General features: G+C 43.6%; 3 protein-coding genes and 1 pseudogene across 9 annotated transcripts in view; 2 read left to right on the top strand and 2 right to left on the bottom strand.

Annotated features, from left to right (window-relative positions):
- Positions 1-12,713, top strand: part of LOC139421392 (protein Hook homolog 2-like) — a 14,832-nt gene extending 2,119 nt beyond the window's left edge. Inside the window, exons 4-23 of one of the 3 annotated variants that reach the window (XM_071172250.1) lie at positions 131-181; positions 376-508; positions 833-900; positions 2,705-2,767; positions 2,971-3,051; positions 5,527-5,690; positions 5,793-5,933; positions 6,046-6,247; positions 6,370-6,480; positions 6,663-6,750; positions 6,905-6,971; positions 7,870-8,007; positions 8,672-8,759; positions 9,205-9,210; positions 9,354-9,388; positions 9,505-9,587; positions 9,707-9,810; positions 9,977-10,084; positions 10,174-10,245; positions 10,409-12,713. In XM_071172250.1, the coding sequence (XP_071028351.1) occupies positions 131-181; positions 376-508; positions 833-900; positions 2,705-2,767; positions 2,971-3,051; positions 5,527-5,690; positions 5,793-5,933; positions 6,046-6,247; positions 6,370-6,480; positions 6,663-6,750; positions 6,905-6,971; positions 7,870-8,007; positions 8,672-8,759; positions 9,205-9,210; positions 9,354-9,388; positions 9,505-9,587; positions 9,707-9,810; positions 9,977-10,084; positions 10,174-10,245; positions 10,409-10,540 (1,935 nt within the window). In that variant the 3' untranslated portion in view covers positions 10,541-12,713. Of the gene's footprint in view, positions 1-130; positions 182-375; positions 509-832; positions 901-2,704; positions 2,768-2,970; positions 3,052-5,526; positions 5,691-5,792; positions 5,934-6,045; positions 6,248-6,369; positions 6,481-6,662; positions 6,751-6,904; positions 6,972-7,869; positions 8,008-8,671; positions 8,760-9,204; positions 9,211-9,353; positions 9,389-9,504; positions 9,588-9,706; positions 9,811-9,976; positions 10,085-10,173; positions 10,250-10,408 lie in introns of all 3 variants that reach the window. The other 2 variants (XM_071172251.1, XM_071172249.1) reach the window with 2 other exon arrangements.
- Positions 12,714-34,716: 22,003 nt separating this feature from the next.
- On the top strand, positions 34,717-36,728 carry LOC139421391 (telomerase RNA component interacting RNase-like). Its single transcript, XM_071172248.1, has 3 exons — positions 34,717-35,541; positions 35,895-35,972; positions 36,077-36,728. Exons 1-3 carry the CDS (start codon positions 35,272-35,274, stop codon positions 36,179-36,181), a joined length of 453 nt encoding a protein of 150 aa, XP_071028349.1. The 5' UTR covers positions 34,717-35,271; the 3' UTR covers positions 36,182-36,728.
- A 217-nt stretch (positions 36,729-36,945) lies between these two features.
- Positions 36,946-52,037, bottom strand: LOC139421390 (ubinuclein-2-like). 5 transcript variants are annotated; one of them, XM_071172242.1, is made up of 17 exons: positions 51,425-52,037; positions 50,922-51,053; positions 50,693-50,800; positions 49,896-50,006; positions 49,681-49,787; positions 49,038-49,503; positions 48,367-48,437; positions 48,126-48,255; positions 47,848-47,954; positions 47,609-47,719; positions 41,874-42,017; positions 41,544-41,594; positions 41,391-41,433; positions 40,137-41,264; positions 39,487-39,691; positions 37,741-37,809; positions 36,946-37,543 (listed from the first exon to the last, which is right to left on the bottom strand). In XM_071172242.1, the coding sequence occupies exons 1-17, from the start codon at positions 51,734-51,736 to the stop codon at positions 37,476-37,478; spliced, it is 3,363 nt and encodes a 1,120-aa protein (XP_071028343.1). In that variant the 5' UTR covers positions 51,737-52,037; the 3' UTR covers positions 36,946-37,475. The 5 variants fall into 5 exon arrangements, with proteins under 5 accessions (XP_071028343.1, XP_071028348.1, XP_071028344.1 ...); XM_071172247.1 differs by lacking the exon at positions 51,425-52,037 and adding an exon at positions 51,270-51,401 and having other exon boundaries at positions 37,323-37,543; XM_071172243.1 differs by having other exon boundaries at positions 37,334-37,522; positions 51,425-51,930.
- A 593-nt stretch (positions 52,038-52,630) lies between these two features.
- On the bottom strand, positions 52,631-68,741 carry LOC139422551 (intraflagellar transport protein 56-like; annotated as a pseudogene).
- Between the last annotated feature and the right edge of the window lie 1,968 nt (positions 68,742-70,709).

Genomic DNA, 70,709 nt, shown 5'->3' with positions numbered 1-70,709 from the left:
CACAGTGCCTCTAGGTTGTCACCTAGGCAACCTAGAGTGACCACTGGCCTTACTGTTTAAATATGGTCTATTTTCACCAAGGCAAAGATGCCTGTGTTCTCCAGCTCAGATTTATTTCATTTTCCTCCAGGTCAGCAACCTGAAGAAGATTCTTCAGAGCATGCTTGAGTATTACCATGATGTGAGTAAAGGCTTTTCCTCATTAAATATCGGAAGGGATGGATGGTTTATGCACGTTTCCTGCATTTCTTTTAAGAGCTCAATCTCCTCCAGTTGTTCCTCAGTGTTTGCATCTGTCTTAGTCCATTTGAAATATCATTGCTCAATGCATATATTTTTTCACAATCCCCATTGTCTCCATCCTTCTATGAACAGGTGCTTGGCCACCAGGTAGCAGACGTGCACCTGCCAGACATCAATCTGATTGGGGAGTTTGGAGATGTGACTGAACTTGGCAAGCTGGTGCAGTTGGTGCTTGGCTGTGCAGTCAGCTGTGAGAAAAAGCAAGGTGAGCTAGCTGGGATAGAGGAGGCTCTGCTGGGTAACAGGAAGTCACCTATGGAGAAAATGCAGAATTAATGCAATGACCTGATTATCACAAGTTGATAAACTGAGCATTCATTGGTTCGTTTCTACAAAGCCCCAACCATGTACTGTATACATATTATGATAAAACAGAGTTTTAAAAGACAATGTGATCCTCAGATGAACAAGCTAGTGGGTTTGATGTTAATGCAGGAGAAACTGTGTGTAAAGCAGTGTAAAGCAGTGTCTGACTGTCAGATGTGAATGTGATATTCAGTGGACTCCTCCTCTGTGTTTTTTCTCATAGAGCAAATCCAGCAGATAATGACCCTGGAGGAGTCTGTCCAGCATGTTGTCATGACAGCCATACAGGAGGTGAGTGATCAGTCTTTTTGATATTATCCTCTTTGTAGATCTGTCTGTCCTTTTGTGAGATTACACATTGTGGCCAAAAGTTTTGAGAATGACACAAATATTAATTTCCCCAAAGTTTGCTGCTTCAGTGGCTTTAGATATTTTTTGTCAGATGTTACTATGGAATACTGAAGTATAACTACAAGCATTTCATAAGTGTCAAAGGCTTTTATTGACAATTACATGAAGTTGATTCAAAGAGTCAATATTTGCAGTGTTGACCCTTCTTTTTCAAGACCTCTGCAAACCACCCTGGGATGCTGTCGATTAACTTCTGGGCCACATCCTGACTGATGGCAGCCCATTCTAGCATAACCAATGCTTGGAGTTTGTCAGAATTTGTGGGTTTTTGTTTGTCCACCCGCCTCTTGATTGACCACAAGTTCTCAATGGGATTAAGGTCTGGGGAGTTTCCTGGCCATGGACCCAAAATATTGATATTTTGTTCCCCGAGCCACTTAGTTATCACTTTTGCCTTATGGCAAGGTGCTCCATCATGCTGGAAAAGGCATTGTTCGTCACCAAACTGTTCCTGGATGGTTGGGAGAAGTTGCTCTCGGAGGATGTGTTGGTACCATTCTTTATTCATACCTGTGTTCTTAGGCAAAATTGTGAGTGAGCCCACTCCCTTGGCTGAGAAGCAACCCCACACATGAATGGTCTCAGGATGCTTTACTGTTGGCATGACACAGGACTGATGGTAGCGCTCACCTTGTCTTCTCCGGACAAGCTTTTTCTCCGGATGCCCCAAACAATCAGAAAGGGGATTCATCAGAGAAAATGACTTTACCCCAGTCCTCAGCAGTCCAATCCCTGTACCTTTTGCAGAATATCAGTCTGTCCCTGATGTTTTTCCTGGAGAGAAGTGGCTTCTTTGCTGCCCTTCTTGACACCAGGCCATCCTCCAAAAGTCTTTGCCTCACTGTGAGTGCAGATGCACTCACACCTGCCTGCTGCCATTCCTGAGCAAGCTCTGTACTGGTGGTGCCCCAATCCCGCAGCTGAATCAACTTTAGGAGACGGTCCTGGCGCTTGCTGGACTTTCTTGGGCGCCCTGAAGCCTTCTTCACAACATTTGAACCGCTCTCCTTGAAGTTCTTGATGATCCGATAAATGGTTGTACCTAAATCAATCTTACTGGCAGCAATATCCTTGCCTGTGAAGCCCTTTTTGTGCAAAGCAATGAGGACGGCACATGTTTCCTTGCAGGTAACCATGGTTGACAGAGGAAGAACAATGATTCCAAGCACCACCCTCCTTTTGAAGCTTCCAGTCTGTTATTCGAACTCAATCAGCATAACAGAGTAATCTCCAGCCTTGTCCTCGTCAGCACTCACACCTGTGTTAACGAGAGAATCACTGACATGATGTCAGCTGGTCCTTTTGTGGCAGGGCTGAAATGCAGTGGAAATGTTTTTTGGGGGATTTAGTTCATTTGCATGGCAAAGAGGAACTTTGCAATTAATTGCAATTCATCTGATCACTCTTTGTAACATTCTGGAGTATATTCAAATTGCCATCATACAAACTGAGACAGCAGACTTTGAAAATTAATATTTGTGTCATTCTCAACATTTTTGGCTACAACTGTTCAAGCACAATTCTTTGCTCCCTGAAACCTTTCTGTATTTAACAGCAATATACACTAAAACAGGCAATAGCTCACTTATTGTCCTAGCTTACCTCTATATTGACAATGCGTTTCACCATGTGATCTGTCTTTCTGGAGTTTGAACCAGCAATTGACTGTTTTGTTGTGGTGTAGCTCCTAGCTAAAGAACCAACTGTTCCAGGAAGTCCTGAGACCTATGGGGACTTTGACTACCAGGTGGGACCCGCTCTCTTCTTACTCTGCTTCTCTGAATACATTAAACTTTCACTCCCCTGCAAGTTGGTTTTATCGCTATTCCTCAATTGCCGTCTCATTTACTTGTCTTTCGTGGTATCTCTCTCTCGCTCTCTCTCTCTCTCGTTCTCTACCTCCTACTGTGCTGTCTATAACCTCCCTTGTGCCTCTCTCCGTGTCTGCAGTCCAGGAAGTATTATTTTCTCAGTGAAGAGGTGGAGGTGAAGGAGGATCTGGGCCAGCGCTGTCGGGACCTGGAGCACCAGGTGGGCAGAGAGGACTGTTTGTTAGTTAGCATGTTGAGTGTGTATCTGCAGCTCTTTGCCATGAGTGAAGTGACCCTATTTATTCGCTTAGCTGAGGATTGTTGTACTGTCTGATTGATTCCCCCTGATGGTTTGTTGTGTAAACGGTGCATAGAGAGTGATAGAGGACTCTTTTTTTCTGTATCTGCCCCATTATGGCTTCTGTGAGTGCACAGGCAGCACCATTGAGGCCATCTCTCTTTTGAACAGTGGCGGCTGGTGGGAGGAGCTATATGATGATGGGCTCATTGTAATTTTATTTTATTTCATTTCACCTTTATTTAACCAGGTAGGCAAGTTGAGAACAAGTTCTCATTTACAATTGCGACCTGGCCAAGATAAAGCAAAGCAGTTCGACACATACAACGACACATGGAGTAAAACAAACATACAGTCAATAGTACAGTATAAACAAGTCTATATACGATGTGAGCAAATGAGGTGAGATAAGGGAGGTAAAGGCAAAAAAAGGCCATGGTGGCAAAGTAAATACAATGTGGCAAAGTAAATACAATATAGCAAGTAAAACACTGGAATGGTAGATTTGCAATGGAAGAATGTGCAAAGTAGAAATAAAAATAAATCAAATCAAAGGAGCAAAATAAGTAAATTAAATACAGTAGGGAAAGAGGTAGTTGTTTGGGCTAAATTATAGGTGGACTATGTACAGGTGCAGTAATCTGTGAGCTGCTCTGACAGTTGGTGCTTAAAGCTAGTGAGGGAGATAAGTGTTTCCAGTTTCAGAGATTTTTGTAGTTCGTTCCAGTCATTGGCAGCAGAGAACTGGAAGGAGAGGCGGCCAAAGAAATAATTGGTTTTGGGGGTGACTAGAGAGATATACCTGCTGGAGCGTGTGCTACAGGTGGGAGATGCTATGGTGACCAGCGAACTGAGATAAGGGGGGACTTTACCTAGCAGGGTCTTGTAGATGACATGGAGCCAGTGGGTTTGGCGACGAGTATGAAGCGAGGGCCAGCCAACGAGAGCGTACAGGTCACAATGGTGGGTAGTATAATGTAATGACTGTTATGGAATTAAAGGAACGGAGTCAAACATGTGGTTACCATATTATTGATGCCATTCCATTCCAGCCATTACAATGAGCCTGTCCTCCTATAGCTCCTCCCACCAGCCTCCGCTGATTTTGAAGTAGTCAATTTTCTTCTACTACTTCTGAGTTGGTAAAGAAACTGAAAGGGTGCATACTGCCACCTGGAGTGTGTTATTTGAACAGGTATAAAGCCATGTTTGGCGACGTACTGCCACCAGTTATGTAATTTTTGCTCACAAATTATTAATTGGCTGATCCTTCCTGATGTCCTGGATGGAATTATGTGATCCTTTCTTAACCAATAGGAAGCCACACCCAGTTGACTACTTCAAAATGGGGAAAGTTCTCAATGGCGCTACACATGCTAAAATGGGCTTTTGGGTACTAGAATCCTCTTATTCTCTATGAAACATTGCTAACTGTGCTGTTAATGCTGCCTCTGATTAGGCAATGTCATTGGGTACAAAGACTTAAGTCATTGATCCCCAATAATTACATTGTATAGTATTTAGGATTAGAAGGCAATTACCACTTATATATTCAGCATATTTCTTAATATGTTAACATTAAACACATTAAGAAATTCTCAGTAGTTTATGTAGTTCTTTACTTTCTCCCTGGTATGATGCTAAAGCAAGCCATTTGTCCTTAAAGTTCAGTGTAGAGTTTTGCTGTGCTCAAACTGGAAAGATGTCCAACAGGTAAGTAATAGACGCCCCCTTTTAATATTGACATGCCTGCTTGCCTAACCCACAAACATATTCAGGGTGGACGTACCCTAAACCACCAACCAACATTCTTGTCCATGATAACCCCAAGGATAGTTCATCTTTCATCAAGCCTCACTAGCTTGAATCCTTAATCAACATCCCTTTCTGAGCCCACTCTCCAGTCTCCCCACTTTGTAACTGTTAGTCAGACTGACTCAGACATCTGGTTTTCTATTCCCCTCCTTGAGGGGTAATGCTAACAACTGCTCCATTGAGAAAGTGGCCCACCCGACGGAACATAGCTGACTAACTGCGTCGATGTTTGTGCATGTGAAGTTACCACCAACCCTCATGGAAAAACATTGCATGTTTTGCAAGCATTGTACAGTGTCTATTGCTGGATATGTGAGTGTGGCTCTTTTTTCTTCAGCATTTGTGGAGTGTCTTTTTTCTATTCTGCATTTTCATGAGTAAATATGTGTTTTTTTTGGCAGTGTTCTGCATTTTGAAGTGTGTCCTTTTTCTGTGCTCAGCACTTTCTATGACTCAATGTGTGACTGTTTGTTCATTTGTCTCTAGGTCTCCTCCCTCTCTAGCCTTGGTTACATGCCACTTTGTCTGGTTCTCTCTCTGCCTCTCCACCCCTGACTCTGTCTGTGTGTGTTTGGTCCTCAGTTGGCAGCCGTCCTGGAGGAGAAGTCGTCCCTGCAGGTGGAGACACAGTCCCTGAGGGAGAAGCTCAGCCTCAGTGACCCACAGGATGCTTCTACCACCATCACTGGCAAGAAGCTGCTGCTGCTGCAGAGCCAGATGGAGCAGCTACAGGAGGAGAACTACAGGTCAGAGTCATATCCTCAACACAGACTTCCAAACTAAATGCATTCTACTCTTTTGATACAATTAATTTATCATTTTCTGTTTGCCCCCTGTTTGTGACACAGACTAGAGAACAGCCGAGATGACATGCGTGTGCGAGGGGAGATTCTGGAGCGTGACGTTTTGGACCTCACTCACCGTAACGATGAACTGACCAGCCTCGCCCAGGAGGCCCAGTCTCTCAAAGATGAGATGGACATCCTCCGGTGAGCCCAGGGGGAGAGCAGCCTCTCAGCAGTCTGTGGCCTCCTATCCTTCTCTCCTTTCCTGTCCCATCCTCAAAACGGCTTCCCCATCTCACCCTCTCCCCTCCTACAGGCATTCGTCTGACCGAGTGAGCCGGCTGGAGGCGCTGGTAGAGACGTACAAGCGCAAGCTGGAGGACCTGGGGGACCTGCGCAGACAGGTGCGTCTGCTGGAGGAGCGCAACACTGTCTACATGCAGCGCACATGTGAGCTGGAGGAGGAGCTACGCAGGGCCAACTCAGTCCGCACCCAGCTGGACAACTACAAGAGACAGGTGTGCAGAGAGGGCTAGAGAATGGGGGAGGGTTAACAAAGGTGTGGAGATGGATGTGTGTATGACACAGGATGCTATGACCTCTCTTCAGACCCTGAATGTGTTTGCCTCCCTGCTGTCAGGTCCATGAGCTTCACACCAAGCATTTGTCAGAGGCACTGAAGGCTGAGAAGTGGCAGTTTGAGTACAAGAACCTTCAGGACAAGTATGACGCCCTGCTTAAGGAGAAAGAGGTGAGAGAGGATGGCCGGGGACGACTCCTCTCCAGACTAAGATGTATTACTTAAAAGGGCATGATGTCAAAGTGGATGTGGATTTAAAATCTATGAAATTCTGAGGCAGTACATTTGAACACTTCTAGTAGGATCAGATTGAGTGCAGTCTAACCCCCACGTTATCCCAATGTGTTTTCCAGCGTTTGATCTCAGAGCGAGACACACTGCGGGAAACCAATGATGAGCTCAGGTGTGCACAGGTCCAACAGAAGGGCCTCAATCAACCAGGTGAGTCCAATGGACACAGCTAACATCCTGAACCTTCAGCCTCTGTTTTTCTAAATGACAAGAGTTTGACCTTTTGTGGCAGTTGATAAGACTACTGTCAGAACAAATGTGATATATTTTCCCCTGACATCTTGGCTCTCTCTCTCCCCTTCAGGTGGATTATGTGAGGACTCTGGCACAGTGGGAAACCTGGCCTCTGAGATGATGCCCACAGAGTTCAAGTATGTGAGACTGAGTGAAAGCTTCATCTGTTAGATAACACCTATCTGACCTATCAATAGACATACAGTGGTGTCAGAATTCAATTGCTCATTTTCACCTTTAGGCTTGGGTGGTACCGGGGTGTGTCGATTTCTTTTATTTTTAAACTACAATTCAGTTGAGCCAGTCACATGGTATATTTGTTTATTAAGAGCATGTGGAGCAAACTGAAGTTTCGTGACGTCCACTGTCGAGCAGTACAAGAGCTGATCAAGTTAGACTTGAAATTCACTCCTAATGTTTGCCAGGTAAATATATCTATACGTTAACGATCTTAATGCCAAATACATTTTCTCCAGCTATGCATTTGGTTTGCTAACCTGTTAGCTATAGGTGGCTAGCTTGCAAGATCGAGCTTCTTGGTTACAGCAGAGACAATCAATCCCCTCCTAGATTAAGTGTGAGTAGCCTTTTGAGATAGAACCCAGCTCATAAAGTTGTAGAACTGTCTTTACTTTTAGTTTATGTTCGCTTGCGCTTGTTAGCATTTAGCTAACGTTCGCTATGGGAATTCGCTAGTACTTTGATAGCATTTGAACAGAAATGATGCCCTTTGTGTGCACTGACGTTAATGCCGTAAACCCGGTATGCTTCAGGAACGGTATGGAAATCTATATCCGCCCAAACCTAGTGTTCAGCTGTGATAAATGGCAAAGGTCTTATTCCTCAGCCACACTATTTTTAGAACCAGAATGTGCCATTGGGTCCACGAATAGAATGGCTCTGTCAGATGGCACTGCTGTTAAATTGGCTGAGGTGGAGTTGAATACTTCTGTTGGTGTGTAGTGTACAGACCTTTGCCTCTCTGCCCCACTTCCCTGCCTTCTCTCTTTGACCTCATCCCTTCTGCTTCCACAGGGAGACGGTGGTGCGTCTGCAGAGTGAGAACAAGATGCTGTGTGTCCAGGAGGAGAGCTACAGACAGAGACTGGTGGAGGTACAGGGTCAGCTGGAGGAGTCTCAACGCAGCCAGAACACCCTGGAGACACAAAACAGGTGTGTGTGTGTGTGTGTAGGCATGCGTAAAATAAAAGATACGTTCTATACGAATACCACTGCATCTCATCCACAAAAGTAAAATAAAGCGTTTTTAGTTATGCACATTGTGATTTGATTGTATGTATCAAGGTCAGTCCGTGACGATATTAGTCACAGTATATATTGCCAGAGTTTCTGTTTTGAGTTTCACATTTGGCTAAACGGAGGAGCGATCTAGCTAAATGTCAGCTTACTCTCTGGTCTGTGTGTTGAGTTGTGTTGTGTGGGCCGGAGCAGAGGATGGACAGCAATGAGCCAGATTGTCCCCCGGCTGTCCGTACAGCGCGTGTGTGTGTTGTGGGTGGGCGGTTTTTCTGAGTGGATCGTGTGTGTGACGATGGGTCCAGAGTGTGGGAGGCAGGCAGCCGTCTTCAGCAGCAGGATGAGAGCATCCCGAGCTGTGGAGTATGGCTGAAGTAGCTCCCGTCTTCCCCTAATTAACCACAACACACAGAGGGGAGTGGGTGGGTGGGACACCTCTAGAGTGGACTAATGCAGCGGCTGATGTGACATTGTATGCATCGCCAGCCTCTCCCACTCACTCATCAAAACCAGCTTAATCGAATTTCCTCTCTCTTCCTTTCCCCTTTTCTTATTTGTTCTGTCTCTCTCCTCCTTCCAGGTTGAACCAGCAGCAGATCTCTGAGCTGCGGTCCCAGGTGGAGGATCTCCAGAAGGCTCTACAGGAGCAGGGCAGCAAGGCTGAGGATGTGAGTGGAGAGACAGACCCTCCTCATTTACCCCTCTCCTCCTCTAAACATCATGTTACTCCTGTTACCTTGTCCATACCAATCACTGAGTGGACCCAGTCTTCTCCAATCAAAGACGACAGTATACTGAAAATGTATAGTAATCAGGAATGAAAGGACCAATCTCTCTTAATCGGTTGACCATCTTAGTTCAAATATGTTTTTGTTTTTTTTATCATTTATTTTGTAGTCATTATAATTGGAAAAAGAGACCTAGACCTCAATATAGTCCTTGAGGACTGTTGTAGACTGTATCCTTCTCTCCCCTCCGTTGACTGCCTGCCTGTGACTGCTCTCTGAGATTTTGTGTGGGAACTTTAACCCTTGTCTGCTGTGTTGATTCACCATTAACGCCTACCCTTCTGTCTCTCCGCCTGCCCCCACCGACCGACATTCGGCCAATCAGGCCATTGTAAGTACAGCCCATCCCTGCCTGGGCTCTGATTTGACTTTGACTACTTCAGTTGTGTATTATGCTTATTATTTGTGTCTGTCTGACAGAAGTCTGTTTCTCAGTAGTTTGAGTGTTGACTGACTTTCTTCCTCCCTGTTCAGTCCTCCCTGCTGAAGAAGAAGCTTGAGGAGCACCTGTGAGTACTATTATCACTGATGCTTGCACACTGCACCTGTGAAGGGAGTATTATTACCGCTCTGTAGATTCTTGCACGTCCGGCTCCTCCATGCTTTTCCTCTGTCCTCGTCCCAGGGAGAAGCTCCATGAGGCCCACTCAGACCTGCAGAAGAAGAGAGAGGTCATTGATGACCTGGAGCCAAAAGCGGACGGCAACAGTAAGTAGTCTCTTATTTCCTGCCCTTGGGAGCAGTGCTATCAAATAGTATCAATCTAAGAGCACTTTCAAGCTCTGAAAATGCCGTTAATATTTCCTCTTCAACCTCCCTCCTGTCAGTGGCGAAGAAGATCGATGAGCTGCAGGAGATCCTGAAGAAGAAGGATGAGGATATGAAGCTGATGGAGCAACGCTACAAGCGCTATGTGGAGAAGGCCAGGACGGTCAGTCAACACTGCCTGACACTAAACTCATCAGTACAGCACCACGGTGCTTGGCCGCTGCCTTAAATCTGAGTTGCAGATATCAATGTCAAAGATTGTCATGCACATTGTGACATAGTTGAGAATTTCCGCACCAAGTATATGTGTGTTTGTGTTCATTGTGAAGGTGATCAAGACTCTGGACCCCAAGCAGCCGCCTCTGACTGTGTCTCCTGATGTTCAGGCCCTCAAGAACCAGTTGACTGAGAGAGACCGGAAGATCCAGCACCTGGAGGTAAGAGCCACTCTACATTGACTGACGAGATGCAGATGAGTGGTGCATTTCTGACCCTCCATATGCATGAACAACTCCTCTGTGTGCAGCATGACTATGAGAAGAGCAGGTCCAGACATGACCAGGAGGAGAAACTCATCATCAGTGCCTGGTACAACATGGTGAGTAAGTAAACCTCTCCGTATCTGCCTAATCTACATAGTATTTAAGCAGTTGGCATGATAGATGCTACAATGCTGTGCAATGACTTGTATAATGGTCTTGGCTTTTATGGTAGTAAGACATGTACCTGTCTTATGGCTTTATTTCTCTCTCCCTCCCCAGGGTATGGCCCTGCATCAGAAGGTGGTGGGAGAGCGGTCGGGTCCATCCAACCAGGCCCAGTCCTTCTTGGCCCAGCAGAGGCAGTCCACCCACGCCAGGAGAGGCCTCGCAGCCCGCCACCAGCCCAGATAAGACATATCAACTCTGGGGGGGATGTGAAAATGAGGCAAAACATTGTCTATATCTTAGTGTTCACTTCTTCCGTACTCCCACTCTCACTGCTCTGATGCCTTCTCCACTTGGTGTTTTGTGAAGATTGCTGCTGCTGCCCCCTGCTGGGCATCTCTATTACATGATTTTCTGGAGTGTCCATGATGCAGAGCTACTTAATGCACCTTCAAGTGCTTTCAAAGCTGCCAGGACTTTTGAACAAAGATGAGTCTTGGGTCTAAATGAGCGCTGGAATGAAGGAACGTGAAGTGGATAGAAAGAAGCTGAGTGACTAATCCTTTGTCAAGGAATTCTTAGACAATGTTTGTCATTCAGTCCCTCCATTTCTTTCAAGCCCTCTTTTTAGCTATAATGTATTTGATGTTTTCTTAAGGTTTAGATTAGGATATTATGAGAATCAATGCTTTGGAAGGCCACAATGATGACCGAGATGGAAAGCGATGATTTCTGCTGTCAATAGGGCAGGGGTCTTTACCTTCCCCCTACTACTACTATATATTTTCACCCTTATTGTCCAGCCCACTGCCAGGCTAAATAGATATTATCCTCTTACTCTGACATGGAAACAGTAATAAGAGAGACCTATGGGTTGAGATCATGGTGAATTTGTGCGATTTGTATTAATTTGTGCCCAAGTCATTTGGAGATTCTGGCTTGTGCTGTGTCTCTGACACTTTTAAATGTACTTGGGGAGAGAGACTGGTGAAGCGCTAGAACAGGGGTGTCATCCGGATCCAGATATGTTTTTTTTTTGGGGGGGGGGTGTACTCGATATTATTTTTCAATGATTAAAACCAAGTTTGAAACTGTAGAAATGATAATGGACCTACATTCATACAGTTTGACTGTCCAGCTCACTAATAATCATCAAAATGACAGTCAGGGAGCATCACTTTTTGCCAATTTTGATGGCGAGGAAATGTTGTTGAAGACTGAATGTGGCCCAAGGGGCAAAATGGGTTTGGCGCCCCTGATCTAGAAGAGCTCAATAATATGTCTTCGATATGAGAGGAACACATTTTCTCTGCACACACAGTCATGACCTCTTTATTTCTCTGTGTTTACTCTTTCAAGCTGTATCATCTACTTGATTTTTCTTCATTTGTTATGAGTTGTTTTATTGTTTGAAGAGCAGGAAGAATAGCTTTCTAGACATTTTTTTTTATTTTTCTAAATGAACCTCCGCATTTTGTAGTTGTGTTAGTCTGTATAATAATGTACAGAAAAGCACTCCCTCCCTTTTTGATTATGGTTCATTTCCTCTGTTAACCTATCTACTTTTAAAGACTTTTGTATCAAATTCCTGTGTGGTGTTCACATGTAATGGTAGAAGTTCTGAAAGACTAGAAGATATGGGTCCTCTTCTGTCAGGACCGTTTGACTGGTAGTATTCACAGAGACTATTGAACAAGGTTTTGTTTAAAGCTGTAATATGGGAATGTATTATTTGAATGATGGAATAGATGTTGTTCTTTTTAACCTTAATTTAGTCCCTCTAAAGAGTTACAGGGTGTTTTAAGAATTATAATTGGTTGCACACATCACTTTAGACTGATGTGAATGTAGGAAACGCTGGTGCTTGTGAGAACCAGAATGTGGGGTTATTGATTCACATTTAATTGATATGTGGCCACACTGGATGTTGTCACTGTAATCCTGAAAGGAAATAAGGTTTCAAGGTAGCAATGGTATGTAGCTTTTCTCTCGTTCTCAGCAGAAACACTCAACTATAGATGCTTCTGTTCGCTGACACTGGAACTTACCTAGCTAATGAACAGACAATGTGTACTCTTTTAATGTCAGAATTATTTACAACTGAATTTATGTACATTTTTACCTATCATTTTCTCAAGATGAACCTGTGAAGGACAGTGCTATTGTTGAACACTACATCTATCTGATTTACTTTTGACAGTATCCACTTAAACATGGAACTTCTTTTTGGTACCCAAACTGCACTCTATAACTTGTACCTAACCCTCTTAAGTGTGTAACTATCTGTGCAATGTTCTTTGCCAGCCTATGAAACCACAACTGTGTGTACATTTAACTTCACTTAGTGTTTTACTCTTTAAGTAGATTTGGTGTTTATTTGTTGTTTATTTGGTATTAAATCAGGAAGTCTGACTTTTAATTTCAAAGTAGTAAATCAACATTCCAACTGAACTGTTATGTTCTAGTACTGAGATGGGGCCTGCGCAATTCAACCTGTCCTTGTCTTGACTGGAAATCTGTCAATGTACTGTCTAATTGCAGTATAACTTGACACTGTCCGTTAGCAATATATTACAATTGGCATTTACCATCACAAATTGGACATGCAGTTAAAGGGCTTAAACTCTACTGAACAAATATAAACGCCACATGCAAAGTGTTGGTTTCATGAGCTGAAATAAAAGATCCCATATGTTCCATACGCACATCTCTCAAATGTTGTGCACAAATTTGTTTACATTCCTGTTAGTAAACATTTCTCCTTTGCCAAGACAATCCATCCACCTGACAGGGGTGGCATATCAAGAAGCTGATTAAAGTGCATGATCATTACAAAGGTGCACCTTGTCCTGGGGACAAGAAAAGGCCACTAAAATGTACAGTTTTGTGACACAATGCCATAGATGTCTCAAGTTGAGGGAGCGTGCAATTGGCATGCTTACTGCAGGAATGTCCTACAGAGCTTTTGCCAGAGAATTGAATGTACATTTTTCTACCAATGTTGTTTTAGACAATTTGGCAGTATGTCCAACAGGCCTCATAACAGCAGACCACGTGTATGATGTGTGGGTGAGCAGTTTACTGATGACAACTTTGTGAACAGAGTGCCCCGTGGTGGGGTTATGGTAGGGGCAGGCATAAGCTACGGACAATGAACACAATTGCATTTTATCAATGGCAATTTGAATGCACAGAGATACCGTGACGAGATCCTGAGACCATTGTTGTGCCATTCATCCGCCATCACCTCATGTTTCAGCATAATAATGCTCGGCCCCACGTTGCAAGGATCTGTAGACAATTCCTGGAAGCTGAACATGTCCCCGTTCTTCCATGGCCTGCATACTCACCAAACATGTCACCCATTGAGCATGTTTGGATGCTCTGGATCGACGGGTATAACAGCGTGTTCCAGTTCCCGCCCAATATCCAGCAATTTCACACATGTCCATTAACACTATACAGTATGAGTCAAACAGTGTTTCCTCTCCCTCCCTCTTAGGTGGTCATTTCAGTCTGTCCATTTCGTGATGGTAAATTCCTATTCAAATATACTGGCAATGGACACTGTCCAATTGCAGTATAATATGTTGAAACTGGCAATATACTGTATATTTAATGGAAATATCTCAATGGGCATTTACCATCACTAATTGGACATGCTGTTACATTGCTGAAACGCCGACCCGTTGAACTCGGGACGGCCTAACAGTGCTAGAGATTCCTCTCCATCGTTTGTTGGTGTTGATTTCAACCTGTCATTTTGATGATGGTAAATCACTGCTTAAATATATTTGAAATGGACAGTGTCTTTTAGACATGATATAAGGCCAGTACCAACATTTGCAGTATGAAATGTTGGCACTGGCAATATACACTACATGACCAAAACTGTGGACACCTGCTCATCAAACATCTCATTCCAAAATCATGGGCATTAATATGAAATTGGTCCCCCCCCAGATTCGGCTGTCGGACTGCCAGATGGTGACGTTTGATTCATCACTCCAGAGAATGTGTTTTCACTGCTCCAGAGTCCAATGGCCCTTACCTTTACACCACTCCATCCGATGCTTGGTATTGTGCATGGTGATCTTAGACTTGTTAGGCCATTCTACTGCCAATGTTTGTCTATGGAGATTTCATGACTGTGCTTGAATTTATAAACCTGTCAGCAACGGGTGTGGCTTAAATAGCCGGATCCACTAATTTGAAGGGGTGTCCACATACTTTTGTGTATAAACTCAGCAAAAAAAAAGAAACCTCTCTGTCAACTGCGTTTATTTCCAGCAAACTTAACGTGTAAATATTTGTATGAACATAAGTATCAACAACTGAGAAATAAACTGAACAAGTTACATAGACATGTGACTAACAGAAATTGAATAATGTGTCCCTGAACAAAGGGGGGGGGGGGTCAAAATCAAAAGTAATTGTCAGTATCTAGTGTGGCCACCAGCTGCATGAAGTACTGCAGTGCATCTCCTCCTCATGGACTGTACCAGATTTGCCAGTGCTTGCTGTGAGATGTTACCCCATTATTCCACCAAGGCACCTGCACATCTGTTCCCGGACATTTCTGGGGGGAATGGCCCTAGCCCTCACCCTTCGATCCAACAGGTCCCAGACGTACTCAATGGGATTGAGATCCGGGCTCTTCGCTGGACATGGTAGAACACTGATATTCCTATCTTGCAGGAAATCACGCACAGAACGAGCAGTATGGCTGGTGGCATTGTCATGCTGGAGGGTCATGTCAGGATGAACCTGCAGGAAGGGTACCACGAGGGAGGAGGATGTCTTCCCTGTAACACACAGCGTTGAGATTGCCTGCAATGACAACGAGCTCAGTCCGATGATGCTGTGACACACCGCCCCAGACCATGACGGGCTCTCCACCTCCAAATCGATCCAGCTCCAGAGTACATGCCTCGGTATAACGCTCATTCCTTCGAGGATAAACGCTTATCTGAACACCACCCATGGTGAGACAAAACCATTACTCGCCAGTGAAGAGTACTTTTTGCCAGTCTTGTCTGGTCCAGCGACGGTGGGTTTGTGCCCATGGGCGACGTTGTTGCCGGTGATGTCTGGTGAGGACCTGCCTTACAATAGCTCTACAAGCCCTCAGTCCAGCCTCTCTCAGCCTATTGCGGACAGTCTGAGCACTGATGGAGGGATTGTGCATTCCTGGTGTAATTCGGGCAGTTGTTTCCATCCTGTACCTGTCCCGCAGGTGTGATTACACGTGGTCTGCCACTGCGAGGACTATCTGGTGTCCGTCCTGTCTCCCTGTAGTGCTGTCTTAGGCGTCTCATGTACGGACATTGCAATTTATTGTCCTGGCCACATCTGCATGCCTATGGCACATTCACGCAGACGAACAGGGACTCTGGGCATCTTTCTTTTAGGAGTTTTTCAGAGTCAGTAGAAAGGCCTCTTTATAGTGTCCTAAGTTTTCATAATTGTGACCTTAATTGCCTACCATCTGTAAGCTGTTAGTGTCTTAACGACCGTTCCACAGGTGCATGTTCATTAATTGTTTATGGTTCAATGAACAAGCATTGGAAACAGTGTTTAAACCCTTTACAATGAAGATCAGTGAAGTTACTTGTATTTTTACTAATTATCTTTGAAAGACAGGGTCTTGAAAAAGGGACGCTTATTTTTTTGCTGAGTTTTTATAGCGTAGGTCCTGCCGGCCAGATAGGTAGGATCAGTCGGCCAGACCTGTTGGGCCGACTAATCCAAACTGGCCAAAAAAGGTGAAGCACAACGAAATCAGAGAAGATCAGATAAAGGATTGTTTGTTGAGAAATCAAATCAAATAGGGAGGTCTCGCAAGACAACTGGAATGCTGGGCCAGCCACTCTTAAATAGCCCCTAGGCCAGCACAGGTGAAACACCTTCCTTCTAATGAGATGACCAACCAGCACAGGTGTAATACAGACTGACTAACAAGGTGACACCAATCGGTGCGCCCCACTTGCTAATGTCCAACCTTTAAATATAAAATGGAAAAACCAAATCCTGTAACACTGGTGATTTTGCTACTGTCAAGCGTGTTTCAGTGTTTTTTAATGTAATGTGCAGTATCTATGTAGGCTGAATTTGTTATGTATTCTTATGTTTGTCATTTTTCTGCATAACATCCTACTCTCTTCCCAACAGCAGAAATATATGTTGGTAGGACAAGGCTATGTATGTGCACATGGAAGTAAGTGATTTATGTTTACTATAAGTTAATGAGGCAATACAAATGTGATGTGACTAAAATAAAAGGACATTTAGTTGACTAAACCACTATTTGCATCATTTTGAAAATAACTACACTCAATTATTATTCAACTGACAAAAATGTGACTTTATGATATTTTAGTCATAATGACGAAGACTAGATTACATGTGGGATGCATTGGTATGCCGACTGTGAGCCAGGCCTTATCGCCCAACATCAGTGCCCGACCTCACTAAGGCTCTTGTGGCTGAATAGAAGCAAGTCCCTGCAGCAATGTTTCATCTAGTGGAAAGCCTTCCCAGAAGAGTGGAGGCTGTTATAGCCGCAAAGGGAGGGACCAACTCTATATAAATGCCCATGATTTTGGAATGAGATGTTCAACATGTTGGGTACATCTTGAACAACGTTAGTAGGTGGTGGAAGCATGATAAGGATATTTTATTTGTCGATAGAACCAGATAGGCAGGCCGACTAGATAGCTATGTCCGGTCAGCCAGATAGCTAGGTCCGGCCAGGTGGACCATCTAATCCAATCTGTCCGGCCAACTGTTACAAAATAAGGTCCAGCCAGATAGATAGGATTCGTCAGCCGGATTGGACCAGCCGGCCGACTGGTACTACACACTTAGCTATCAGGCTGGACGGACCTACCTGGCTGGCCCGGCCAGACCTACCATGCCTACCACCATCCACGCCTAAGACACTGTAACCATTTGCTGAAGTGTCAGGCAAAAGCAAAACACCCTCCTAAATGAAGGACTCAACACTTTTTTTTTGTAACTCTAGCATGCAATGGCTTTTTATTTTTATATCTGTCTTTTTCTTTGTATAACTTTTTAAATCGGTGCATAAAGGGTTATATAAAAAAAATAAGGTGAAGGACAAGTTTGTAGTCCAGTCTATTCGAGTATTTTGCACTACAAATAAAATGGGGACACCTGTATTTGAAAAAGCCAGTGATGAGGATATTGTTTTGGTAAATTGGCCTCCAGTGCGGTAGATGATGACGTATGCATTAATTTACTAGGCTAACTGACGATTGACGTAACTGAGGTGAAGAGCTTTTTGAGTTGATGCGACATGGTTACAGTAACCATTTGAACAGTTTGCTACTACAGCGTATGGAGGAGCGGAAAGATCGTGGAGATGTGGATATTGACAGCGACGAAGAAGGAAATGACATTAGGGAAGCGGTATGGTGTGGAAGATTGGCGTCAAGTACAAAAACAAAAAAATACCCTGGTAGCTCAGAAATTTAATGTGACGAGCGTGAGGGTGAATTACCTGCGGTGGCAGGTGTGATGAAGACCGCAGAGTTCGAGCCTCGCCCCAATGATTCTGGCCCAGTGCGAGTGAGATCTTTTCCTTTTGGCTGATCCATACGTGGTCTCAAGTTGGGTGGAGAAGGGGTTGGGGACTGTTGAATCTGTGAAAGGAACTCGAAGTGGACTCGTGAAAAGACCTGTGACTTGCTTTGCTCTCGGGAGCAGGGCTTCTTTGAAAGGAGCAGAGAAGACTGTCTATCCTGCTTAGTTTTGTTGAAGTCTTGACTCGACAAAGTCAAGTTAGGATGTGTCAGTTATTCCGTGACCGCTTTTGTCCCAAAACTATTACAGTGTTTTAGGTGCCAAGCTTATGGTCATGTTATGGCAGTGTGTAGGAAGGAGATGTGATTAGTGTGCAGGAGGGCATGAGACAAAGGAATATGTAGTATTGGTGGGAAAAGCTGTGTGTGTAAATTTGCCCGCAGGCTGCCAGTTGGGGAACCCTGCTGTAGGGGTATGTTGCTGAAGACAGAAGTGTCCGTTTCAGAGAAAGGCAGGTCAAGGTTGCAAGGGTCAGAGTAGTACAGAAGGTGTCGTATGCTGCAGCAGTGAAGAGAGTATAAGAGGAAGATGGATCCAGGGCAAGGGATCCCAAGATGCTACCTGTGAGTAAGACGAGACCAATAGAGAGTGAAAGGAATAAGGTGCTTCAGTAAGATTGGCTTCTTAGTGTACATAGTGTCGTGGAAATTCTAGTCAAGTGAGAGAGACTTGTAATTTCTTCAAACAATCAATCTTTATTTTATATTGATTAATTATTGCAATAATGGAACAATTTTAAAGGGAGAGATAGGGACACCCCATCCTCTCCTGACGGAGAAAATAAAAATGTTGTTAAATCTTAATCTGTCCAAGCAATTAAAAATGTGAATTCTTATTTTCCATTTTACTTTCTAGTTAACTTCCCATTTCCTTTCTTTCCCACTTTCTTTGTTACTTTCACTAGTCTACGTATCTGTTTACTTTAACTCAGAAGCCCTCTCAATCACTATCACCCTGTACATTTCTCTTCCATTCAAATACTTGTTTCCCTCTACAATCTCCCCGTCTAACATTAATTTACCAGGTGAACAAAAAGTTTTAAAATATAGACAAAACAAACATGATAATTTATGTTAAAAGGGAGGTCACTTTCCTCCCTCCACTCTTTAATAGTTTGTGTTTTAATCCACTCCAACATTTACTGTATATAAAATAACCAATCTCCGTTGGATATTCACTATTTGCTTCAGACTCATTAAATGTCTTATTTTAAGATTAACATGTAATGCGCCGAATTTATAAACTACATCGGCCAATTTCAGAAGGGGAAATATAAACTTTCTAAAGTAGTTCTCGAGACGAGATTTCTTTCTCATTATAACTTTCACTATAACACACTATCCACCAGTCCCCTGTAGATGGCGCTCTCTGTCCATAATATGTTTGGCGCCTGAGGTGGCGTAGATAAGAAATCAGACACTTTCCATTTTGCCTACTCACGATTTGGTTTAGAACGCAAACCTTTAGAATATCAACAAAAACTCCATCGGGACTACAATAAATTATAGCCTTAAATTTAAAACCAAATCTATACATGTTCAACATTTCAATGGTTCTATTTAACAGGGCATAGGTTTTGTTTCAAAATGTATTACCAGGACGGAGGGCATCCCATGTATTTATAGTTTTATTGGTTAGGGGGTAAATCAGTTCCCCTTACTTTTACCCAAAGTGGACATACGCCAATATTTTTGTGAGACTATTTCCCAGACCCTGTATAGACAGTCATGTAATGTTTTAACCTTATCTCTGTCAAATTATAAATTTTTGCATTTTTATTGAACATTTATTTAACTTGGCATGTCAGTTAAAAACAAATTCTTATTTACAATGAAGGCCTACCAGAAGGCAAAGGCCTCCTGCAAGAACGGGGCTGGGATTTGTAAAAATTATAATAAATATAACAATCGGACAAAACACACATCATGACAAGAGACAACACAACATTACATAAAGAGAGACCTAAGACAACAACATAGCAAGGCAGCTTCATATGACAACACTGCATGGTAGTAACACATGACAACAACATGGTAGCAGCACAACATGGTACAAACATGAATTGGGCACAGACAATAGCAAAAAGGACAAGAAGGTAGAGAGAACATTACATCATGCAAAGCAGCCACAACTGTTAGTAAGAGTGTCCATGATTGAGTCTTTGAATGAAGAGATAGAGATGAACAGTTTGAGTGTTTGTTGCAGCTCGTTCCAGTCGCTAGCTGCAGCGAACTGAAAAGACGAGCAACCCATGGATGTGTGTGCAATGGGGACCTTTAACAGAATGTAACTGGCAGAACGGTTGTTTTATGTGGAGGATGAGGGCTGCTGTAGATATCTCAGATAGGGGGGAGTGAGGCCTAAGAGGGTTTATATAAATAAGCATCAACCAGTGGGTCTTGCGATGGGTGTATAGAGATGACTAGTTTACAGAGGAGTGATGTGTCCTTTAAGGAGCATTGGTGGCAAATCTGATGGCCGAATGGTAAAGCACATCTAGCCGCACGAGAGTACCCTATAAATGATGTCTAATCTAGCATGGGTAGGAATCAGGGATCAGGGTTAGTTTGGCAGCTGGGGTGAAAGAAGAACGATTACGATAAGAGGAACCCAAGTCTAGATTTAACTTTAGCCTACAGCTGTGATATGTGCCGAGAGAAGGACAGTGTACCGTCTAGCCATACTCCAAGTACTTGAATGAGGTGACTACCTCAAGCTCTAAACCCTCAGAGGTAGTAATCATACCGGTGGGGAGAGTGGCATTCTTCTTACCAAACCACATTACCTTTGTTTTGTAGGTGTTCAGAACTAGGTTAAAGGTAGAGAAAGCTTGTTGGACACGAAGGAAGCTTTGTTGTAGAGCATTTAACACAAAATCCTGGGAGGGGCCAGCTGAGTATAAGACTTTATCATCTGCATATAAATGGATGAGAGAGCTTCCTACTGCCTGAGCTATGTTGCTGATATAAATTGAAAAGAGTGTGGGGCATAGGATCGAGCCCTGGTGTACTCCCTTGGTGACAGGCAGTGGCTGAGAAAACAGATGTTCTGACTCTATATACTCCATAAAGTGACCAACTCGGGATACTTTTTTCACCCCTTACGTATGTCTATGTTTGGGTGTGCAAGTTTGTATATTATTATTATTATTATTATTATTACTTCATCAAATCTCCAGTAATCGACTATACAGACAATCAAATTTTTTAAATATGTTCACAGAATCCATATACAGTGGGGAGAACAAGTATTTGAGACACTGCCGATTTTGCAGGTTTTCCAACTTACAAAGCATGTAGAGGTCTGTAATTTTTATCATAGGTACATTTCAACTGTGAGAGACGGAATCTAAAACAAAAATCCAGAAAATCACATTGTATGATTTTTAAGTAATTAATTTGCATTTTATTGCATGACATAAGTATTTGATACATCAGAAAAGCAGAACTTAATATTTGGTACAGAAACCTTTGTTTGCAATTACAGAGATCATACGTTTCCTGTAGTTCTTGACCAGGTTTGCACACACTGCAGCAGGGATTTTGGCCCACTCCTCCATACAGACCTTCTCCAGATCCTTCAGGTTTCGGAGCTGTTGCTGGGTAATGCCGACTTTCAGCTCCCTCCAAAGATTTTATATTGGGTTCAGGTCTGGAGACTGGCTAGGCCACTCCAGGACCTTGAGATGCTTCTTACGGAGCCACTCCTTAGTTGCCCTGGCTGTGTGTTTCGGGTCGTTGTCATGCTGGAAGACCCAGCCACGACCCATCTTCAATGCTCTTACTGAGGGAAGGAGGTTGTTGGCCAAGATCTCGCAATACATGGCCCCATCCAACCTCCCATCAATACGGTGCAGTCGTCCTGTCCCCTTTGCAGAAAAGCATCCCGAAAGAATGATGTTTCCACCTCCATGCTTCACGGTTGGGATGGTGTTCTTGGGGTTATACTCATCCTTCTTCTTTCTTCAAACATGGCGAGTGGAGTTTAGACCAAAAAGCTATATTTTTGTCTCATCAGACCACATGACCTTCTCCCATTCCTCCTCTTGATCATCCAGATGGTCATTGGCAAACTTCAGACGTGCCTGGACATGCGCTGGCTTGAGCAGGGGACCTTGCGTGCGTTGCAGGATTTTAATCCATGATGGCGTAGTGTGTTACTAATGGTTTTCTTTGAGACTGTGGTCCCAGCTCTCTTCAGGTCATTGACCAGGTCCTGCCGTGTAGTTCTGGGCTGATCCCTCACCTTCCTCATGATCATTGATGCCCCACGAGGTGAGATCTTGCATGGAGCCCCAGACCGAGGGTGATTGACCGTCATCTTGAACTTCTTCCATTTTCTAATAATTGTGCCAACAGTTGTTGCCTTCTCACCAAGCTGCTTGCCTATTGTCCTGTAGCCCACCCCAGCCTTGTGCAGGTCTACAATTTTTTCCCTGATGTCCTTACACAGCTCTCTGGTCTTGACCATTGTGGAGAGGTTGGAGTCTGTTTGATTGAGTGTATGGACAGATGTCTTTTATACAGGTAACGAGTTCAAACAGGTGCAGTTAATACAGGTAATGAGTGGAGAACAGGAGAGCTTCTTAAAGAAAAACTAACAGGTCTGTGAGAGACGGAATTCTTACTGGTTGGTAGGTGATCAAATACTTATGTCATGCAATAAAATGCAAATGAATTACTTAAAAATCATACCATGTGATTTTCTGTATTTTTGTTTTAGATTCCGTCTCTCACAGTTTTATCATAGTGTACCTATGATCAAAATTACACACCTCTACATGCTTTGTAAGTAGGAAAACCTGCAAAATCGGCAGTGTATTAAATACTTGTTCTCCCCACTGTATAGCCCAACCTTGTAACATTTCCTTAATCCACCACAACTGTCTCAATGTGTCGAACTAACAGATATCTACTGGATGAGGTGGCCAAATATTCGGAGTCCTCTGTGTTCTCCTGCGTGTACTAAGAACTGTTTGTTCTTAGAATAGAGGATAAGGAGAGACTTCGTTCACAAGTTTCAGAGTACAGAGGGTGGGAGTAAGAACATGAGATGTGCACAGCCGTGGTGAATTAGGTACAGATTTATGTGAAAACAGCAACTTTCACAATCAGAGTAACAGGATTGTACACACCTATAATTTATTTAAACCTTAAAGTAAGGCTAGTACTAATTTTACCCTTACAATAGCCATGGTTGTCAACTGTACCCCGGAAATCACAAAAAAATAGATGTGGTGGTAGCTGCAAAGAAATACTTTGATTTACAAGATTTTACTTTAGAAGAGATCCAAGGTGTGTTGAACGATAGACAGTGTCCTGTCCTCCTGGCTGCCGGCCTGGTGGAGGATCAAATGACATTTTATTTGTCACATGCTTCGTAAACAACCGGTGTGGACTAACAGTGAAATGCTTACTTACAGACCCTTCCTAACAATGCAGAGAGAAAGAAAATAGAGAAATAATAGAAAAGTAAAACAAGTAATAAAAGATGCACAATGAGTAACGATAACTTATATATATATATATATATATATATAATGGGTACCAGTACTGAGTCGATGTGTGAGGGTATGAGGTAATTGATATGTGCAGTCATAGCCAAAACTTTTGAGAATGACACAAATATTAAGTCTGCTGCCTCAGTTTGTATGATGGCAATTTGCATATACTCCAGAATGTTATGAAGAGTGATCAGATGAATTGCAATTAATTGCAAAGTCCCTCTTTGCCATGCAAATGAACTGAATCCCCAAAAAACATTTCCACTGCATTTCAGCCCTGCCATAAAAGGACTAGCTGACATCATGTCAGTGATTCCCTCGTTAACACAGGTGTGAGTGCTGACGAGGACAAGGCTGGAGATTACTCTGTTATGCTGATTGAGTTCGAATAACAGACTGGAAGCTTCAAAAGGAGGGTGGTGCTTGGAATCATTGTTCTTCCTCTGTCAACCATGGTTACCTGCAAGGAAACATGTGCCGTCCTCATTGCTTTGCACAAAAAGGGCTTCACAGGCAAGGATATTGCTGCCAGGAAGATTGCACCTAAATCAACCATTTATCGGATCATCAAGAACATCAAGGAGAGCGGTTCAAATGTTGTGAAGAAGGCTTCAGGGCGCCCAAGAAAGTCCAGCAAGCGCCAGGACCGTCTCCTAAAGTTGATTCAGCTGCGGGATCGGGGCACCACCAGTACAGAGCTTGCTCAGGAATGGCAGCAGGCAGGTGTGAGTGCATCCGCACGCACAGTGAGGCAAAGACTTTTGGAGGATGGCCTGGTGTCAAGAAGGGCAGCAAAGAAGCCACTTCTCTCCAGGAGAAACATCAGGGACAGACTGATATTCTGCTAAAGGTACAGGGATTGGACTGCTGAGGACTGGGGTAAAGTAATTTGATGAATCCCCTTTCCGATTGTTTGGGGCATCCTGAAAAAAGCTTGTCTGGAGAAGACAAGGTGAGCGCTACCATCAGTCCTGTGTCATGCCAACATTAAAGCATCCTGAGACCATTAATGTGTGGGGTTGCTTCTCAGCCAAGGGAGTGGGCTCACTCACAATTTTGCCTAAGAACACAGGTATGAATAAAGAATGGTACCAACACATCCTCCGTGAGCAACTTCTCCCAACCATCCAGGAACAGTTTGGTGATGAACAATGCCTTTTTCAGCATGATGGAGCACCTTGCCATAAGGAAAAAGTGATAACTAAGTGGCTCGGGGAACAAAATATCTATATTTTAGGTCCATGGCCAGGAAACTCCCCAGACCTTAATCCCATTGAGAACTTGTGGTCAATCCTCAAGAGGCGGGTGGACAAACAAAAACCCACAAATTCTGACAAACTTCAAGCATTGATTATGCAAGAATGGGCTGCCATCAGTCAGGATGTGGCCCAGAAGTTAATTGACAGCATCCCAAGGTGGATTGCAGAGGTCTTGAAAAAGAAGGGTCAACACTGCAAATATTGACTCTTTGCATCAACTTCATGTAATTGTCAATAAAAGCCTTTGACACTTATAAAATACTTGTAATTATACTTCAGTATTCCATAGTAACATCTGACAAAAATATCTAAAGACACTGAAGCAGCAAACTTTGTGGAAATTAATATTTCTGTCATTCTCAAAACTTTTGGCCACGAATGTACATGTTCAGGGTCCTGTTAGTTCCAGACATGGTGCATCTTGCCTTGCGGCAGAGAGAGCAGTCTATGACTTGGGTGGCTGTAGTCTTTCAACATTTTTAGGGCCTTCCTCTACCACCTTAGTTGTCTGCAAACTTAATGATGGCGTTGAAATCGTGAGTGACCACGCAGTCGTGGGTGAACAAGGAGTACAGGACGGGACTAAGCACGCACCCCTGGGGAGCCCCCATGTTGAGGGTCAGTGTGGCGGATGTGTTGTTGTCTTCCATCACCACCTGGGGGCATCCCGTCAGAAAGTCCAGGATCCAGTTTCAGAGGGAGGTGTTCAGTCCCAGGGTCCTTAGCTTAGTGATGAGCTTGGCGGGCACAATGGTGCTGAACGCTGAGCTGTAGTCAATGACCAGCATTCTCACGTAGGTGTTCCTTTTGTCCAAGTGGGAAAGGGCAGTGTGGAGTGCAATACAAATTGTGTTATCTGTTTGGGCTGTATGTGATTTGGAGGGGGTCCAGGGTGTCTGGGATGATGGTGTTGATGTGAGTCATGACCAGCCTTTTTAAAGCATTCCATGGCTACAGATGTGAGTGCTAGTCATTTAGACAGGTTACCTTGACGGTTGTGGTTACAGGGACTATGGTGGTCTGATTGAAACATGTTGGCATTACAGACTCCATCAGGGACAGGTTGAAAATTCCAGTGAAGACGCTTGCCAGTTGGTTAGCACATCCTCGGAGTACACGTCATGGTAATCCGTATGGCCCTGCCCTCTGAATATTGACATGTTTAAAGTTTTTAGTCACAGAGAGCGTAATCACACTGTCGTCCGGAACAGCTGATGCTCTCATGAATGTTTCAGTGTTACTTGCCTCGAAGCGAGCATAGAAGTAATTTAGCTCATCTGGTAGGCTTCTGTCACTGGGCAGCTCGGGGCTGTGCATCCCTTCGTAGTCTGTAATAGTTTGCAAGCTCTGCCACATCCAACGAGTATCGGAGCCAGTGTAGTACGATTCAATCTTATTGAGACTGCCTGTTTGATGGTTCGTCGGAGGACATAGCCGGATTTCATATAAGCTTCTTGAAAACGGCAGCTCTATCCTTTAGCTCAGTGCGGATGTTGCCTGTAATCCATGGCTTCTGGTTGGGGCATGTACAGTTGAAGTCGGAAGTTCACATGCACCTTAGCCAAATACATTTAAACTCTGTTTTTCACAATTCCTGACATTTAATAATTGTAAAAATTCCCTGTCTTAGGTCAGTTAGGATCACCACTTTATTTTAAGAATGTGAAACGTCAGAATAATAGTAGAGAGAATGATTTATTTCAGATTTGATTTCTTTCATCACATTCCCATTGGGTCAGAAGTTTACATACACTCAATAAGTATTTGGTAACATTGCCTTTAAATTGTTTAACTTGGGTCAAATATTTCGGTAGCCTTCCACAAGCTTCCCACAATAAGTTGGGCGAATTTTGGCCCATTCCTCTTGACAGAGCTGGGGTAACTGAGTCAGGTTTGTAGGCCTCCTTGCTCACGCACACTTTTTCAGTTCTGCCCACAAATTTTCTATAGGATTGAGGTCAGGGCTTTGTGATGGCCACTCCAATACCTTGACTTTGTTGTCCTTAAGCCATTTTGCCACAACATTGGAAGTATGCTTGGGGTCATTGTCTATTTGGAAGACCCATTTGCGACCAAGCTTTAACTTCCTGACTGATGTCTTGAGATGTTGTTTCAATATATCCACATCATTTTCCTACCTCATAATGCCATCTATTTTGTGAAGTGCACCAGTCCCTTCTGCAGCAAAGCACCCCCACAACATGATGCTGCCACCCCCGTGCTTCACAGTTGGGATGGTGTTCTTCAGCTTGCAAGCGTCCCCCTTTTTCCTCCAAACATAATGATGGTGATTATGGCCAAACAGTTCTATTTTTGTTTCTTCAGACCAGAGGACAATTCTCCAAAAAGTACAATCTTTGTCTGCATGTGCAGTTGTAAACCGTAGTCTGACTTTTTTATGGCGGTTTTGGAGCAATAGCTTCTTCCTTGCTGAGCTGCCTTTCAGGTTATGTCGATATAGGACTTGTTTTACTGTGGATATAGATACTTTTGTATCTGTTTCCTCCAGCATCCAGCAAGGTCCTTAGATGTTCTGGGATTGATTTGCACTTTTCGCACCAAAGAACGTTAATCTCTAGGAGAAAAGATGCATCTCATTCCTGAGCGTTATGATGGCTGCTTGGTCCCATGGTGTTTATACTTGCGTACTATTGTTTGTACAGATGAACGTGGTACCTTCAGGCATTTGGACATTTCTCCCAAGGATGAACCAGACTTGTGGAGGTCTACAATTTTTTTTTCTGAGGTCTTGGCTGATTTCTTTTGATTTTCCCATGGTCAAGCAAAGAGGCACTGAGTTTGAAGGTAGGCCTTGAATTGACTCAAATTATGTCAATTAACCTATCAGAAGCTTCTAAAGCCATGGCATCATTTTCTGTTATTTTCTAAGCTGTTTAAAGGCACAGTCAACTTAGTGTATGTAAACTTCTGACCCACTCAAATTGTTATACAATGAGTTATAAGTTAAATAATCTGTCTGTAAACAATTGTTGGAAAAATGACTTGTCATGCACAAAGTGGATGTCCTAACCGATTTGCCAAAACTATAGTTTGTTAATAAGAGATTTGTGGAGTGGTTGAAAAATGAGTTTTAATGATTCCAACCTAAGTGTGCATAAACTTCCGACTTCAACTGTACGTACAGTCACTGTGGGAACATCATCATTGCACTTATTGATGAATCCAGTGACTGCGGTGTACTACTCAATGCCATCGGAAGAATCCTGGAACATATTCCAGTCTGTGCTAGCAAAACAGTCCTGTAGCTTAGCATCTGCTTTATCTGACCACTTTTTTATTGACCGAGTCACTGGTGCTTCCTGCTTTAGTTTTTGCTTGTAAGCAGGAATCAGGAGGATAGAATGATGGTCAGATTTGCCAAATGGAGGGCGAGGGAGAGCTTTATACGTGTCTCTGTGTGTGGCGTAAAGGTGGTCTATAGTCTTGTTCCCCCTCTGGTTGCACATTTAACATGCTGGTAGAAATTAGGTAAAACTGGTTTTCCCTGCAGTTTCCCTGCATTAATGTCCCCAGCCACTAGGAGCGCCGCTTCTGGATGAGCATTTTCCTATTTGCTTATGGCTGTATACGGCTCATTGAGTGCAGTGTTAGGGCCAGCATTGGTTTGTGGTGGTAAATAGACAGTTACGAAGAATATAGATAAAAACTATCTTGGTAAATAGTGTGGTCTACAGCTTTTCATGAGATACTCTACCTCAGGTGAGCAAAACCTTGAGACTTCCTTATATTTCGTGCACCAGCTGTTGTTTACAAATATACATAGACCGCCATCCCTTGTCTTACCAGAAGCTGCTGTTCTATCCTGCTGAAAAAGCGTAAAACCCTCCAGCTTTATGTTATTCATGTTGTTGTCGTTCAGCCACGACTCGGTGAAACATAAGATATTACAGTTTTTAATGTTCCTTTGGTAGGATATACGTGCTCGTAGTTTGTCTATTTTATTATCCAATGATTATATGTTGGAAGGAAGATTACCCACTCGCCGTCAGATCCTTACAAGGCACCCAGACCTATGTCCCCGTTATCTCTGTCTCTTTCTCCTGCAAATGACGGGGATGAGGGCCTTTTCGGGTTTCTAGAGAAAATCCTTCACGTGCGACTTGTTAACCTCTCTGGGATATGTGGGACGCGTCCCACCTGGCCAAAAGCCAGAGAAAATGCAGAGCGCCAAATTCAAATAAATTACTATAAAAATCAAACTTTTATTAAATCACACATGCAAGATAGCAAATTAAAGCTACACTTGTTGTGAATCCAGCCAACATATCAGATTTCAAAAAGGCTTTTCGGCGAAAGCAAACGATGCTATTATCTGAGGATAGCACCTCCGTAAACAAAGACAGAAACCACATTTCAACCCTGCAGGCACGACACAAAACACAGAAATAAAAATATAATTCATGCCTTACCTTTGATGAGCTTCTTTTGTTGGCACTCCAATATGTCCCATAAACATCACAAATTGTCCTTTTGTTCGATTAATTCCATCGATATATATCCAAAATGTTCATTTATTTGGCGCGTTTGGTCCAGAAAAACACTGGTTCCAACTTGCTCAACGTGACTACAAAATATCCAAAAAGTTACCTGGAAACTTTGCCAAAACATTTCAAACTACTTTTGTAATACAACTTTAGGTATTTTTTTATGTAAATAATCTATCAAATCGAAGACGGGATGATCTGTGTTCAATACAGGAAGAAAACAAACTGAAGCATGCTTTCTGGTCACGCGACTCTAACAGTACACTTCAAGTGACCCTCGTTCAAGATGGCCGTACTTCTTCATTACACAAAGGAATAACCTCAACCAATTTCTAAAGACGGTTGACATCCAGTGGAAGCAATAGGAACTACAAGAAGGTCCCTTAGAAATCTGGATTCCCAATGAAACCCCATTGAAAAGAGAGGGACCTCAACAAAACAAAATCTGAATGTTTTGTCCTCCGGGTTTCGCCTGCTAAATAAGTTCTGTTATACTCACAGACATGATTCAAACAGTTTTAGAAACTTCTGAGTGTTTTCTATCCAAATATACTAATAATATGCATATCTTCTGGGGATGAGTAGCAGGTAGTTGAATTTGGGCATGCATTTCATCCGGACGTGAAAATACTGCCCCCTGTCACCAAGAAGTTAAAGAAAAAATATTTTTCCAGTACAGGGTGAGTTATCGCTGCCCTGAAATCTACAAGCTCTTTTCGGTCATAAGAGCCGGTGGCAGAAACATTATGAACAAAATAAGTTGCGAAAAAACATACACAATTGAACAATTGGTTAGGGGACTGTAAAACGGCAGCCATCTCCTCTGGCGCCATTATCAAATAGTATGGTCTACAGTTTATGACGTATTCTAACTCAGGCGAGCACAACCTTGAGACTTCCTCATAGCCGCGGGAGATAGGGGTGTTGAGGGTGCTGCAGCACCCCCTGATAAAGCTTCAATATGTCCTTTTTTAGGTGATCCAACCAAATTCACATAGAAATGTGAGTTATAGATCTGTCATTCTCATTGAAAGCAAGTCTAAGAAGTGGTTGATCTGTTATATGTGCACTTTTTCTATGCTTCCCATACTTACCCTCTTGCCCTTTTGCACTCCAGTATCTCTACTTGCACATCATCATCTGCACATCTATCACTCCAGTGTTAATGCTAAATTGTAATTATTTTCACCTCTAGGGCCTATTTATTGCCTATTTTATTTTTTATTTTCTATTTTTATTTGATTTTGTGTTATTGGCTGTACGTTTGTTTATGTGTAACTCTGTGTTGTTTTTGTCGCACTGCTTTGCTTTATCTTGGCCAGGTCGCAGTTGTAAATGAGAACTTGTTCTCAACTGGCCTACCTGGTTAAATAAATAACAAATTCTTCAGTTTAGTTTTTGTCTTTCACTTTCAGTTTTGTTCACCAGCTTCAAACGAGTTGAATATACAATATTTTGGGTTATTGAAAATATATGTAACCGCGGTTTAGATGGTATAATGATTCTTGTATTGTCACAAACTGAAATTATGTTAACTATTACAGTTTTAGCAACCAGGAAAAGTTCTAGCTGTGTCAGTTTTTTGTTGTTGTTGCCTTTATCATGTAGTGTGTGTGGCTGGTGTCAAGTCAGATTAATATAATAGTTTGATTTAAGTGTTTAGCCTACATGCTGAGTAAGAAGAACGATTTCCCTGTAAATAATCTTGTTTGTATGACACCTCTGAAATCAGGCTACCAGATGTGATTTTGATGAATGCACAAAATCGCCAATCAAAATAAATGTTCTACCACAGCGACCATGTTATTTTGGGGAAACCTATTTGTTTTTGTGTTCAGACATTCACTCTGGAAATTCCTTTGGTCTCTACTGAGTTAGGTAAATCAGCTTTTAGTTTTCTTGTACTGTTCCACAAATAAATCTTCAAAATGTTCTTAAATTGGATGTTTTGGTTTCTCTAGGGTAGGTATTTGCACAATTTTTGTTTTTTCTTCACATTTTCAAACAGTCTATTTATATTTTCCAACGTTTGGGTGAGATTTTTTTTCTTGCCTGAATAGCCTCGTCTCACTGCCAAAAATAAAATTTAACCATCTAGTGTTCAGCGAAATAACAACACAATGTCAAGTACAGGTAGCCTAGTCAAATAATTAACATCCAATCACATTAACCGTTACTCTCTCGCGGGAATTCCACTAACGGTCCATATGTAGCCAAATGTAGCTGCTTGTTACGTCCGTTGTCGGAATGAGACCAAAGTACAGCGTGGAAAGTGTACATCTTTCTTTATTTTAGATGAACACAAAAACAAACAAAAAAAGATAAACGAACGGAACGTTCTGCAGGCTACACAGTAACTGAACAAAAACAAGATCACACAAACTCAGGTGGAAAACAGGCTGCCTAAGTATTATTTGCAAACAGAGACAACGATAGACAGCTGCCTCTGATTGGTAACCATACCGGCTAACAAAGAAATAGAAAACTAGAATGCCCACCCAAATCACACCCTGACCTAACCAAATAGAGAAATAAACAAGCTCTCTAAGGTCAGGGCGTGACACTGCTGCTCATTCCATTTGCTTGAAAATTGATAAATGGTTAAAAAAAAGTCCATAGAGACACATACCAGCTCTACTGGTAGTACTGCTACTACCAGCAGTACTACACCTGCACCTGTCAACGAAACAAGTTTTTCTGCTTCCACGGGCACATCCAATTCTAGCATCAGTAATTCTACATTTGTTGTTAGCCCAGCTAGCATGGACACTGACAGTTGTGAATCTGATGCAGCTGAAGAGCTACTACCCCCTTACCCAGGAAAGCACCGAACAACAGACAGGGACGTTGGACCATCGAAGAGGTGCAAATATGATGAGAACTACATTGATCTGGGGTTCACTTATATTGGGAGTAGTGCCTTTCCTCAGCCATAGTGTGATTTATGTGCAAAAGTACAATCTCACAACTCAATGAAACCTTCACTCTTGCGCAGACGTTTAGAAACAAAACATGACAATTTGAAAAATAAGCAACAGGAGTTTTTTGAGGGAGAATTAAGATGGCTTTCGAGTAGTAAGAAATGTACTGTATAAAAGCAACAGATACCATTAATAAGAAGGGGCTAAAAGCATCTTATATGGTAAGCTACCGAGTGGCTAGGACAGGCAAGCCCCATACTATTGTGGAGTACTTCATTCTTCCTGCTGCCGTGGATATGGCTGGGACAATGCTGGGGGAAAAGGCCCCCAAAAAATATACAGACCAGACAATGCCTTCATCAAACAACACTGTTTCATGGCGCATCAGTGACATGGCAGGAAATGTTTTGAAACAATTACTTCTTCGCCTACAAGCCAGTGAATTCTATTAGTTACAGCTGGATGAGTCAACAGATGTGGCCGGCACAGCTCCTGGTATATGTCCATTACGTTTATGGGTGATCAAGTAAGGAAGCCATCCTCTTCTTCAAACCACTGGAAACTAGGACAACAGCAAAGGATATTTTTTAAGTACTGGACAAGTTTGTGACATCAAATGGACTTAGGTGGTTAAGATGTGTTGTTATCTGTGCTAATGGCGCAAAAGCCATGACAGGGAGACATAGTGGAGTGGTAACTCGTGTGCAAGCAGTTTCTCCCGATGCCACTTGGGCACACTGCAGCATCCACCGAGAGGCTCTTGCTGCCAAGAGAATGCCTGACAGCTTGAAAGGCGTTTTGGACACTACAGTGAAAATGGTTAACTTTGTTAAAGCAAGGACCCTGAACTCTGTGTATTTTCTGCACTATTCAATGATATGGGCAGCGACCATGTAACGTTTTTACAACATACACAAGTGCGCTGTTTATCAAGGGGCAAAGTATTGACAAAAAAAAATAATAATTGAGAGACCAGCTTAAAGTTTTCTTTACTAACCATCATTTTCACTTGTCTAACCACTTGCATGATGAGGAGTTTCTCACACGACTGGAATATCTGGGTGATGTTTTTTCTCGCCTGAATGATCTGAATCTAGGATTACAGGGACTCTCCGCAACTATATTCAAGGTGCGGGACAAAATTGAGACTATGTCTGCATTAACAAGGACAACACACAGGTCTTTCCATCATTGTATGATTTTTTTGTGTGCAAATTAACTCAAGCTTACAGACAATGTCAACTGTCATATATTGAAGCACCTGAGTGAGTTGGGTGCGCAATTACGCAGGTACTTTCCCAAAACGGATGACACACAACTGGATTCATTATCCCTTTCATGCCCAGCCTCCAGTCCACTTACCGATATCTGAACAAGAGAGCCTCATCAAAATTGCAACAAGCGGTTCTGTGCAAATGTAATTTAATCAGAAGCCACTGCCAGATTTCTGGATTGGGCTGCGCTCAGTGTCCCGCCTTGGCAAATCGCGCTGTTAAGACACTGATGACCTTTGCAACCACTTACCTATGTGAGAGTGGATTCTCGCCTGGCCCTCACTAGCATGAAAACTAAATACAGGCACAGACTGTGTGGAAAATGATTTAAGACTGAGACTCTCCAATACAACCCAACATTGCAGAGTTATGTGCATTCTTTCAAGCTCAACATTTTCGATTAACAAATAAGGTTTTATATGTAAGATGGTTAAATAAAGAGCAAAATTATTGATTATTATTATATTATTATTTGTGCCCTGGTCCTATAAGAGCTCTTTGTCACTTCCCACGAGCAGCGTTGTTACAAAAACTCACACTCATTCTTATGTTTAATAAATGTATCGTATAGTGTGAGTGTGGCAGGCTTACAATGATGGCAAAAAAACAAACATTTGAGAGTGCGCTGACCCTGGTGCTATGCTGTTGGAGGTTGAATGTTTGAAGAGGTATGGGACTATACAAAGTTTGGGAACCACGGCTCTAAGGCAATTCAGAAAGCTGACTGAGAACCTTATTATTGATGTTTGTTTTTTATGGCCGTGCCTTTTTTTCGGTTTGTATTTTGTGTTAATATTTTGATGTCTGTAGTTTCTGTAATTCGGGGCTGCTCATCTGTAAAAGAGACCTTGGTCCCAGTATTCAAACCTTTATTTAACTAGGCAAGTCAGTTAAGAACAAATTCTTATTTACAATGACAACCTACACCAGCCAAACTCGGACAAAGTTGAGCCAATTGTGCACACCACCCTAAGGGACACCCAATCACAGCCAGTTATGAGACAGCCTGGATATGAACTAGGGTGTCTGTATTAACACCTCGAGCACTGAGATGCAGTGTATTAGACCGCTGCGCCACTCTGGAGCCCTGAGTATGACTCCCTGATAAAATAAAGGTTAAATAAAAAGATAGGGTCAAGAAGTGTAATAGTAGTGAGGTTTTAATGGGTGAAGGGTTAGTTCGTAGGGCAATTTTTCTTCCATTTTCCCTCCCCTTTTTATTTCAAGAAGTGTATTGAATTCACACTCCAGAACAGTAAACTGACACCGCCCACACAGTAGGTGGCGGCATGCACCTCTAACGAATGTTTGCGGACCGCCATAATACCATAGAATATTGACGTGCTGACGTAAATGATAAGGCGAAATTCAACATGGCCGATAACATGTGAAAGAAAACCACATCTGGACAAATGTAGCCAATATATCAGTAATATACTTAGCTTTGAGAGTCGTTTGAAAACAAATATTATATATATATCTAATGTGGTTGATTTGTGTTTTGCACTAGTTTAGCTACTCATGACAATTGTTTGGTCATTAGCTAGTTGACATTTTTCGAATAGCTAGCTAGATACAACGCTAACGTTAGCTAGCCACCAACAACAAGCCTGCGTTTTTCTTTTTGCCGTGAGGACCTGTGCTAGCTCGCTGGGAGACGGACAAGTGTGGCTCCGATTAATTTATGGATTTCCAGGTGTTTAATTAGACGGCTTCGTATGCTAGCTACTTTGCCTCGAAATTTGTTGTTTTGTTTGGGGTTCGGGTGGAGTCTCTGTCACCGATAGCATTTTTTTTGTCAAGTAGCTAGCCGGCTTTAGTTTACGTTAACACAGAACGACCAGAGAGCACACCACTAGTTGCAGAAAGGCCTAAAGGAACTGAGCCCTTCTACATAAAAAAAAGCTAACATGGATCCGAAGCGTGGGTACAGCAGAAGACATCAAAACAGCAGCGATTCGAGCAGTAACAGCCCGGGGTCGCCAGCCAGTCCTGCACCGGGAGTCAGCAAAGCAGCGGCGGCCAATTCATTTGCTAATGATGGAAGCTTTATGGAGATGTTCAAGAAAAAAATGGAGGAAGAAAAAATGAAAAAAGAAATGGACCAAGGATGCGGTGATAAAAGTACTGCTGACGGACAGTCGACACAGGAAAAGAAGACTCCAAGTGTGACCAGCTTTGTAAGGGGTTTGGCTGTTGTTAGCTATAGATTGTAGCCAATGGCAATGTCTCAATTAACAAATTAAACATTTTTTTTATCCACCACACCCAGCTCACGTTAGTGTATAGTTACATCACCATAGAGGGATACATTCACACGTGAAGAGGTGCACTGCAATGTCACCAACAAGTAACCTGAGATCCACATCAGGTCTAGACATTGGAAAGCATTCATTAGCTACTCGACTAAAGGAATGTTTTCGGTGATAACATAGGCTTTTTCTTTGTTCTCTCGTCTTGTGTAGTCTCCATCATTGGCAGTCCACCTGCAAGGGCTCGTATAACGGTTTCAGTCTTCTATCCCCTAACCCAGGTGGGGAAGCGCAGAGGTGGCTCTAAATTAGCCCTCAAGACTGGCATGGTTGCGAAGAAACAGAAAGTGGACCCTGAGGTTCAATAAATATTTTTTTCCTGATTGTTTTTGTCATGACATTGTCTTCATGAAATACCACTTGCCTTCTAAACCATTGTGTAATTATTTATTCTGTTTTCCAGATGGAGGGCAAGGGGGATGCCTGGACAAAATACATGGCAGAGGTGAAAAAGTATAAAGCACACCAGTGTGGCGATGATGACAAAACCAGGCCTCTGGTCAAATAGACTCTGGAGGACCTTTTAGAAAGAAACCAACAGTGATTGGGACAGCCATCAAACCTTCTGCATACTGCCAGACTCTTTACAGCTGTAGAAGCGATCACCTATTTTAATGTTTAATCTTGTTTTTCCTGTTTTCTTTTTGGGTTTAAATGAATGTTAGCTTGTGTGCTGTATGGGGCAATAGCATTTTGATGTGGAGTTAAAGGCTTTTGGGATTGTATTGGAGTACATTACTGGTCCTGCTTGATTATTTAAGGGTTATACTGTCAGGATTGTAGCTCCTGGAATAAGTTGAGTAATTTTGAGTTGGAGATGGCATTTGTCAGCTGAAGTTGAAATTATAAGCACCGCCCATTGACCTGTGTGTTGTGCCTTGGGTGTGTTGGCTTTGTCTGGACCCAGAACCCTAAAGAACCTCTGGTGGAGGCACAGAAAGTTGTGCAGCCTTGTGTTGATTAATTTGACCTTTTGGGCTGCTTTGGATAAGCAACCGTCAGGTAGTGTCTCCGGTTAGATTGTTACCCGTCAAATAAACATTTGATTAATCAGACTCCAGGTAGCATGGTAAAGTGTTTCTTTGCAATGCTGACCATTTGTGGATTTTAAGAGCTGATAGAGACTAACTTTTCACTATGTGGATGTTATTGGCTTGTTTTCCATTTTTACAAGTTATGGAGTGTAGCACTTCATGAAAGCGAGTGAAGGCACAAGACATGAGGGAACAGAATTACCCATGCTGATGACCATAGAAAGTCACCAATATACAATTTTGTTATAATCCTGCATAGATCATGGCTTGTTTTATTGAATTTGGTGGAGTTATGTACAGCAAAAAAATACACCTCCGGTCCCTAAACAAATTCAACAACGTTCGCATTTCTTACAGGTCTAGATAATTACATTGAGAAAAAAAAGCACCAAATAGACACACTAACCCAGGTATCAGAGAGGGAGGGTTGCACACCGACGCTAAAGAATAGTGCATACACACCAACAAGTAGACCTCTTATTCATTCTCCCTCCCTGACCACAGTGATAAAGGTCTGTTCTGTAAACATTGACAAAAACAAAAACTTGTCATTAAGCCTTAAAATGTACAATATTTAAACAATTATCAAATTGCTGTTTAAAAAATAAGTAACAGCCGGAAGATTATCGAGAGGGTCCAATTCCCCATTTCAACCCCATCCTGTGTTTGGGTAGTTTCTGTTAGTCATTCAAAGTCGTCCTAGTTCCTGATTTGTCCTGATAGCTGTCATATCATAGTGGATGTCCTCAGTGTTCCAAACAGGCGTGGTCAAAGAGACTTCCTCTTCACATCCCCTCCTTGGGTTTGATTGACATCTGGACAGGAAGAGTAGAGTTCTTGAAATATTGATAGGAAACAAAAACATATTTAAACATAACACAAATGACAACCACCGACATGACGAAAGCGACAGGCATGCACAGAGACTACGGAGGGACAGACAGAGAAGATGTCCCCAAGAAGGGAAAAAAAGACCTGAAGTGACAGTGGGCTGAGAGGAAAGAGCGGGGTCACAGGGAAGGGCAGATTTTACCTGAGAAAGCGAGCTGTAAGTGAGGAGGCAGAGCAACCTGAGACCCTGACTGGAGACTCTTTAACAGATCTGAGGAGAGATGGGAGGGAGGAGGAGATGACACAGGAGAGTGTAGGTCAAGGGCATGGTGAGATAGGAAAGGCAGTGTAGACGAAACAAGAATGGGAAGCAAGACAGAAGAAACAGGTTGAAAGGAAAAGAGATGAGCCAGGTCAAATAGTAAATAGATGTAAGATCACAGGAGATTAATGGAAGAATAACATTTAAAAGAAGAGGCACAGAGGGATAAGGGGAGGAATGAACCAAAGAAACAATATGGGAGAATGTCAGACAATGGAGAAAAACATTGCAGGCTTCCAGACACAGCATGGGGATTTAACACAATGGTCCAACAACATAAAATACACGAAAACAAACTATACACATACCCAGACATCAACATACTAAAGCAACCCCATCTCGATCAGCTGTTCTACATTCAACTTTTGCTACGTTACAGCCTTATTCTAAAATTGATTAAATCACTCCCCTCCCCATCAATCTACACACAATAACTTATGATAAAGCAAATAAAGGGTTTTTGGAAATGTTTGCAAAAAGAACTGAAACTTCACATTTAAATAAGTATTCAGACCCGTTACTCAGTATTATGTTGAAGCACCTTTGCCAGCAATTACAGCTTCGAGTCTTCTTGGGTACGACGCTACAATCAGAGGTCCTGAGCGCTCTGGAGTAGGTTTTCATTAAGGCTCTGTACTTTGCACCGTTCATCTTTCCCTTGATCCTGACTAGTATCCCAGTCCCTGCCGCTGAAAAACATCCCCACAGCATGATGCTGCCAAGACCATGATTCCCCATATGGATGCTATTGGCCAGGTGATGAGTGGTGCCTGGTTTCTCCAGATGTGACACTTGACATTCAGGCCAAAGAGTTCTTTAGGTGCCTTTTGGCAAAATCCAAGTGGGCTGTCGTGCCTTTTACTGAGGAGTGGCTTCTGTCTGGGCACTCTACCATAAAGGCCTGATTGGTAGAGTGCTGCAGAGATGGTTATCCTTCTGGAAGGTTCTCCCATCTCCACAAAGCAACTCTGGAGCTCTGTCAGAGTGACCATCGGGTTCTTGGTCACCTCCCTGACTAAGGCCCTTCTCCCCTGATTGCTCAATTCTCCCCCGACTGCTCAACAGCTATCAGCTCTAGGAAGAGTCTTGGTAGTTCCAAACTTCTTACATTTAACAATGATGGAGGCCACTGTGTTCTTGGGGACATTCAATGCTGCAGACATTTTTGGTAGCCTTCCCCAGATCTGTGCCTCAAAACAATCTACGGACGATTCCTTCGACCTCATGGCTTGGTTTTGGCTCTGACATGCACTATCAACTGTGGGACCTTATATAGACAGGTTGGTGCCTTTCCAAATCATGTCCAATCAATTGAATTTACCACAAGTGGGCTCCAATCAAGTTGCAGAAACATCTCAAAGATGATCAATGCAAACAGGATGCACCTGAGATCAATTTCCAGTCTTATAGCAAAGGTTCTGAACACTTATGTAAATAAGTGAGTTTTTAAAATGTTTAATACATTTGCAAACATTTCTAAAAACCTGTTTTCATTATGGGGTATTGTGTGTAGATTAAGACTGTAATTTAACAAAATGTGGAAAAAGTGAAGGGGTCTGATTACTTTCCGAAAGCACTGTACATTTGAGTTTTTTCATGTTTCTGTGGACTGGCTGTGTCACTCACTCTGGGTCAGGGAGAATGCTGAGCTGTTGCTGGTTGAGGAGCCGCTGGCCCCGGTGCTGGAGCCAGCTGTGCCCCCTAATGGGGGCAGGTTTAAGAGTGAAGGAAACTGGAAGGGCAGGGACACAGGAACCAGCCCCCCCAACATCCCAAAGCCCAGTGGGAGAGACGGAGCAGAGCCAAGAAGACTGCTGCTGGCTGAGGACACCTGGAGAACAAAGGCATATAATTAAGCAATAAGGCCCGAAGGGGTGTGGTATATGGCCAAAAATCCACAGCTAAGGGCTGTTCTTATGCACGACGCACTGCGGAGTGCCTGGATAAAGCCCTTAGCCGTGGTATATTGGCAATATACCATAACCCCCTAAGGTGCCTTTATTGCTATTATAAACTGGTTACCAACGTAATTAGAGCAGTAAAAATAAATGTTTTGTCATTCTAGTGGTATACGGTCTGATACACCACGGCTTTCAGCATTCAGGGCTCGAACCACCCAATTTTTAATTAGAAATATAGACCCAGACCAACAGACAACATATACAAACAGAGATAAAATACATCAATATACAGACAACAGTAGACAAACTCATTTTGAACATTTGCTGCATCATGACCTTGTCCCACCCAGCTACCATCTCTTATTTCTCACTTACCTGTGGCAACTGAGAAGAGACAGACTGTGTGGATACAGATTTAATAGGCTTAGCCCCCTGAATGGTTCCACCTGCCGGCCTTTGTCGCTGATTGGCCGAGGTTGTGGTAGGGGAGGGACTGGATCCCGAATGCTTGCTGATGGATGAGGTGTTGGTAAGGCTGGTGTTGGTGCTGCTGCTGATGATCTGAGAGGGGGTCTTCTGCCCTCCTGGAGGGGTGTAGCTGCCCTGGACAAGTTTGGCTGGCCCTCCCGGAGCACCTGAGAATGGTGGGCGGAACCCTGCTGGGCTTTTGGAGGAGTACTGGTGCATACTGGAAGCTGCCTGAGGCCTGGGATTGGTGGAGGGTGAGAAGGTGGTGGGCGTTAAGGGGTTGGGGAGGCGAGGGGTGAGTTTGATGATGGGCGAGGTGCTGCTATGGGAGGACTTGGTGAGAGTGGCCTGCATGGGGGTGATGAAGTTGGACTGCTGCTGAGCTTGGGCTCCTAAGAGAGAGTGGGAGAAGGAGGGAGAAGGGGAGGAGAGGGGGGTGTCACCACTGTTGGCTTTAGTATTATTGCTGCCAAAGCCCTTCTGATTGGGGGGCGGCCGCGGCTTAAGCTGGGAGTGAGAGCCGGGAGCATTGGCTTTACTCAGTCCAGTCCCAGCAAGCCTCTGAGTGCTCTGCAATGATTGTCTGTGAGCCTGAGCCAGAGCACCTCCACCCTTCATCGACCCCAACCCCTCGCTCCTTGCTGAGGACAGAGAAGGGGAGACGGTGGGAGGCCGAGAGAGAGAGGAGGGGGAGGAGGAGGTAGAGACGAAGAGAGGTGTGTTGGAGCTGGGTGTGTTGATGGTGCTCTTCTTGTGCTTCTGGAGGAGAGGTGAGGCATGGAGGGAGGACGGGGCAGTCTTGGGCCTATCAGGGGAGGGGGGACTGTCCCCTTGGACCAGGCCCTTGGCTGCATTGCTGAGGAGGGCCAGGGCCTGGGAGATGGAGTCCAGGGCGGGGGCGGTCAGCTCTTCATCCAGGGAGTCAAGCAGACAGATGGTCTCAGCGGTGGACTGGGAGGGCCGGCAGGCCACTGGGGCTGCAGGGGAGGGGGTCGCACCAACTGAGGGGGTGGATCTCTGGACCCAACTACCCTCCTGGGTCACCAAACAACATAGGGGATAGAAAGGGCAAACAATTAGTGTGATCTAAAAATATTCAAACAACAAATGGTATTGAAATGACAAGCATGCAAGCAATGCATCAGACTGCAAAACACTAACTTTGGGTTTAGACTTGGGAGTAGGAACCATCTTTTTCTTGGCTCTGGATAACAGTGAAGGAAAAAGAGTGCATAATGAAGAACACCAGTGTTAACCTTCACTTTAATATAGTGATTTTTAAAATAAGCAGAGTATATCAATGTAAGGACTCACGGATTGCCAGTGAGGTGACAATGAACCATGAGGCTCTCTTTGAATAGCATCCTGAGGAGAGGAGAGTGGAGAATTTTTTTTTAAACCTTTATTTAACTAGGCAAGTCAGTCAAATTCTTATTTACAATGACGGCCTACCAGGGAACAGTGGGTTAACTGTCTTGTTCGGGGATTTTTACCTTGTCAGCTCATGGATTTGATCCAGCAACCTTTTGGTTACTGGCCCAAAGCTATAACCACTAGGCTACCTACCGCCCCATGTGGTGTGGTGAAATGCAAACTAGGTTAAATGGCCAAATTGTATTATTTTATGCAAACACACATACTGACCTGCCCTGCATCCAGCCCTTGGGCCACAGTGGTTTCACCTCAGTCTCCATGAAGGCCTTGAGATAGTCCTCTGGAGACTGGGAGCTCTGGCCCTCCAGCTCATAGCAGCCCAGCTTCACCCTCACCAAGTTACACAGCAACATCCTACAGACCAACACACGTTCCACCAACTATGCATTACAATTTCAGCTCCACTGTTGGCAAATTATCTTTTTGGACAACTCTTCTTACTGACTCGAGAGTCATGATTCGCTTTTCTGAGTGACACGTTCATTTTAGTCATTCATTTGACTTGCTGCATTTAATTCTACAGCAGGATTAATACACACTCCTTCTGTCACTCCGGAGATGTGCTCCGACCAACAACTGTTCGTCATGAGTGCAGGTAAAATAGATTATGCTGCAGGCAGCTTAGAAAAGAAAAAAGACATGTTTAGAACTAATAAATTATTGCATGGTGCAAGAATGAATGCTATGATGGACACAGCTTTGTAGAACCAAAAGATACGTGGCTTCTGTTCAACAAACTCAAATCGTTGTGAACTGCGAACGATATTGTGCTTATCACCCTCACGCCACTCAAGCAATGCATTCCGCCAAGAGTTGTTCATAACGCGTTTGCATTTACAAAATAGCCTCCAATACTCTACTCAGCAAATTGGATGCAGTCTATCACAGTGCCATCTGTTTTGTCACCAAAGCCCCATATACTACCCACCACTGCGACCTGTATGCTCTCCTTGGCTGGCCCTCGCTACATATTTGTCGCCAAACCCACTGGCTCCAGGTCATCTATAAGTCTTTGCTAGGTAAAGCCCCGCCTTATCTCAGCTCACTGGTCACCATAGCAGCACTCATCGGTAGCACGTGCTCCAGCAGGTATATTTCACTGGTCACCCCCAAGGCCAATTCCTACTTTGGCCGTCTTTCCTTACAGTTCTCTGCTGCCAATGACTGTAACGAACTGCAAATATCACTGAAGCTGGAGACTCATATCTCCCTCACTAGCTTTAAGCACCAGCTGCCAGAGCAGCTCACAGATCACTGCACATAGCCCATCTGTAATTAGCCCATCCCCCATAATGTTATTTATTAGATCTATTTTGCTCCTTTCCAGTATCTCTACTTGCACATTCATCTTATGCACATCTATCAGTGTTTAATTGCTAAATTGTAATTATTTCGCCACTATGGCCTAGTGGCCACTATGCCTTCCTCCTGGCTACTCCAACCTCGGCCAACAGCTCCGCCCCCCCCGCAGCTACTCGCCCAAGCCTCCCCAGCTTCTCCTTTACCCAAATCCAGATAGCAGATGTTCTGAAAGAGCTGCAAAACCTGGACCCGTACAAATTAGCTGGTCTTGACAATCTGGACCCTCTATTTCTGAAACTATCCGCCACCATTGTCGCAACCCCTATTACCAGCCTGTTCAACCTCTCTTTCATATCGTCTGAGATCCCCAAGGATTTGAAAGCTGCCGCAGTCATCCCCCTCTTCAAAGGGGGAAACACTCTATACCCAAACTGTTACAGACCTATATCCATCCTGCCCTGCCTATCTAAGGTCTTCGAAAGCCTAGTCAACAAACAGATCACTGACCATCTCGAATCCCACCGTACCTTCTCCGCTGTGCAATCTGGTTTCCGAGCCGGTCACGGGTGCACCGAGCCGGTCACGGGTACTAAACGATATCATAACCGCCATCGATAAGACAGTACTGTGCAGCCGTCTTCATTGACCTGGCCAAGACTTTCGACTCTGTCAATCACCATATTCTTATCGGCAGACTCAGTAGCCTCGGTTTTTCTAATGACTGCCTTGCCTGGTTCACCAACTACTTTGCAAACAGAGTTCAGTGTGTCAAATCGGAGGGCATGTTGTCCGGTCCTCTATGGGGGTGCCACAGGGTTCAATTCTCGGGCCGACTCTTTTCTCTGTATATATCAATGATGTTGCTCTTGCTGCGGGCGATTCCCTGATCCACCTCTACGCAGACGACACCATTCTGTATACTTCTGGCCCTTCCTTGGACACTGTGCTATCTAACCTCCAAACAAGCTTCAATGCCATACAACACTCCTTCCATGGCCTCCAACTGCTCGTATGAGATGAATAATGTAGGGTAAGTAACATTTATATAAGGTAGCTAAAGTGGCTAGTAAAATTCCCATTATTAAAATGCATGCAGTGTGTTGGCAGCAGCCACTCAGTGTTAGTGGTGGCTGTTTCAGCTGATGGCCTACACCCGCACACCCGACTAGCTGGATGATCACCACTCGGGTGGTTGATGTCCTTGATGATCTTTATGGCCTTCCTGTGACATCGGGTGGTGTAGGTGTCCTGGAGGGCAGGTAGTTTGCCCCCGGTGATGCGTTGTGCAGACCTCACTACCCTCTGGAGAGCCTTACGGTTGAGGGCGGTGCAGTTGCCATACCAGGCAGTGATACAGCCCGCCAGGATGCTCTCGATTGTGCATCAGCCTCCTGAGGTTGAAGAGGCGCTGCTGGGCCTTCTTCACGATGCTGTCTGTGTGAGTGGACCAATTCAGTTTGTCTGTGATGTGTATGCCGAGGAACTTAAAACTTGCTACCCTCTCCACTACCTGAAGTCCACAATCATCTCCTTAGTTTTGTTGACGTTGAGTGTGAGACACCACACTCCGAGGGTGTCGTTGTTGGTAATCAAGCTGTTGTGTAGACGCAGTCGTGGGTGAACAGGGAGTACAGGAGAGGGCTCAGAACGCAACCTTGTGGGGCCCCAGTGTTGAGGTACCCTCACCACCTGGGGGCGGCCCGTCAGGAAGTCCAGTACGGGGTCGAGACCCAGGGTCTCGAGCTTGATGACGAGCCTATGGTACGAGCTGTAGTCGATGAACAGCATTCTCACATAGGTATTCCTCTTGTCCAGATGGGTTAGGGCAGTGTGCAGTGTGGTTGAGATTGCATCGTCTGTGGACCTATTTGGGCGGTAAGCAAATTGGAGTGGGTCTAGGGTGTCAGGTAGGGTGGAGGTGATATGGTCCTTGACTAGTCTCTCAAAGCACTTCATGATGACGGATGTGAGTGCTACGGGGCGGTAGTCATTTAGCTCAGTTACCTTAGCTTTCTTGGGAACAGGAACAATGGTGGCCCTCTTGAAGCATGTGGGAACAGCAGACTGGTATAGGGATTGATTGAATACTTGCGAGGGTTAACACGTTTAAATGTCTTACTCACCTCGGCTGCAGTGAAGGAGAGACCGCATGTTTTCGTTGCAGGCCGTGTCAGTGGCACTGTATTGTCCTCAAAGCGGGCAAAAAAGTTATTTAGTCTGCCTGGGAGCAAGACATCCTGGTCCGTAGTCCGTGATTGACTGTAGACCCTCACTTTGTCTCTGTAACATCTCCAACGAAACATCTCCCAGTCCACGTGATGGAAGCAGTCTTGGAGTGTGGAGTCAGCTTGGTCGGACCAGCGTTGGACAGACCTCAGCGTGGGAGCCTCTTGTTTTAGTTTCTGTCTGTAGGCAGGGATCAACAAAATGGAGTCGTGGTCAGCTTTTCCGAAAGGGGGGCGGGGCAGGGCCTTATATGCGTCGCGGAAGTTAGAGTAACAATGGTCCAAGGTCTTTCCTCCCCTGGTTGCGCTAAAATCCCCAGCTACAATGAATGCAGCCTCCGGATAAATTGTTTCCAGTTTGCAGAGAGTTAAATAAATCAGAGCCATCAAATTCTCTTGGTAGATAATGCGGTCTACATTTGATTGTGAGGAATTCTAAATCAGGTGAACTGAGTTCCTGTATGTTTCTTTCATCGCACCATGTCACGTTAGTCATAAGGCATACGCCCCCGCCCCTCTTTTTACCAGAAAGAGCGATGCGTGGAGAAACCACCGCTTCGGATTGCGTCTCTCCAGTAAGCCACGTTTCCGTGAAGCAAAGAACGTTACAGTCTCTGATTGGAATGCTACCCTTGCTCGGATTTCTATCAAGAGACTCCTACACCGCCTCGTTTCCCTCTCTTTCGGACAAAGCCTGAAACCCTAAAAAAACAAAAAACTGCATAGTTTCTAGGAACGCGAAGCGAGGCGGCCATCTCTGTCGGCGCCGGAAGTGAGTGATGGCGCCGGATGGCGCCGGAAGTGAGTGACCACCCTGGATGGTTCCGACCTAGAATATGTGGACATCTATAAGTACCTAGGTGTCTGGCTAGACTGTAAACTCTCCTTACAGACTCATATCAAACATCTCCAATCTAAAATCAAATCTAGAGTCGGCTTTCTATTCCACAACAAAGCCTCCTTCACTCACGCCGCCAAACTTACCCTAGTAAAACTGACTATCCTACCGATCCTCGACGATGTCATCTACAAAATAGCTTCCAATACTCTACTCAGCAAACTAGATGCAGTTTATCACAGTGCCATCCGTTTTGTTACTAAAGCACCTTATACCACCCACCACTGCGACCTGTATGCTCTAGTCGGCTGGCCCTCGCTACATATTCGTCGCCAGGCCCACTGGCTCCAGGTCATCTACAAGTCCATGCTAGGTAAAGCTCCGCCTTATCTCAGTTCACTGGTCATGATGACAACACCCACCCGTAGCACGCGCTCCAGCAGGTGTATCTCACTGATCATCCCTAAAGCCAACACCTCATTTGGCCACCTTTCTCCTTCCAGTTCTCCGCTGCCTGTGACTGGAACGAATTGCAAAAATCGCTGAAGTTGGAGACTTTTATCTCCCTCACCAACTTTAAACATCTGCTATCTGACCAGCTAACCGATCGCTGCAGCTGTACATAGTCCATCGGTAAATAGCCCACCCAATTTACCTACCTCATCCCCATACTGTTTTTATTTATTTACTTTTCTGCTCTTTTGCACACCAGTATCTCTACCTGCCCATGACCATCTGATCATTTATAACTCCAGTGTTAATCTGCAAAATTGTAATTATTCTCCTACCTCCTCATGCCTTTTGCACACAATGTATATAGACTCCTTTTTTTCTACTGTGTTATTCCATGTGTAACTCTGTGTTGTTGTCTGTTCACACTGCTATGCTTTATCTTAGCCAGGTCGCAGTTGTAAATGAGAACTTGTTCTCAACTAGCCTACCTGGTTAAATAATGGTGAAATATTTTTGTATTTTTTAAATCCTACCTCATTTGCACACACTGAATATAGACTTTTTCTATTGTATTATTGACTGCAAGTTTGTTTATTCCATGTGTAACTCTGTGTTGTTGTTTGTGTCGCGCTGCTTTGCTTTATCTTGGCCAGGTCGCAGTTGTAAATGAGAACTTGTTCTCAACTTGCCTACCTGGTTAAATAAAGATGAATTTTAAAAAAAATAATCTAGTCCGGTTGCAACTAGACTTTGTTTCAAATGTACCAAGAAAAAATCGTATTTGTATACCTACCAAATCAACAAATATACATTGTTTAAAGCACCATTTTACAAGTCTGTCACAAACGACATCTCCAATAAGCCCCTTATGGTGAACGACCTATGAACGAGAGGCTTGTAGAATTATGACTATTTCTAGTTTTTAGTTATCGTTCGCTGGGGTCCTGCATGCTCTGGGCATTACTGACTCAAATGAGCAAAATTAGTCGAAAGATTAATTCATTTGACTGAATGAGTCGAAAAGATCGGAGTCTCTCTAAAAGGAGTCAAACGTCCCATCACTACACTAAACCAAAACCCCTATATAACATAATTGTATGACGTTAAATTCACAAATGAGAGCTCACCTGAGCTTCTCATCCCAGACAAACTTCTTGCGAGGTCCCATCACTCTCTTCCCAGGCTTCTCCTCATCCTCCTCTTCTGACCCGTTCTTTTCCCCCTCTTCTGACTGCTGCCTGTAAATACACAACCCAGCGATAATATTGACGAGGAGTGGAAAAATAGACAGCAAGGGACAAAGGGGGAGGTATGAGAGGAAATAAGAGGTGAACAGAATGCAGGAGAAGAAAGGAGAAGGCCTTACTTGGCCACTTTGGCAATGCAGTCCATATTGTATCTGGCAATCTGCTCTGGCATCACGCTGCACACAGCTAGCTTCAGCTTCAGTAGCGGAGCACGCAGACGGTCATCCTGGATGACAAAAGATGGAAAAGGTTACAATCACAAACACCAGATGACACTGACGCCACACACTCCGTTAACAAACAATCTACAATTAGATAGAAGAGAATAACAGGCATATTATGTGCACACACAAACATAAACATAAAATGTCAAACATGTTAGTGCATACACACACACCTGGATATTGAGGCTGAGTTTCTTTAGGCGTTTGAGCAGAGCCTCCTTGTTGCAGGGCACAAAGGCCTCGAGATGGGAGTAGACTGAAGAGCGCACTGCTGCCGGCTGCTCCTGGACCTGCAACTCAATACTGACCAACACACAGAAGAAGAGGATTAGACATTGAGATAAACACTGACTAACACATGCAGAGAGATGGTCAGGGAAGGAAAGAGGGTTTGAGCTCAGAGCAGAGACTCACTCCAGTAGGATGTTGTTCATGTCCAGCGTGAAGAACTTTTTCCTGCCCTCTTGATCAAACTGATGAGAAGCCTGTTTGTTGGAGAATAATTCAACTTCAGAGATTCTCTAAAACAAAATATAGTATGCTCAAAAGGACACAAATGTAATGCAAATCAATCAATTGCCTGCCATTTCACTCCTCTAAGCCTCACCTTGTCCTCTAAGCCGTTATTTTTTACTTCCTTCATTACAGTACCTCTCGCTTGCTCTTGGCCTCCTCTCCTCCCTGCCTCCACTCCTCTACCTTTCTCTCCTCTTGCCCCTTCACCCTCACCGTTCTGTCAGAGAGAGTTGGCACTTGTTTTCCCCTCATCATCTCCCTCAAAGAACATCACTGCTCTCTTGTTGCCACAGCAACCTCTACTTCTCACTCCTACTTGTGCCCCTGAGAGAATGCATGTGTTACTCCGGTTTCTTTATGGAAGGAAATATCAGAATGGTGACAATCACTTTGTTTTTAAAGGGGGAAAAAATCAATGCATTCCATGTAATGTGCTTGACCGTTTTCTGCTCCAACGAACAGCGAGGGCCTTTAGACCCTACAAATCAAATAAAGAAACTGACTGAAGACCTAAAATATCTCTAAATATGAAATATAACTGGATTTGATTGAAGATGTCAGTCACTTACCACACGGAGGTCCTCAATACGCTTACTGAGAGGGGCAGGCAGTCCATTAGGCAGAGGAGGAGGGGGCAGGAGACCTCCTTGTGCCCCCTGGACCCTACCCTGGACCCTACCCGGAGCACCGTTCTCCCCCTGTGCAGGACTGGAGGGCTGAGGAGAGTCCAGCAGCCCAAAGTCTAGGTCGCCCATCATGTCCTGCAGCATGTCGTTGTTATTGGCTGAGCCCAGCAGTGACATCATGGCAGGGTCGTTAGCCAGATCGGCCATGCTGATGTTGCTGGGTTTAGGGTGTGCGTTGAGCAGGGCACTGTTGGCATTGTGCTGGCCACGGGGCAGGCCGGGGATCTTCTTGCGGTTCTCCTCCTTCTCCCGCGTGAAGCGGCGGAGCATGGCGGCCAGATTCAGAGAGTCCTTCATCAACTTCTTCCTTTTCTTCTTCTCTGGCCGGTGGACATTCAGGCCAGACACTCTGGAAGATAACATAGGACCGTTGAGTTGTTACACGGAGCTTGTTACAAGCCATAGACACATAGCATAACTATGAAGCACGGCTCAAGTCAAAGTCAGGCAATAAGTTCATACATCATATGAGCTTATACATCAGTTAACTTCAGAAGTGGCACAACAGATGTAGAACATTGCTCACCCTTGCTTTGGCATCCTGATCTTCCTGGGCTTTTTCTCATCCATGTTACTGCCATCTTGCTTTTTCATTCGCTTCTTTATCACACGCTCCTCACCATCTTTCAACTTCTACAGACAGGAGGAACAAAAACTGAGCTTGTCACATGATATAGAAATAGAGTTTAATAATGAATAACATTTGTTCATTTATTGAAAAGGTGTGTGTGTGTAACCCACCTTGAAGTCCTCTCCCTCTGACTCGGAGGCTGCTCTGAACTGCAGGGTGCCAGTGTTGATGTAGAACCCTCCCAGCTTAGTGTTGAGGGAGGCTGGCACCAGCTCATCATACTGAGGGGAAGAAAGTAGCTAAGGGATCATCAACAAGGGGCTATGTATTCTCTGGAAAATAATAAACAACATGGAAGGTGTGTTCGACTACACGCTAGTGGAACTAACCTTCCATGGAGTTGCATTATTTTCTGAGTTCATTTTCCCTTTTATACCATGGCTATAATTTAACACATTTACAGTTAGAAATTCATTCAACATCCACTGAAGTAGCTAGCAAGTTTTCTTGATATAGTAGCTACAGTAGTTGCCTTGGTAACCAAACAAACAGCTTGCTATTATAAAAATCAAATTCAACAATGCCAATACTGTTCTCAACTCAACTTTTGCTTTCAAATGCAGCTCAAACATAGAACATGTAAAAATGAACTGTAGCTATTGAATTCTACCGTGCTGATATGCCGTGCATTATAGGGATATAATGCACGCTCTAGAATGCCCTTCAAGCCAACCAGGAAATACTATTCAACAATGCCATGGCATAACCGGTTACAAACAGCAGAGAAACTAATAAGCAAGTATGGGAGAGAGGAATGCAATGTGCTAATGAAAAATTATCTATGATAGAGGGGCTAGGGGTAAAGTGCAAATATGTTAAAGCATATGTTGATGCTTGTTTACATGAGTCTTAAGTCTGTTCACAAAGGAAGGATTCTGCAGTATATGAGCAGACAGAGGGTACTTACAGCCTCAGAGTTATCAATGAATGGGTCAGTCTCATCATAGCCAAAACCAATGTCGATGAGATCCTGCACCCTGTCCTTCCGCTTCTTTTTCCCTGTATTGGCCTGTGACTAGAGGAAACAAACAACTACAGTTGACTAGGTGAAAATATACAACGCAAATGAAACTAATTCAATCTATTTGATCTGTGTGTAGACCTATTTGTTTCCCCCACAAAGTAAAGGGACCTACATATTTGCTCTCAAATTTCTTGGCGAGCGCCTCTACTTCTTTTCTCTCCTTCTCGTTGTCTGCAAAGGGGTCGTTGGGGTCCAGGGCTGGCGTCAGGTCTTTAGGAGGTCCTGGAGCAGGAGGCTTCTTCACCTTCAAGAGACAATCAGGCATGTCAGGAAATAAGAGTAGGTAAAATGGGTTCAACAGTGGATTCTTAGTAGCTTAAAATGTAATCTTAAAAGTTGTACCTCTAAAAGATGGGAACTAGATGTGTCATTACCATATTATATGATTTATATAACGGTAATAAACATTCATATAAACATTTTATGAATATTATAACCTACATGAAGTTGGCATGCTTACATCATATCTAAGAATACTGTAGCTACAGTTGGCCAACATCGCTCTTGTTGACAACAGCACCATAGCCTCGAGAGCTTACACTTCAAGCTGCCTACGCGTTCACCGGCCCAGCCTGCTGTTATCACTTGTAGCCTTGACTGATTTCACGTCTTTACCTGAGTAGATTGAACAAGTTCACTGTAGTTGAATTCAGCAGATCCCCGTTCGCTGGGTTCGGGCAAGGAGAGGTTCAAGCGCACTGTTACACGTTTTGTTTCCGCTGAATCCCCGTCACCGGCTTTCACGATACCGAATGGACTAGCACCAGTACCACCTCCTGGCCTGGTTGCTGCACTTCCACCCCCTCCATCTTCCCCCAAACTGATTTCGGCCTCATCTTCCCGGCGGCGTTTCTTTGAATCCGAAGGCGGTGCATTGTTGTTAAAGGAAGAGATTGTGACAAACGGTACTTTTCTCGGTTCGGCCATTTGATGCTGACCGTCACAGAGCCCTCCGTAGGAACACACAAGGGAGGACGAGACTTCACTGAACTAACGTTACTGTAGCTTGCTAAAATTGGGAATGTTCGACAACTAACGTTAGCTAGCTAGATGGTAAACTATGTCAGGTAATAAAATGCCTTAAACCACACAGTGGTATCTTCTGCACCTCCCAGGTTAGCTCCGGGACCTTTAAATCACGAGGAAGAGTAGTTTTAGTTGTTTCCATTAAATTGTTCGGTAGCTACCGCAAGGAGGCATCTGAAGTAGCCATCTTGACCATTATTATCATTATTCAGTGAGAGTAGTAACTGGGCGTGCGTACGAAAAGAAAGCGGAAACAGAACAGTTAGGGAGCAGTCTTTGACCAATCATAGGGCGAGGACGCCCTTCAAGAACCGCCCACTTTGCATACTAGCGCGAATATGCAGAATCGATTGTTCCCCGACTCTGGCACGCGGGATGTTTTGACGAGGTTCCTTTTGAACACTTCTCCCTGGACTGAACGCACTAACAAACACAGGACTACCCTTCATTAGAAAAATATGCATTGAAACCAACAAATTATCCTGTTTTATATTTCTGTATGCATGATAAGCACTGGTCTTTATGTGCTATAAAACGTGATGTCAAGGCCAGAGATAGTAAAAGCACAAATGTGGTATAAGATTTAAATATTTATTCACATAGGCAAATATGTACAGAATAAATGTGCAAAAAAACGACACCAAGACAATGTACTAACAAAATAAAACAGGAAAGAGATGAATGTATAATGAACAAACTGGCACTTTTGGTGAATTTTTGCATTTGACTGTCAGTTTGCCCAAAGGACCCTTTTCTTCATATAGGCTATGCATTCTTAAGTACGGAATGATAACATCACAGAGAAACCCTGTTGTCCTTGGCCCATTTCTTCAGAATCCTGATGATGTATTCCACTTGAGGATTCCCAGTATGCCTCAGCAAGGGCAGTACTTCCCTCAAAGCCTCCCTGTAAAATACACACAGTTGAGCACATTATGGAAACAAACTCACATTGTCAGACTTCAGCAATGCAAAATACAGCCCATCATGTCAAAAAAAGTGTAGGTCACCGAGCTGAGGACAGATTATTTTAACGCTATACAAAGTGGTGACATTCATGATCCTATATCAATCCAATAGATTGCTAAGGTAGACATGGTACCTACCTGGGTTCTCTGCTGGCCAAAATTAGCTGAAAGATACCCACACAGGCCCCCCTTTTGCCCTCCCAGTACTCAGGGTTGGGGTCCAATCTCTCCAAGACATCAAATGCCTTTGCTGAGTAGTAGAACTGGCCCATCTGTAGATGAGAGAGAGAAGAGTTACACATGGTGCAAATCAGTGGTGTAAAAAACACTACTTAAGTAGTATTTTGGGGTATTTGACTACTTTTACTTTATTACATTCCTAAAGAAAATTGTACTTTTTACTCCATACATTCTGACACCCAAAAGTACTCGTTACATTTTGAATTCATATACTTATCAAGAGAACATCCCTGGTCATGCCTACTGCCTCTGATCTGGCGGACTCAATAAACACATGCTTCATTTGTAAATGATGTCTGAATGTTGGAGTGTCTGGAAAAATTTTTTAAACTAGAAAAAGTGTCCGTCTGCTTTGCTTAATATTAGGAATTTGAAATTATTTATACTTGTACTCTTACTTTTGATACATAAGTATTTTTTTAGCAATTACATTTACTTTTAATACTTAAGTATATTTCAAACCATATACTTTTAGACATTTACTCTAGTATTTTACTCGAGTCATTTTCTATTAAGGTATCTTTACTTTTACTCAAGTATGACAATTTGGTACTTTTTCCACCGCTGGTGTAAGAAGTGCTCTCAGAATGAAATAACTTCTGTCCTGATGGGGAAATTAAACATTTAGGAATTTGAGTGATTTTGGAATTAACAAAGGAGAGTAACCTTGTAGCAATCATTGGCAATGAGCTGCAGGAGGCTGAAGGACTCTGCTGAGGTCTCCATCTTCATGTAGAGCTCCCAGGCCAGACGGGCCTTCTGGTTCATAATGTCTAAATAGGACAACAGGGTTCATTGACAACAATAGAACAATCACAGTGTTATACCAGCAAATGTTTACATCGTTTAATGAGAAGGAGAACATACAGCAGCGTGCCAGCCAGCTCAGGTACACATAGTCACTCTTGTTCTTGTCATTCTGAATCAACAGGAAGATCTGGGCGACAAAGAGAAAGCACACACTTTTAACAGACAATAAAACACATACAAAAAGTTAATAAAATGACATCAAATAATCCCAAAAGGACATGTCAAGGTTTTACCTCCTCTGCCTCCCTGTAGTTGCCAACAGCAGCTTTGGCCTGTGCATAGTTGAAGTTGAAGGCATCATCGTTGTAGAAGTAACTCTGTGAGCAATGAGAGTTCAGAGTATTTAGAATCCATTGAAGAATGATAATTATAGAACATCAATATTCTATGTGGACACAAATGTGTCGGGGTTTTATGCTGTGCTTACCTTGACAGAGTTGAGGTAGATGAGCACATCCTCAAACTGCCTGAGCAGAAAGAAACAAGAAGCCATGCACTGTCTGCCAGGGATGGTGTCTAAGACACAGGGAAAGGAATTGTTAAAGAAAGCATCAGTGTAAAAACGTATTTACCATTGAATTAGTGCAGTACAAAAATGTCATTCTAGTCAGTATTATAAATATCTGGAGGAGCACTCACCACATTCGCTAGCTGAGCCACCAACCAGCTGGAAAAACTGCTGAGCAATCTTCAGATGATCTCTGTAATGGAAAAAATTACATGATCGTGTCACACAAACAAAATCAGGTGGGTATCAAGGCAGAACTATATACAGTGGGGAGAACAAGTATTTGATAAACACTGCCGATTTTGCAGGTTCCTACTTACAAAGCATGTAGAGGTCTGTATTTTGTTATCATAGGTACACTTCAACTGTGAGAGACAGAATCTAAAACAAAAATCCAGAAAATCACATTGTATGATTTTTAAGTAATTCATTTGCATTGTATTGCATGACATAAGTATTTGATACATCAGAAAAGCAGAACTTAATATTTGGTACAGAAACCTTTGTTTGCAATTACAGAGATCATACGTTTCCTGTAGTTCTTGACCAGGTTTGCACACACTGCAGCAGGGATTTTGGCCCACTCCTCCATACAGACCTTCTCCAGATCCTTCAGGTTTGGGGTCTGTCGCTGGGCAATACGGACTTTCAGCTCCCTCCAAAGATTTTCTATTGGGTTCAGGTCTGGAGACTGGCTAGGCCACTCCAGGACCTTGAGATGCTTCTTACGGAGCCACTCCTTAGTTGCCCTGGCTGTGTGTTTCAGGTCGTTGTCATGCTGGAAGACCCAGCCACGACCAATCTTCAATGCTCTTACTGAGGGAAGGAATTTGCTGGCCAAGATCTCGCGATACATGGCCCCATCCATCCTCCCCTCAATACGGTGCAGTCGTCCTGTCCCCTTTGCAGAAAAGCATCCCCAAAGAATGATGTTTCCACCTCCATGCCTCACGGTTGGGATGGTGTTCCTGGGATTGTACTCATCCTTCTTTTTCATCCATGACGGCGTAGTGTGTTACTAATGGTTTTCTTTGAGACTGTGGTCCCAGCTCTCTTCAGGTCATTGACCAGGTCCTGACGTGTAGTTCTGAGCTGATCCCTCACCTTCCTCATGATCATTGATGCCCCACGAGGTGAGATCTTGCATGGAGCCCCAGACCGAGGGTGATTAACCGTCATCTTGAACTTCTTCCATTTCCTAATAATTGCGCCAACAGTTGTTGCCTTTTCACCAAGCTGTTTGCCTATTGTCCTGTAGCCCATCCCAGCCTTTTGCAGGTCTACAATTTTATCCCTGATGTCCTTACACAGCTCACTGCTCTTGGCCATTGTGGAGAGGTTGGAGTCTGTTTGATTGAGTGTGTGGACAGGTGTCTTTTATACAGGTAACGAGTTCAAACAGGTGCAGTTAATACAGGTAATGAGTGGAGAACAGGAGGACTTCTTAAAGAAAAACTAACGGGTCTGTGAGAGCCGGAATTCTTACTGGTTGGTAGGTGATCAAATACTTATGTCTTGCAATAAAATGCAAATGAATTACTTAAAAATCATACAATGTGATTTTCTGGATTTTTGTTTTAGATTCCGTCTCTCACAGTTGAAGTGTACCTATGATAAAAAATGACAGACCTCTACATGCTTTGTAAGTAGGGAAACCTGCAAAATCGGCAGTGTATCAAATACTTGTTCTCCCCACTGTATATACACTGTACATGAATCTATAGTTATATATTTACACTGAACAAAAATATAAAACCCAACCATTTCAAAGATTTTACTGAGTTACAGTTCATATAAGGAAATCAGTCAATTGAAATAAATGCATTAGGTCCTAATCTATGGAATTCACATGACTGGCAATACAGATATGCATCTGTTGGTCACAGGTACCTTCAAAAAAAGTTGTGGCATGGATCAGAAAACCAGTCATTATCTGGTGTGACCACTTGTTCGCATAGAGTTGATCAGGCTGTTGATTGTGGCCTGTGGAATGTTATCTCACTAATCTTCAATGGCTGTGTGAAGTTGCTGGATTTTGGTGGGAACTGGAACACGCTGTCCTACACATCAATTCAGAGCATCCCAAACATGCTCAAGGGGTGACATGTCTGGTGACTATGCAGACCATGGCAGAACTGGGACATTTTCAGCTTCCAGGGATTGTGCACAGGTACTTAGGACATGGGGCTGTGCATTATCATGCTGAAACATGAGGTGATGGAGGCCGATGAAAGGTATGCCAATGGGCCTCAGGATCTCGTCATGTTATCTCTGTGCATTCAAATTACCATTGATAAAATGCAATTGTGTTCGTCGTCCGTAGCTTATGCCTGCCCTTACCATAACCCCACCGCCACCATGGGGCACTCTGTTCACAACGTTGACATCAGCAAACCATTCGTCCACATGACGCCATACACGTGGTCTGCTGTTGTGAGGCCAGTTGGACGTACTGCCAAATTCTCTAAAACGACGTTGGCGGTGGTTTATGATAGAGAAATCAACATTCAATTCTTTGGCAACAACTCGTGGACATTTCTGCAGTCAGCATGCCAGTTGCACGCTCCCTCAAAACTTGAGACATGTATGGCATTGTAAAGTTGTACATTTTAAAGTGGCCTTTTTTTGTGTCCCCAGCACAAGGTGCACCTGTGTCATTGATCATGCTGTTTAAATTAATCAGCTTCTTGATATTCCACACCTGTCAGGTAGATGGATTATCTTGGCAAAAGATAAATGCTCACTAAGATGTAATCAAATTTGTGTACAGAAAGCTCATGAAACAAGGGAACAACACTTTACATGTTGTGCTTATATTTTTGTTCAGTGTAGTTTCTAAATGTATCTCTGGTACTTACCGACCCCATCTCCTGTCCAAGTGCAGCATTCACAACCCCCTTCAAGATGTACTCCTGAAAAAATGTCAGGGAGAGGTTACAGCACATATGCACTTACCATACACCACAATCCATTGAGTTTATGGCTGCACTAACCCTGGCAAAGAGAGGAGGAGGATAGGGAAAGAGGGGGAGATGGCGAGAGAAAGCTGGCTGCACACACACACTTACTGTACGCTGATGTACATTAAGACTAACACTGCCCTGAACCTGAGAAAGAGAGAGAGAGAAAGAGAGAGAGCGAGAGAGCGAGAGCGAGTGAGAGAGAGAGAAAGGGGGAGGTTAATACACAAACGCCTATCACGAATGACTACTCTGCAAACGTAGAACTACACCGCAAACTACACTATCCTTGTAGAAGGAGGAAGAAGAAAATGGAGAGCAGGGAAGAGAGGGTAAGATTACTGGTCCCTAAAATAGCTGAGAGGCAGGAGACGAATGATAGGCGGGTTGAAAAAATAAAAAGGGAGGGAGAGAAATCTGGAAATGGTGAATGGAAATAGAGGAATGAACCTGTGGTGTGGTGGGTTCTAAGTCTTTGATGAGCTGGTAGGACTCCTGGACATCATCTGAGAGAGATAGAAAAATACAATTACTATCCATATATTAACAGTAAAAAAAACACACTTAGTTATCAATCAGTTATCATTAGATTGGCTAGTCAGTAATAAAAGTGGCAGCCCACCTTGTCTGAGGTAGTAGATGACCAGATTGAGACGAGCCTCAGTAATGACATCAATCAGTGCAGGCAGCACTTGCAAGGCCCCCTCCCCGCTACGAAACACCACCTGAACACCAGAGAAAGAATCAAAAGGGTAATTTGCTTGCATGCTGCTACACACGTGAGGTGCAAAACTGCTATGTTCCCTAGGCTGATAAATCATGACTCTCACCAGGTTGTGTCGGATTAACTCAAAGGAGCTGGAGGAGATATCTATCAGGTTTTTCAGCTCTGTCTGAGAGAAGGAAAATGTGATTTTAGTTGTTTAATACTACAATGTTGTACATTGCTGAGTCACTGACTGAAGCCTTACAAACAATAACAAAGCAACATTCAGACAAACAAGGTTACATTTTGAGAATGATTTGCTCAGGACTCTCTTGTCAAGTTGCGTTACCTCTGCTGCTTTTCCGTTGTAGAGCCTGAAGTGGTTGCAGGCCTTGAGGTTGAGAGCGATGGTGGAGTCTGGGACGCTCTGCAGGTGAACAGCCAGCACCTCCTGGGACACATCGTAGTAGTCCAACTTGTAGTAGCACAGAGCCACATACACATTCAGGGCCAGGAAGTCTCTGTAGCAGACACAGTATGAACACAGCATGAGCTCCGCCGACTCACAGTATGTTCAATGAATCTCTCTTTCCCACCCTCTCACCTGCACAAGCAGTCACTATCCTCCTCTCCGGTCTCCGTTATCTTCTCTGTCTCAACACAGGGAAACTATCACTCTCCCTCCCTCCACTCACTCTCTAACTCCCCCTCTCATAGTCTGTGCCGCTACTCCCATATGTATCAGGACTACATTTGGAGTGTTTCCCGGTGTCTCTGTCACTCTGTGGTGCATTCTGTTGCCTGTCACCTGTTCTGCAGCAGGATGCGTTTGTAGATGTCGATGGCCTCCTGGTAGTGGGAGCGCATGTAGTGGATGGAGGCCAGGCTGAGCAGGCTGAACAAATTCTGTTATATAAGTTGTTTGGTACCATAGCACTGAATGAATAAGTTAGCGATAAGGGCGAAAGCTGACCTTGTGAGCCAAGTGGAACAGTAGTCGATTCTGCAGCTGGCATTTAGGGGCTTAAAGAGGTAGAGGAAGCACGTGTGGTCAGGGAGAAAAGGTATTTAATTTTCCATTTCACCTTTTGTAATAAAGCAACAAAATGTGAGAATGGGGAACAAGGTGGATGAGGTACCCTTGCGTGAAGCCTCCTCTGCTTCTTTGTAAAGCCCCAGGAAGAAGAGAGTACAGGCCAGGTAGACCCATACATCTGGGCGGCAGTCTGGTTTGTCTGTCAGGGCCTTGTATTCCTGAAGAAGGAATAGACACATAAGTATTAGTTCATGTCTCACAAATAAAAAACAGGAAAATACTTTCACACATCCAAACCAACGTTACTGAATTCAATAAAGGTTTTCAAACCTCCATGGCTCTCTTGTAGTCACCAAGGTGGAAAGCACAGTAGGCCAACCACAGGTCTGCATCCTCCCCTCGCTCGCCAACATTGCGCTGAAACTGAGCAAATTCACCCATATTGATAGGATGAGCATCTTATTTTGCAGACAGTAATGTAAGCACTGCATTGTTTAAAGATATAACAGCGCTATAAACCTATATGTCACACTTCAGGAGCCATGCAGCCAGAGTGGCATTTACCTCCAACAATGTAATGGCCCCCAGATAGTCTCATTGAACTAGGAAGTCCTCAACAAGCGGTGACTTTTTTTCTTTTATCTTCTTATTTACTGGGATCTCCCCACCAACAGCTGCTGGCTTTACTCTGGACAGAATCTGAGAGAATGAAAATGAAAATGATAATTATATAGAACTCCACACCTGGGCTGCAACCTGGTCTCAAAGCATTTCGCATTATTCTCTATGTAAATCTGAGACACTCCATTTAGAATGATCTGTTATGTTTCGTATGAAATGTATTAATTTGTGGAGGTCCATCGCCCATTTCGTATGATATGTTATGAATTTGCTAAACATACACTTTGTAACCATACAACCTAAGTAACCTTCTGTCATGTAACCATACCAAACATACTAATTTCAGTATCCCAGATTTAAGTGTACTGTTACATATGTTACGGTCTAGTCTATGAGACCAGGCTGGCATGGTAGGTAAAGTTAGATTTCTGCAACAAAAAAATATAAAAATAATCATCCAGCACGGCAATGTTTACAAACTTCTTTGTGTGGTAGCTAACCTAACATTAATGCTAAATTGCATAGACTACTAAGCAAAGTTTCAATAGCTAGCTAGCTAACTGGGACATGCTTAACACCCCGGCCATCCTACAATCTAAACTAGATGCCCTCAATTTCACACAAATTATCAATGAACCTACCAGGTACAACCCCAAATCCCTAAACACGGGCACCCTCATAGATATCATCCTAACCGGGCACCCTCATAGATATCATCCTAACCAACCTGCCCTCCAAATACACATCTGCTGTCTTCAACCAGGATCTCAGCGATCACTGCCTCATTGCCTGCGTCCGTAATGGGTCTGCGGTCAAACGACCACCCCTCATCATTGTCAAACGCTTCCTGAAACACTTCAGCGAGCAGGCCTTTCTAATCGACCTGGCCCGGGTATCCTGGAAGGCTATTGACCTCATTCTGTCAGTAGAGGATGCCTGATTGTTCTTTAAAAGTGCTTTCCTCACCATCTTAAATAAGCATGCCCCATTCAATTTTTTTTTAACCAGGAACAGATAAAGCTCTTAGTTCACCTCAGACCTGACTGCCCTTGACCAGCACAAAAACATCCTGTGGCGTACTGCAATAGCATCGAATAGCCCCCACGATATGCAACTTTCAGGGAAATTAGGAACCAATATACACAGGCAGTGTCACGTTCTGACCATCGTTCGTGTGTGTTTTCCTTGTTTTAGTGTTGGTCAGGACGTGAGCTGGGTGGGCATTCTATGTTGTGTGTCTGGTTTGTTTATTTCTATGTTTGGCCTGATATGGTTCTCAAACAGAGGCAGGTGTTAGTCATTGTCTCTGATTGGGAACCATATTTAGGTAGCCTGGGTTTCAGTGTGTGTTTGTGGGTGATTGTTCCTGTCTCTGTATTTGTATGAGCACCAGTATAGGCTGTTAGGTTTTTGCGATACATTTCTTGTTTTTGTATTGATCGTGTGTCGTCTTTATTAAACACGTATCAAGAATACCACGCTGCGTTTTGGTCCGACTCTCCTTCACCGAAAGAAAACCGTTACAGGCAGTTAGGAAAGCAAAGGCTAGCTTTTTCAAACAGAAATGTGCATCCTGTATCACAAACTCCCAAAAATTCTGGGACACTAAAGTCCATGGAGAATAAGAGCACCTCCTCCCAGCTGCCCACTGCACTGAGGCTAGGAAACACTATCACCGCCGATAAATCCACGATAATTGAGAATTTCAATAAGCATTTTTCTACGGCTGGCCATGCTTTCCACCTGGCTACCCCTACCCCGGTCAACAGCCCTGCACCCCCCACAGCAACTTGCCCAAGCCTCCCCCATTTCTCCTTCACCCAAATCCAGATAGCCGATGTTCTGAAAGAGCGGCAAAATCTGGACCCCTACAAATCAGCCGGGCTAGACAATCTGGACCCTCTCTTTCTAAAATGATCTGCCACAATTGCTGCAACCCTTATTACTAGCCTGTTCAACCTCTCTTTCGTATCGTCTGAGATCCCCAAAGATTGGAAAGCTGCCACAGTCATCCCCCTCTTCAAAGGGGGAAACAATCTATACCCAAACTGTTACAGACCTATATCCATCCTACCCTGCCTTTCTAAGGTCTTCGACGGTAAAGTTAACAAACAGATCACCGACCATTTCGAATCCCACCGTACCTTCTCCGCTATGCAATCTGGTTTCCGAGCTGGTCATGGGTGCACCTCAGCCACGCACAAGGTCCTAAACAATATCATAACTGCCATTGATGAGACAATACTGTGCAGCTGTATTCATCGACCTGGCCAAGGCTTTCGACTCCGTCAATCACCACATTCTTATCGGCAGACTCAACAGCCTTGGTTTCTCAAATGACTGCCTCGCCTGTTTCACCAACTACTACTCAGACAGAGTTCAATGTGTCAAATCGGAGGGCCTGTTGTCTGGCCTTGGGCAGTCTGGTGATTCTCTGATCCACCTCTATGCAGACGACACCATTCTGTATACTTCTGGGCCTTCTTTGGACACTGTGTTAACTAACCTCCAGACGAGCTTCAATGCCATACAACTCTCCTTCCGTGGCCTCCAACTGCTCTTAAATACAAGTACAACTAAATGCATGTTCTTCATCCGATCGCTGCCTGCACTTGCCCGCCCGTCCAGCATCACTACTCTGGACGGTTCAGACTTAGAATATGCGGAAATATATAGGTGTCTGGTTAGATTGTAAACTCTCCTTCCAGGCTCACATTAAGTATCTCCAATCCAAAATTAAAACTAGAATCGGCTTTCTATTTCGCAACAAAGCATCCTTCACTCATGCTGCCAAACATACCCTCGTAAAACTGACTATCCTACCGATCCTTGACTTCGGCGATATCATTTACAAAATAACCTTCAACACTCTACTCAGCAAATTGGATGCAGTCTATCACAGTGCCATCCGTTTTGTCACCAAAGACCCATATACACTACCCACCACTGCTACCTGTATGCTCTTGTTGGCTGGATACATATTCATCGCCAAACCCACTGGCTCCAGGTCATCTATAAGTCTTCGCTAGGTAAAGTCCCGCCTTATCTCAGCTCACTGGTCACCATAGCAGCACCCACCCGTAGCACGCGCTCCAGCAGGTATATTTCATTGGTCATCCCCAAAGCCTTTCCTTCCAGTTCTCTGCTGCCAATGACTGGAAGGAATTGCAAAAATCACTGAAGCTGGAGACTCATATCGCCCTCTCAAAATTTAAGCACCAGCTGCACCTGTACATAGCCCATCTGTAAATAACCCATGCAACTACCTCATCCCCATACTGTTATTTTTTGTTGTTGCTCCTTTGCACCCCAGTATCTCTACTTGCACATTCCTCTTCTGCACATCTATCACTTTAGTGTTTAATTGCTAAATTGTCATTATTTCGCCACTGTGGCCTATTTATTGCCTTACCACCCTTATCTTACCTCATTTGCACACACTGTATATATACTTTTCTATTGTGTTATTGACTGCATGTTTGTTTATTCCATGTGTAACTTTGTGTTGTTGTTTGAGTCGCACTGCTTTGCTTTATCTTGGCCAGGTCGCAGTTGTAAATGAGATCTTGTTCTCAACTGGCCTACCTGGTTAAATAAAGGTGAAATAAAATAAAATAAAAACAGTACGTTAATGTTAGCGAAAGTTATGTTAGCGTAGCTGCATTCAGTAAAGCAAACACTTACCATGGCCAATGGAGTTAGTCGTCACGAAAGCACAGTAACAGCGCTCAGATAATCAGACAAGATAAATGTTTTTCTAATCAAGAAATATATGCTAACCCAGCTAGCTAGTGTAACAGATAGCTGTTGACAAGCATGGAAACTCTTGTCGCCAAGCAACGTCTACACCAGTCTTTGCCCCTCCCTAGCATACTGGTTCATCACTGTGTTAAGAGCTGGGGTTGTAGAAAGTGAATTATAGACGCATGGCGAGTATGCTAAAAAACATTAAGGTTTTATACTGCTAAAACTATTACACACGCTTGTCTTATAAATTGACATAAAGTCTCACATCCATTCATCATCACAGCAGATGAGGAATAGCAGATTCCTCAGTGGTTGAAAATTGTACAACTTCTCCCAATATGATGTAACAGGGTGATTCTGCAGCAATGGGCACTATGTCCTCAAGGGAAATTTTGGGGGATTTTATTAATACATGTTTTTATTCTTTATATGTTAAGTTCACATTACAATCACCCCTGATTTTTTAACACATCTCTATCAAGTATTTTAGCTACTTTTCAGATTCATTTTATACCTACATTTCACTGTTCTGCCTTGTCCCTGACCCATACTTTTGAGCTTCTACTATGTTTTTCTATTAGAAAACATTAATAACTACACATTATAAACTGGGTGGGTCAAGCCCTGAATGCTGATTGGCTGACAGCGGTGGAATATCAGACAGGTATGACAAAACGTTCATTTTTATTGCTCTAATTATGTTGGTAATCAGTTCATAATAGCAATAAGGCACCTCAGGGGGTTTGTGGTATATGGCCAATGTGTCCAGGCACTCCACAATGCGTTGTGCTTAAGAACAGCCCTTATTGGCCACACCATATGCCTTATTGCTTAATTATATAACGTTATCTAGTAGAGAAAGAGTCAATTAAATAAAATCTATATCAATATTTATTGTGAGTATGCCCTTTATATTTACTCAAAATCAGTGGTATAAAGTACTTTAAGTGAAAATACTTTCAAGTACTAAAGTAATTTTTGGGGGTATCTGTACTTTCCTATTTATATTTTTGACAACTTTTAATTTTACTTCACTACATTACTAAAGAAAACAATGTAATTTTTACTCCATACATTTTCCCTGACACCCAAAAGTACTCGTTACATTTCGAATGCTTAGCAGGACATGAAAATGGTCCAATTCACACATTTATCAAGAGAACATCCCTGGTTATCCCTACTGCCTCTGATCTGGCAGACACACTTAACACACATGCTTAGTTTTAAAATTATGTCTTAGCGTTGGAGTTGTACTTTTTACTTATACTCGATGATTTTACTTTGAGTCATTTTTTATAACTTTTACTCAAGTATAACAATTGCGTACTTTTCCCACCACTGCACAAAATACACCTGTCCTTTTAGTGGTGTCATTTCCACCACTGAGGGCAAAATTCCTAATAAAAAAAGTTTTGTCAAGAGAATGTTAATTTGGTTACCATGGAAACGAAGTGACACTGAAGCATATGGCTGCAGTGGACAGTTGTTCCACGTGTCATGTCCAGAAGTCGAAGAAAAATCTAGGTAAATATTGCTGGTGTAGAGAATATTTTTTATTATCAGTCATTTCCAAACAAGCTATAATTTATTTAATTTGTGGTAGAATTGAGATTTTTTTAATGTAATTTGTGTTAACTATATGCCTGCTGTAATACTAGCCAAAGCATGCTAAGCAGTCTGTCGTTTTTCTCCAAAAACGGTAGAAGTGTCATTTCCATCACAAACTTACAGTGGCTTGCAAAAGTATTCACCCCCTTGGCATTTTCCCAATTTTGTTGCCTTACAACCAGGAATTGCGTCAGATAACAACATTGACGAATACGCTGATTCAGTGTGCGAGTTCATTAGAACGTGCGTTGAAGATGTCGTTCCCATAGCAACGATTAAAACATTCCCTAACCAGAAACCGTGGATTGATGGCAGCATTCGTGTGAAACTGAAAGCACGAACCACTGCTTTTAATCAGGGCAAGGTGTCTGGTAACATGACCGAATACAAACAGTGCAGTTATTCCCTCCGCAAGGCTATCAAACAAGCTAAGCGCCAGTACAGAGACAAAGTAGAATCTCAATTCAACGGCTCAGACACAAGAGGCATGTGGCAGGGTCTACAGTCAATCACGGACTACAGGAAGAAATCCAGCCCAGTCACGGACCAGGATGTCTTGCTCCCAGGCAGACTAAATAACTTTTTTGCCCGCTTTGAGGACAATACAGTGCCACTGACACGGCCTGCAACGAAAACATGCAGTCTCTCCTTCACTGCAGCCGAGGTGAGTAAGACATTTAAACGTGTTAACCCTCGCAAGGCTGCAGGCCCAGACGGCATCCCCAGCCGCGCCCTCAGAGCATGCGCAGACCAGCTGGTCGGTGTGTTTACGGACATATTCAATCAATCCCTATACCAGTCTGCTGTTCCCACATGCTTCAAGAGGGCCACCATTGTTCCTGTTCCCAAGAAAGCTAAGGTAACTGAGCTAAACGACTACCGCCCCGTAGCACTCACATCCGTCATCATGAAGTGCTTTGAGAGACTAGTCAAGGACCATATCACCTCCACCCTACCTGACACCCTAGACCCACTCCAATTTGCTTACCGCCCAAATAGGTCCACAGACGATGCAATCTCAACCACACTGCACACTGCCCTAACCCATCTGGACAAGAGGAATACCTATGTGAGAATGCTGTTCATCGACTACAGCTCGGCATTCAACACCATAGTACCCTCCAAGCTCGTCATCAAGCTCGAGACCCTGGGTCTCGACCCCGCCCTGTGCAACTGGGTACTGGACTTCCTGACGGGCCGTCCCCAGGTGGTGAGGGTAGGCAACAACATCTCCTCCCCGCTGATCCTCAACACTGGGGCCCCACAAGGGTGCGTTCTGAGCCCTCTCCTGTACTCCCTGTTCACCCACGACTGCGTGGCCACGCACGCCTCCAACTCAATCATCAAGTTTGCGGACGACACAACAGTGGTAGGCTTGATTACCAACAACGACGAGACGGCCTACAGGGAGGAGGTGAGGGCCCTCGGAGTGTGGTGTCAGAAAAATAACCTCACACTCAACGTCAACAAAACTAAGGAGATGATTGTGGACTTCAGGAAACAGCAGAGGGAACACCCCCCTATCCACATCGATGGAACAGTAGTGGAGAGGGTAGCAAGTTTTAAGTTCCTCGGCATACACATCACAGACAAACTGAATTGGTCCACTCACACAGACAGCATCGTGAAGAAGGCGCAGCAGCGCCTCTTCAACCTCAGGAGGCTGAAGAAATTTGGCTTGTCACCAAAAGCACTCACAAACTTCTACAGATGCACAATCGAGAGCATCCTGGCGGGCTGTATCACCGCCTGGTATGGCAACTGCACCGCCCTCAACCGTAAGGCTCTCCAGAGGGTAGTGAGGTCTGCACAACGCATCACCGGGGGCAAACTACCTGCCCTCCAGGACACCTACACCACCCGATGTCACAGGAAGGCCATAAAGATCATCAAGGACATCAACCACCCGAGCCACTGCCTGTTCACCCCGCTATCATCCAGAAGGCGAGGTCAGTACAGGTGCATCAAAGCTGGGACCGAGAGACTGAAAAACAGCTTCTATCTCAAGGCCATCAGACTGTTAAACAGCCACCACTAACACTGAGTGGCTGCTGCCAACACACTGACACTGACTCAACTCCAGCCACTTTAATAATGGGAATTGATGGGAAATGATGTAAATATATCACTAGCCACTTTAAACAATGCTACCTTATATAATGTTACTTACCCTACATTATTCATCTCATATGCATACGTATATACTGTACTCTATATCATCGACTGTATCCTTATGTAATACATGTATCACTAGCCACTTTAAACTATGCCACTTTGTTTACATACTCATCTCATTTGTACATACTGTACTCGATACCATCTACTGTATCTTGCCTATGCTGCTCTGTACCATCACTCATTCATATATCCTTATGTACATATTCTTTATCCCCTTACACTGTGTACAAGACAGTAGTTTTGGAATTGTTAGTTAGATTAGTTGTTATTACTGCATTGTCGGAACTAGAAGCACAAGCATTTCGCTACACTCGCATTAACATCTGCTAACCATGTGTATGTGACAAATAAAATTTGATTTGATTTAAATTAAAGTTTATTTTTGTGGGGTTTGTATCATTTGAGTCACACAACATGCCTACCACTTTGAAGATGCAAAATATTTGTGAAACAAACAAGAAATAAGACCAAAGAAAACAGAAAACTTTAGCACGCATAACTATTCACCCCCCAAAGTCAACACTTTGTAGAGACACCTTTTGCAGCAATTACAGCTGCAAGTCTCTTGGGGTGTGTCTCAATAAGTTTGGCACATCTAGCCACTGGGATTTTTGCCCATTCTTCAAGGCAAAACTGCTTCGGCTCCTTCAAGTTGGATGGGTTCCGCTGGTGTACAGCTATCTTTAAGTCATATCACAGATTCTCAATTGGACTGAGGTCTGGGCTTTGACTAGGCCATTCCAAGACATTTAAATGTTTCACCTTAAACCACTAAGCGTTGCTTTAGCAGTATGCTTAGGGTCATTGTTCTGCTGGAAGGTGAACCTCCATCCCAGTGTCAAATCTCTGGAAGCCTGAAACAGGTTTCCCTCAAGAATTTCCCTGTATTTAGCACCATCCATCATCGTTCCTTCAATTCTGACCAGTTACCCAGTCTCTGCCAATGAAAAACATCCACACAGCATGATGCTACCACCACCATGCTTTACTGTGGGGATGTTCTCGGTGTGATGAGAGGTGTTGGGTTTGCGCCAGACATAGCATTTCCTTGAATGCCAAAAAGCTCAATTTTAGTATCATCTGACCAGAGTACCTTCATTCATATGTTTGGGAAGTTTCCCACGTGCCTTTTGGCGAACACCAAATCTGTTTACTTATTTTTTTCTTAAGCAATGTCTTTTTTCTGACCACTCTTCCGTAAATCCCAGTTCTGTAGAGTGTACAGCTTAAAGTGGTCCTATGGACAGATACTCCAATCTCCGCTGTGGAGCTTTGCAGCTCCTTCCGGGTTATCTTAGGTCTCTTTGTTGCCTCTAATGCCCTCCTTGCCTGGTCTGTGAGTTTTGGTGGGAGCCCCTCTCTTGGCAGGTTTGTTGTGGTGCCATATTCTTTCTATTTTTTAATAACAGATTTATCAGTGCTCCGTGGGATGTTCAAAGTTAGATTTGTTTTATAACCCAAACCTGATCAGTACTTCTCCACAACTTTGTCCCTGACCTGTTTGGAGAGCTCCTCGGTCTTCATGGTGTCGCTTGTGTGGTAGTGCCCCTTGCATAGTGGTGTTGCAGACTCTGGGCCTTTCAGAACAGGTGAAATCATGTGACACTCAGTAAAATCCAGCTGTGTGCAATCTGTGTGTGACTTCTGAAGGTAATTGGTTGCACCAGGTCTTATTTAGGGGCTTCATAGGAAAGAGGTGAATACATATGCATGCACCACTTTTCCGTTTGTAATTCATTTTTTAAATTTCACTTCACAAATGTAGACTATTTTGTGTGTGTACGTACATTACATGAAATACAAATAAAAAATTAAATTACAGGTTGTAATGAAACCATATAGGAAAAACGCCAAGGGGAATGAGTACTTTTGCAAGGCACTAACTGTGGTGGAAATGACAGAACGTTTTGAAATTGACGAGAAAAAAAAAAGAACTTTAATCATATTTCAAATTCATTTAATCTAGGAAATGCTCCAATGTGTGCAAAAGTTGAAAACAAGTATTTGCTGTTTTATGTGGCATCTAAAAAGAGGTCACAGACATCGAAACAAAATAAAAAATGATCCTATACAATACTAGGAACATCTGCAAAAAGACAGGGAGAGATGCTGAAAGAAAAAAGGAGAAGGGAAATCTGAGCTTACAAAAGCCAGAACAAAGAAGCAAGGAAAGGCCATGGAAATGCAACCAACAGAATAGCAGATGTTAAAGACAACAGTTGAAATTGGAGACCTATCAGGGAACACAGTCACCAGATGACTTGCAGCCAGAGGGCAAAATACATGCCCCTAACTTACCTGCACCCTGATACCCCTTCCTCATTGTCTGCAACAGGGAGAAGTCGAATACTTGCTGGAATGAAAAAGGTTGGAAGAGGTCGCTCAAAAACATTGGGATCTTTGCATGACAAATGTCAAACTTGATAAAGCTTCACTGAAAAATAAAAAAGTATAATCAACTGATGAAAATGGAGACAATATTCCCCAAATACAAAACCACAAATGAAGGGAACTCTGAATAATTTGAGGATTTTGTTTCAAAATGCCATTGCAGAGTTTAAGCAAAAGTACCAAAACATGTGCAGTGCCGAGGACAAACAAGTGGCTTCAAAAATGCTTAGAAGCAACATCCTGAAAAAGGATGGCCACGGAAAAGCTGCAAACAGTGAATTTGGATTGTCAGTGGCGCAGTGGTTAAGGGCGCTGTACTGCATCAGAGTCCCTGGGTTCGCGCCCAGGCTCTGTCGTAACCGGCCGCAACCAGGAGGTCCGTGGGGCAACGCACAATTGGCCTAGCGTCGTCCGGGTTAGGGAGGGATTGTCTCATCGCGCACCAGCGACTCCTGTGGCGGGCCGGGCGCAGTGCGCGCTAGCCAAGGTTGCCAGGTGCACGGTGTAGCCTCCGACACATTGGTGCGGCTGGCTTCTAGGTTGGATGCGCGCTGTGTTAAGAAGCAGTACGGCTGGTTGGGTATCGGAGGATGCATGACATTCAGCCTTCGTCTCTCGAGCCCGTACGGGAGTTGTAGCAATGAGACAAGATAGTAGCTACTACAACAATTGGATACTACGAAACTGGGGAGAAAAAAGGGTAAAATTAAAAAAAAAAAAAAAAGCAATGAGGGCAAATGAACAGGCCAACAAGTCTTCAATACTCCAGGAAAAAGCAATGTAACAGAATTAGAACAGCCACAGAAGAGAAATCAATAGATTCTATGAACAGTAGAAGCAACATGGACAGAGGATACAAGGAACCAGCAGAAGCTCTTAAATGGCACAATTCAGAACCGTTATCAGAATTTTAAGAGGGACTATTCAGAGATTGAACTGTCCTAGGAATTCTGCAAAATCCCTCCTTTTTGGGTTGTCAAGCCAACAGTCCATGATAGGGACACATCTCTGCAAAACCCACACCAACCTCATGGTGGAAAAACTACAATAAAGTGATCAGCTGCAGCTTGAGTCTTTGTGCTGTGAGAACCTGAAGAGTGC

The sequence above is a fragment of the Oncorhynchus clarkii genome, chromosome 12 (genome assembly GCF_045791955.1).
Source record: "Oncorhynchus clarkii lewisi isolate Uvic-CL-2024 chromosome 12, UVic_Ocla_1.0, whole genome shotgun sequence".
Lineage (NCBI taxonomy): Eukaryota > Metazoa > Chordata > Actinopteri > Salmoniformes > Salmonidae > Oncorhynchus > Oncorhynchus clarkii.
This window is presented reverse-complemented; position numbering and strand designations above follow the sequence as displayed.

Bases quoted from the DNA above. Each gene is read 5' to 3' on its own strand.
- LOC139421391 (XM_071172248.1), top strand. From the start codon at position 35,272: ATGGATCCGAAGCGTGGGTACAGCAGAAGACATCAAAACAGCAGCGAT. The intron at 35,542-35,894 runs GTAAGGGGTTTG...CCCCTAACCCAG, and splicing joins CTCCAAGTGTGACCAGCTTT to GTGGGGAAGCGCAGAGGTGG. The intron at 35,973-36,076 runs GTTCAATAAATA...TCTGTTTTCCAG, and splicing joins AACAGAAAGTGGACCCTGAG to ATGGAGGGCAAGGGGGATGC.
- LOC139421390 (XM_071172242.1), bottom strand. From the start codon at position 51,736: ATGGCCGAACCGAGAAAAGTACCGTTTGTCACAATCTCTTCCTTTAAC. The intron at 48,438-49,037 runs GTAAGTGACTGA...TCCAACAAACAG, and splicing joins GTATTGAGGACCTCCGTGTG to GCTTCTCATCAGTTTGATCA. The intron at 41,595-41,873 runs GTCAGTATGTGT...TCCTCTCCTCAG, and splicing joins AAGGGCTGGATGCAGGGCAG to GATGCTATTCAAAGAGAGCC.